The sequence below is a fragment of the Bos indicus x Bos taurus genome, chromosome 10 (genome assembly GCF_003369695.1).
Source record: "Bos indicus x Bos taurus breed Angus x Brahman F1 hybrid chromosome 10, Bos_hybrid_MaternalHap_v2.0, whole genome shotgun sequence".
In the NCBI taxonomy this organism is placed as follows: Eukaryota; Metazoa; Chordata; class Mammalia; order Artiodactyla; family Bovidae; genus Bos; species Bos indicus x Bos taurus.
In genome coordinates, this window is record NC_040085.1 from 19464350 (window position 1) to 19536438 (window position 72089).

At 40.1% G+C, this 72089-nt stretch overlaps 4 protein-coding genes across 4 annotated transcripts; 3 read left to right on the forward strand and 1 right to left on the reverse strand.

Moving 5' to 3' along the window:
- Positions 1 to 30710: 30710 nt before the first annotated feature.
- On the forward strand, positions 30711 to 31667 carry LOC113899573 (olfactory receptor 10G2). The gene has a single exon (XM_027552842.1). The coding sequence runs from the start codon at positions 30711 to 30713 to the stop codon at positions 31665 to 31667; it is 957 nt and encodes a 318-aa protein (XP_027408643.1).
- Positions 31668 to 35741: 4074 nt separating this feature from the next.
- LOC113899574 (olfactory receptor 10G2-like) lies at positions 35742 to 36698 on the forward strand. The gene has a single exon (XM_027552843.1). The coding sequence runs from the start codon at positions 35742 to 35744 to the stop codon at positions 36696 to 36698; it is 957 nt and encodes a 318-aa protein (XP_027408644.1).
- A 10629-nt stretch (positions 36699 to 47327) lies between these two features.
- Positions 47328 to 48269, forward strand: LOC113899400 (olfactory receptor 10G3). Its single transcript, XM_027552771.1, has one exon. The coding sequence runs from the start codon at positions 47328 to 47330 to the stop codon at positions 48267 to 48269; it is 942 nt and encodes a 313-aa protein (XP_027408572.1).
- A 13556-nt stretch (positions 48270 to 61825) lies between these two features.
- Positions 61826 to 62209, reverse strand: LOC113899575 (ribonuclease homolog). The gene has a single exon (XM_027552844.1). The coding sequence runs from the start codon at positions 62207 to 62209 to the stop codon at positions 61826 to 61828; it is 384 nt and encodes a 127-aa protein (XP_027408645.1).
- Between the last annotated feature and the right edge of the window lie 9880 nt (positions 62210 to 72089).

A 72089-nucleotide genomic window follows, 5' to 3' on the forward strand; every position in this document is an offset into this window, starting at 1 on the left:
AAGTGAAGACCTGCACTTCCCTGGTGGCTCAGGATCCCACATACCACAGCACAGAGCAACTAAGACAATGGTGGTGGTTTAGTCGCTAAGTCATGTCCGACTCTGCAATCTCATGGACTGTAGCCCACCAGGCTCCTCTGTCTGTGGGATTCTCCAAGCAAGAATACTGGAGCGGGTTGCCGTCTCCTTCTCCAGGGGGATCTTCTCCACCCAGAGATTGTACCCGGGTCTCCTGCATTGCAGGCAGATTCTTTACCAAGCCCATACGTGGCAACTACTGAGCCTGTGTTCTAGAGCCCAAGATTAGCAACTACAGAAGCCCGTAGGCCTTAGAGCCCGTGTTCCACAACAAGAGAAACCACCTCAGTGAGAAGCCCATGCACCGCAACTAAAAGAATAGCTACCACTCATGACACTAGAGAAAAGCCCACTGAGCAATGAAGATACAGTACAGCCAAAAATAAATAAATAAATAAATAATTTTAAAGGGTGGATTAAAAAAAAAGTGACAACCTATTTCATGCATTAATGTATCTAAAAATTTCAATAATTCTTTTTACTCCTTTAGTCAACTTATCTCTCACTTGGGCAAGTCACCTGACTTTATATTCATTATCTGGAAAGTAAGTAACAATTTTGCCCCTTTAATTATTGTGACAGTTAATTTTATATGTCAATTTGGCAAGCCCATCATACCCAGTTGTGCAATCAAGTATTATCTAGATGTTGTTATGACAATGTTTTCAGATGTGATTAACTTTTAAATCAGTAGGCTTTGGGTAAAACAGATTACCCTTAATAATGTGGGTAGGTCTAATACAATCAGTGGAAATTCTTAAAAGATTAAGAACCCCAAAGGAAGGAATTTGGCCTCCAGACTGTCTTTAGACTCAAGACTGAAAGACTGACTCCTGAAGAATATCCAGTCTGCAGCCTGAGCTGCAGACTTCAGATCTGTCAGGCCCCAGAAACTCACCAGTCAATTCCTTAAGATAAATCTCTCTCTCCTTCTCTCCCTCTGTATAAAATTTATTTAAGACAGACAGATAATAAACTGATATATATAAACTGAGATCCTATTGATTATGTTTCTTTAGCAAACCCTAACTAATACAATTACCTTCCTTGCAATGATTTTAAAGGTGGCAATGTGGCTTAGGTTTAGGAAAATTTAGGTATACAGAAAGACCACTATTCATTTACCACTCTAGGAAGTTAAACTTCTCTTAAAGATCTTATTATCTCCTCTCTTCCCCACCTCAACATCCTCTTTAAATAAGTAGAAATTATCATTACCACTTTATAAAGGTGAGGCAAAAAGAAGATAGGAAAACTCTGTGTCATCAAGTCAAATCAATTGACCCAGAAGCTCTGCTAAATTCTGGACTCTCTTTTAAAGGCCAAAATAACATTTTTTCAATGTTTAATAGGTAACATTTGTTTACCAACTTACATTGCTTGTTTAAAATAGATTTTCCTCTGATAGCAAACACTTACCATCTATTCCTATATCTCCTCTAATGACTCAGTTCTCTTCTTACACTCTGTTACAGAAGTCTAGGATATAAAATCACAGAGCACAGAATTCTGTACAAGGTAGATCTCATGCTTGAAAGCTTTGTGATTTTTATCTATCTGACATTAGATTTTCAAGTGATCATTGCATGACTATAATTGAACTTGCTACCAATGAATACTCAGGGGTATTATTAAGTTTTCTGTTTCAATGAATTTCCTGTTATTAGTTCCATTCACTTAGCAATTTAATAAATGGACAATAAAACTAGCACCTTCAAATATGGAAGAGTTCCAAACCTTTGGCAATTTACAATACACACCAGGGATTCAAAGTCTGCTGACAGGTGAAAGCTCACCCATGATTACTAAGATGTATCAATCCATGGGCTCCCAAAATGCCCAGTAAGCAGCGTGGAACTTAGTTTCCAGAATTATCTGACTCAACACCTGCTTTTTCTATTGCTTAAGTAAAAGTTTAGAGCCAAAAGAAAAAAAGTACAGATCACTTCACAGATGGCCTACATGAAGTAATCACTTTAAACAAGCAAAATATAACCAAGATACTTTGTAACCAGCTAATTTTTTAAAATACTTAAAAATTTTTTGACTACTCAAAGCAAAGATAATAATGATGCATTGTGGCATTTGTAGCATGCAGGAGTAAAATACATGAAAATAATAACAAAAAGCTGGGAGGAGAAAAAATGTAAGTTTGAAAGATTCTTATACTATATAGTCAGTTCTTGTTGTTCTGTCACTAAGTCAAGACTGACTCTTTGCGACCCCATGGAAGCAGCACACCAGGCTTCCCTGTCCTTCACTATCTCTCAGAGCTTGCTCAAACTCATGTCCATTGAGTCAATGATGCCATCCAACCATCTCATCCTCTGTCGCCTCCTTCTCCTGCCCTCAGTCTTTCCCAGCTTCAGGATCTTTTCCAACGAGTCAGCTCCTTGCATCAGGTAGGTGTCCAAAGTATTGGAGCTTCTGCTTCAGCATCAGTCCTTCCAATGAATATTCAGGGTTGATTTCCTTTAGGGTTGGCTGGTTTGATCTTGCTGTCCAAGGGACTCTCAACAGTCTTCAGCACTACAATTTGAAAGCACCAATTCTTCAGTGCTCAGCCTTTTTTATGGTCCAACTCTCACATCCATACATGACTACTGGAAAAACCATAACTTTGACTATACAGACCTTTGTTGGCAAAGTAATATCTCTGCTTTTAAATATGCTGTCTAGATTTGTCATAGCTTTTTTTCCAAAGAGCAAGCATTTTAATTTCATGACTTCAGCCACCATCTGCAGTGATTTTGGAGTCCAAGAAGATAAATACAGCCAGTGTATCATGTTATTTGATGGCATGATACATTAAAGATGTATGCTATAAATGCTAGAGAAACAGCTACAGATAAAGTGGTATAGTTAATAAGGTAATAGTGAAGATAAAATAAAATATTTTTTAAAACTCAATTAATCCACATGAAAAAAAATAAAAAGAGGAAAAGTGAGAATAGGAAACAAATAGCAAAATCCAGATCAACCAAACCCCATCAATAGTCATGTTAAATATAAATGGTCTAGCTCATATCCAGAATATATAAAGAAAAAAACAACAAAAAGACAACCCAACTTAAAAATAGACAAAGGATTTTTTTCCTCAAACTTTAAACTTTTTATTTAGTATTGGGGTATAGCTGATTAACTGTGGACATTTAGGCTGCTTCCATGTCTTGGCTATTGTAAACAGCACTGCAATGAACAGTGGAGTGCAGGTATCCTTTTGGATCACGTTTTTCTCCAGATACATGCCCAGAAGTGGGATTACAGGGTCATATGGTAGCTAGACAAAGAATTTAACTAGCCATTTCTCCAAAGAAGATATATAATAGTCCAATAAGCCCACAAAAAGTTTTTTCAACATAATTAACCTGCAGGAATGTAAATTGATGTACACCCTTTGGAAAACAATTTGGCAGCTTCTCAAAATGTTAAACACAGAGATATCATAACCCAGCAAATCTACTCCTATACCCTAGAAAATTGGAACTGTATATCCATATAAAAATTTTCTATAAATATCAATTGTAGTATTATTCATAATAGCCCAAAAGTGGAAAAAACAAAATGTCTACCAAATGACAAATAGGTAAACAAAGTGTAGAATAGCCATAAAATTAAATATTTCAGTAATAGAAAGGAATGAGGTAGTAATACATGATACAACATGTATCCAGATTTGCAGTGTAGGAGATGGAAACACCGTGGAATTTGATGTTGTTGAGGAGAAAAGGGTATGGAGGCAGCAAATGTTACAGGACTTACTGGAGTTTCAGCGCAAGGCAGTACACATGCAGCAGACGGTAACCACTATAGATGCTACCCACACAGTAGGGGTTCTCTGCCGATTACCAGAATTACCAAAACAGAAGAAAAGGGAAGAGACCAAGACATGGGAGCATGGTCCAGAAGACCAGGCCCAACAGTGCCAGCCCAGCCTCAGGCCATAGCTCGCACTGTACTACACATGGAGACCCCACGAGCAACAGCCACAGTCTTCTAACCCTCTGGTGCAGGAAAAAACAGGGGAGTGTGCTGATAACCAGGAGACAGGAGATCAAGGTCGACTAATGTTTTAAAAGAAACATCAGACCCAAAATGGAGTCACTTGTCTAAGCCCACCTCACCAAGCCAAAACTTGATACCAAACTAAATTGTAGTTTCAGTCTTCTGCAGGAATGTGATCTTAACTGGTCAATCTGGAATTTCTTGATCAGTGATAATGAGGTAATCCTGCCTGAGAGACCCCTTCCATCCTGAGAGACCCCTTCCATCCCCCAAAGAAAGATTAGATAATCTACTTTTTTCCCTTGCCTGCCCTCTTCTGTCTACAAAAATCTTTCCTTTTCAGCAGCTTTTCTATTCACTAGGTGGGATGCTGCCTGAATCATGAATCATTGAATAAAGCCAATTTGATCTTTAAACTTACACTTAAATTTTGTTTTTTAACAGCAGTGAGACAGAATATGCATTGGAGTTGTAGATTATGATTTCTTAGGGACCCTCCACACCAAAGACAGCATAGAAAAGACAGCGAAAAAAGGTGAAGGAAAATCAAAGAGATGAGTCCAAGGTCAACATCCACCTCAAGGTTGGCAGAGATTCAGTTACCTCTGTGCTGTGCTTAGTCACTCAGTCATGTCCAACTCTTTGCGACCCCATGGACTGTAGCCCACCAGGTTCCTCTGTCCATGGGGATTCTCCAGGCAAGAATTCTGGAGTGGGTTGCCATGCCCGTCTCCAGGGGATCTTCCCAACCCAGGGATAGAACCCAGGTCTCCCACATTGCAGGCAGATTCTTTACCATCTGAGCCACCAGGGAAGCCCTCAGTTACCTCTGCTGATGCCCAGAAGACCCTAAACCATGACATGGCAAAGAGACAAAAGTAGCTGACCCTAAGTGTGAGTGGAGGTAGCACTGAAAGTTTCAATCCTCTATTCTTACGGTTGTGAGGGCAACCAGCCCTCATGTGTTCCTAAGGCAAAGTAGGGCTGGCCTAAGTAAAGGTTAGCTTTACTGTTTAGTCATCCAATAAGAAGAAATAAATATGGAATTCCAGCAGTAAAAAATAGACAAGAGGGTGGAGCTAACGCCCTCCAGCGCTTAGTTGTTGCCCACTGAGCAGATAATTAGAAGTATCTGCATTACCTATGCAGCTTAGGGCTTTTAATATTTTTACCATAGACTTTAATATTAGTAAATGGAAATTTCCATGAAATAGAGTTGGGAGACTAGAATGGGGAGCTCTCGTGCCCTGTGACAATAGCAGAGTTCAACAGGAAGAAGAAAACATCTTCTTTCTTGGGGCTTTCCCAACTTCCTTCTCCTCTATAAAAACATCCTCCTTCTATTGCCTTGTGGAGACTTGCACATGGATGAATGGTTGCAGATGCCAAATTGCAATTTTCCACTTGTTTCAAGTAAACCCATCTTTGCTGGAGAAACACCTGGTAGTCTATTTATATCAGATCAACAAGATCTATCTTTTGGATACTAACAAATGTAAGGTTTTTTGTTGTTTTTTTTTTAAGCCTGTTTTTCTTGATACACCTTTAAGGATTTTTTAATTGTTTCATATCTGGTCAAGCTGAACTTTTTAAGAAGCTCATTTTTAATTTGTAATACAATTTTATGACTTGATTTTTTTTTTAATTTTTTTTTTTAATTTTTAAAATTAAAAAAATTTCAGGTATACACGTGCTCCCCATCCTGAACCCTCCTCCCTCCCCCCTCCCCAAACCATCCCCCTGGGCCGTCCCAGCGCACCAGCCCCAAGCATCCAGCATCGTGCACTGAACCTGGACTGGCATCTCGTTTCATACATGACATTTCACGTGTTTCAATGCCATTCTCCCAAATCTTCCCCCCCTCTCCCTCTCCCACAGAGTCCATAAGACTGTTCTATACATCAGTGTCTCTTTTGCTGTCTCGTATACAGGGTTATCGTTACCATCTTTCTAAATTCCATATATATGCGTTAGTATACTGTATTTATGTTTTTCCTTCTGGCTTACTTCACTCTGTATAATAGGCTCCAGTTTCATCCACCTCATTAGAACTGATTCAAATGTATTCTTTTTAATGGCTGAGTAATACTCCATTGTGTATATGTACCATAGCTTTCTTATCCATTCATCTGCTGATGGACATCTAGGTTGCTTCCATGTCCTGGCTATTATAAACAGTGCTGCGATGAACATTGGGGTACATGTGTCTCTTTCCCTTCTGGTTTCCTCAGTGTGTATGCCAAGCAGTGGGATTGCTGGATCATAAGGCAGTTCTATTTCCAGTTTTTTAAGGAATCTCCACACTGTTCTCCATAGTGGCTGTACTAGTTTGCATTCCCACCAACAGTGTAAGAGGCTTCCCTTTTCTCCACACCCTCTCCAGCATTTATTATTTGTAGACTTTTGGATCGCAGCCATTCTGACTGGCGTGAAATGGTACCTCATAGTGGTTTTGATTTGCATTTCTCTGATAAGGAGTGATGTTGAGCATCTTTTCATGTGTTTGTTAGCCATCTGTATGTCTTCTTTCGAGAAATGTCTATTTAGATCTTTGGCCCATTTTTTGATTGGGTCATTTATTTTTCTGGAGTTGAGCTGTAGGAGTTGCTTGTATATTTTTGAGATTAGTTGTTTGTCAGTTGCTTCATTTGCTATTATTTTCTCCCATTCTGAAGGCTGTCTTTTCACCTTGCTAATAGTTTCCTTTGATGTGCAGAAGCTTTCAATTTTAATTAGGTCCCATTTGTTTATTTTTGCTTTTATTTCCAATATTCTGGGAGGTGGGTCATAGAGGATCCTGCTGTGATGTATGTCAGAGAGTGTTTTGCCTATGTTCTCCTCTAGGAGTTTTATAGTTTCTGGTCTTACGTTGAGATCTTTAATCCATTTTGAGTTTATTTTTGTATATGGTGTTAGAAAGTATTCTAGTTTCATTCTTTTACAAGTGGTTGACCAGATTTCCCAGCACCACTTGTTAAAGAGATTGTCTTTAATCCACTGTATATTCTTGCCTCCTTTGTCAAAGATAAGGTGTCCATATGTGCGTGGATTTATCTCTGGGCTTTCTATTTTGTTCCATTGATCTATATTTCTGTCTTTGTGCCAGTACCATACTGTCTTGATAACTGTGGCTTTGTAGTAGAGCCTGAAGTCAGGTAGGTTGATTCCTCCAGTTCCATTTTTCTTTCTCAAGATCGCTTTGGCTATTCGAGGTTTTTTGTATTTCCATACAAATTGTGAAATTATTTGTTCTAGCTCTGTGAAGAATACTGTTGGTAGCTTGATAGGGATTGCATTGAATCTATAAATTGCTTTGGGTAGTATACTCATTTTCACTATATTGATTCTTCCAATCCATGAACATGGTATATTTCTCCATCTATTAGTGTCCTCTTTGATTTCTTTCACCAGTGTTTTATAGTTTTCTATATATAGGTCTTTAGTTTCTTTAGGTAGATATATTCCTAAGTATTTTATTCTTTTCGTTGCAATGGTGAATGGAATTGTTTCCTTAATTTCTCTTTCTGTTTTCTCATTATTAGTGTATAGGAATGCAAGGGATTTCTGTGTGTTGATTTTATATCCTGCAACTTTACTATAATCATTGATTAGTTCTAGTAATTTTCTGGTGGAGTCTTTAGGGTTTTCTATGTAGAGGATCATGTCATCTGCAAATAGTGAGAGTTTTACTTCTTCTTTTCCAATTTGGATTCGTTTTATTTCTTTTTCTGCTCTGATTGCTGTAGCCAAAACTTCCAAAACTATGTTGAATAGTAATGGTGAAAGTGGGCACCCTTGTCTTGTTCCTGACTTTAGAGGAAATGCTTTCAATTTTTCACCATTGAGGATAATGTTTGCTATGGGTTTGTCATATATAGCTTTTATTATGTTGAGGTATGTTCCTTCTATTCCTGCTTTCTGGAGAGTTTTTATCATAAATGGGTGTTGAATTTTGTCAAAGGCTTTCTCTGCATCTATTGAGATAATCATATGGTTTTTATTTTTCAATTTGTTAATGTGGTGTATTACATTGATTGATTTGCGGATATTGAAGAATCCTTGCATCCCTGGGATAAAGCCCACTTGGTCATGGTGTATGATCTTTTTAATGTGTTGTTGGATTCTGATTGCTAGAATTTTGTTAAGGATTTTTGCATCTATGTTCATCAGTGATATTGGCCTGTAGTTTTCTTTTTTTGTGGCATCTTTGTCAGGTTTTGGTATTAGGGTGATGGTGGCCTCATAGAATGAGTTTGGAAGTTTACCTTCCTCTGCAATTTTCTGGAAGAGTTTGAGCAGGATAGGTGTTAGCTCTTCTCTAAATTTTTGGTAGAATTCAGCTGTGAAGCCGTCTGGACCTGGGCTTTTGTTTGCTGGAAGATTTTTGATTACAGTTTCAATTTCCGTGCTTGTGATGGGTCTGTTAAGGTTTTCTATTTCTTCCTGGTCGAGTTTTGGAAAGTTGTACTTTTCTAAGAATTTGTCCATTTCTTCCTCGTTGTCCATTTTATTGGCATATAATTGTTGATAATAGTCTCTTATGATCCTTTGTATTTCTGTGTTGTCTGTTGTGATCTCTCCATTTTCGTTTCTAATTTTATTGATTTGATTTTTCTCCCTTTGTTTCTTGATGAGTCTGGCTAATGGTTTGTCAATTTTATTTATCCTTTCAAAGAACCAGCTTTTGGCTTTGTTGATTTTTGCTATGGTCTCTTTTGTTTCTTTTGCATTTATTTCTGCTCTAATTTTTAAGATTTCTTTCCTTCTACTAACCCTGGGGTTCTTCATTTCTTCCTTTTCTAGTTGCTTTAGGTGTAGAGTTAGGTTATTTATTTGACTTTTTTCTTGTTTCTTGAGGTGTGCCTGTATTGCTATGAACTTTCCCCTTAGGACTGCTTTTACTGTGTATGACTTGATTTTTAAAGTCAATTGTGATAATGTGGTTTACAGTAAATTCATATTTAGTTTTCATCTCCTTTTCTGGCACAGAGCTGCTGTCAACTGCATATTTGCACTTACTGTGTGCACTCAGCATCTACCTCTACAAGCATTAAATCATGTGCTGCTGCAGTTGCTGACCTTCAACATCCCCTGAAAGGAGTTCAGGGTGGAAAGCAGAAATGAGGCATTCTGTGCTTGGGGGAAAAACTGGCAGGACAAGTCTTCAGATAGTTAGATATTTTCAGGAGCTGATCTTATGAGCCTAATTCTTGTATCTCCCCATATCTAGAAAAGCACCAAAATCCTTCATAGTGATGACTGTTCCCCATGACTAGCAAAAAAGCTCCACCAGACTAGTAGACATCATTTAAAAAATAGGTGCCCGATTTCATGTATTCCCCCTTTACCAAAATCATATATATATTGATCTTTCCCCTCTGCCTCTTAGGAGCTGTTTCTCAGAGCCATCTGAGGTGCTGTCTCCTGGGCTGCACTCCTCATTTTGCCCCCAGTAAAACTTAACTTGCAACTCTCACGGTTTTTTTTATAAGTCGACACTCCTAAAACCCGTGGAATTTCGTTTCCTGAGAGTCATTAAGGGGTCTTTCATTATGGTGATGAGGTGACCTTTGAAAAGCACCTAAAGATGAGAGCTAGTTGCCCTCTCAACCATAAGATTAGAGGATTGGAACATTCAGAGCCACCCGAACTCACACACCCCTCACCAGGGAGGGGATAGCAGCTGGGGGTTGAATCAACCACCAATAGCCAATAATCTAATCAATAATGCCTACGTAATGGTTCCTCCATAAAAATCCAAACAGACAGAGTTCTGAGAGCTTCCAGGTTGGTAAACCCTTAGAGACCTGGGGAGAGTGGCAGCCCAAGGAAGGCATGGAAGGAAGGTCCACACTGTTCCCTCATACCTTGCCCTGTGCATCTCTTCTATCTGGCTGCTCCTGAGTTCTATCTTGTCATAGTAAATCTATTATCTAGAGCACGAACTGTTTTCTTGAGTCCTGTTAGCCTAACTAGCAAACTAATCCAAGGAGAGGATCTGGAACCCTGATGTATAGTCAGAAGTCCAAGTAACATCTGAAGTGGAATGTAGTCTTATAGGACCAAGCCCTCAATCTTTGGAATTTGACATTATCTCTGGTAGAGAATGTCATAATTGAGCTTAATTATAGGACACCTTGTTTGGTGGTGTGAGAAAAACACATACACACACACATCAGAATTTGTATCAAAACCTTAATCAACAACTGTAAGTATCTGCCTGTTCAAAGGGGTCCCAAATAATCATATTTTTTAAAGCTGATGTGGTTAATCAATATCAGAAGACTATACTTCAGGGCAAGCATATTGCCAGTGGGAAAAGAGATCATTTCCAGAGAATTACAGTCAGTTTATCAAGAGGATTTAGCATCATAAATGTATATTCACCATATAACAGAGGTCCAAAGTACATGAAGCAAAGATGAAAGAATTGAAAGAGAAAAGGCAAATTAATGGTTATCATAGTTAATTTCATCACCCTTAGTAATTGGTAGAATGATTAAACAGAAAATCAGCTAGGATATAATAACCTCATTCTATCAACCAATTTGTGGTACTAGACATGTGAATACGCCATTTAACAATAGTGATTTACACACACATTGCTAGTGGGAATTTTAAATGTTACAATCACTGTGGAAGATAGTGGCAATTTCTTATAAAACTAAACATATACTTACCATATGTCCAAACAGTTCTACTCCAGAACGTTTACCCAAGAGAAATGAGAGTATATGTTCATACAAGACTTGAACACAAACATTCCTTGCAGCTTATCCATAATGGCAAAAAACTGAAAGCAACTCAAATACAATTACCAGAGGAGTGGCTAAACAATCTGGGGTACATGCATACAATATTATACTACTTAATAAAACTACTAATACCAAGACACAGTGGATTGTGCTGAGTGAAAAAAGTCAAACACAGAAAGTTATGTTATATAATTCCTTTTATATAAAATTTTAGAGCAGACAAAACTATTAGAAAATAGATCAGTGATTTCCAGGAGCTGAAATTGTGGGTAGGAGCTAAGAATAAGGAGGATTAACTGAGAGAAAGAACTAAGGGAACTTTTGGGATGATGAAAATGTCATATATTTTTATTGTAGAGGTAGAAATCCAGATATATTTACTTGCCAGAACATATGGAACTGTACAGTTAAAATGACTGTGTTTTCAATATGTACAGTAGCCAAGATATGTTAAAGACCTATGTCCACCAATGGATGGATGGATAAAGACGTGGTGTATAAATGTATATACAGTGAAATATTATTTAGCCATAAAGAAGAATGAAATCTAACCATTTGCAACAACATGGATGGAACTTGAGGGCATTCTTATAAGGGAAATAAATCAGACAGAGAAAGACAAATACTGTATGATCTCACCTATATGTAAAATCTAAACACACACACACACACGACCAAGCTATAGATACAAAGAACACATTGGTGGCTGCCAGAGGTGGAGGGTAGGCAAAATGAATGAAGGGGGTCAAGAATACAAATTCCAGTTGTAAAATAAATAAGTCATGGGATGTAATGTACAGCATAATGACTATAGCTAATAATACTGTATTGCATATTTGAAAATTGCTAAAAGAGTAAATCTTAAAAGGATTTATCATAAGGAAAAATCTATAACTATATACGGTGACAGGTGTTGACTAGATTCATTGTGGTGATCATTTCACAATGTATAAAAATGTCAAGTCATTAAAATAGAATGGCTGCATTGTATTCTTTGTAAATTATACCTCAATAAATTTCATTTTTAAAACAAAATGTTGTGTTCAAGTTTAAAAGCAAACAAAAGGGACATCCCTGGTGGCTCAGTGGTAAAGAATTCGCCTGCCAACCCAGGAGACACAGGTTCAATCCTTGATCCTGCACGATCCCACAGAGGTGGAGCAGCTAAGCCCGTGCAGCACAACTATTGAGCCTACACTCTAGAGCCCAGGAACCGCAACTACTGAGCCCACCTGCTGCAGCTGCTGAAGCGGGAGCGCCCGAGAGCCTGTGCTCCGCAGCAAGAGAAGCCATGGCAGTGAGAAGCCTGTGCACCGAAATTAAAGAGTAGTCCCTACTCACAGCACCTAGAGAAAAGCCCTCACAGTAATGACGACTGAGCACAGCCATAAATAAATAATCAAATTATTTTTTAAAAAATAAGCACAAAAACAGTTACAACACAGATCTCACAAGCTATGAGAAGGAGTATCCAAATCTTCTAATATATAACCCCCATACTTAAAATTCCTTTACAATACTGATCTGTGATTGAAATCTAAAGTTTCCTATTTCTTTTTAAAGTTGAGTAATATTGCATAGAGTATGATACTGGAAACAAAAATCCTTTACATTAAATAAGAAACTCATTTACAGGCAGTATCTGCCACATAAACCAGTGTGATACATACTGTGACCAAAACACAACACAAAAATTGCTCCTAGCACTTGGTATCAGAGTAGGAGTTTGCTACCTGAGAGTGAATCAGAGGATAAAAAGGAGGAAATTAAAGTGAGGAGGAATACAGATTCTGTTGGCTTACTTTTTATTTCAGGGCTTATTGGACAATTAGTCCAGTCTGTAACATGAATGAGAAAAGATAATCAATGTGAACACCAAAATGAATCAGATGTTAAAATTTGGGACAAAGATTTTAAAACAGCTATCATAAAAGTGCTTCCATAGACAACTATAAATTCTCTTGAAATAAATGGAAAAAAAAAACAGAAAAATCTTAGCAAAAATAAAGTTATATAAAGAACTAAGCACAAATTAAAGAACTGAGGGATTCAGTAACTGAAGCTCAAAGCTCTTTAGATGGGTTCAGTAGGAACATGGAGATGACAAGGGATAGAATATCTGAACTTGAGACCAGATCAATAGAATTTACCCAGTCTGAACAACAGCAAGGGAAGAAAGAGACTAGAGAAAAAAATGAACAGAGTCTCAAAGACCTATGGGACAATAGCAAATCGTTTAACACGCATATCATTGGAATCCCAGAAGAAGGGGAAGAAGGCGGAGAGGGAAGAGGCAGGGGAAAGATCATGAAAGAGTGGGGGCTCAGCTCATTGCTGGACTTGATAGTATTCAAAGAAATAATCACTGAAAACCTCCCAAACTTGGCAAAACTATACCGGCAGAAATAATTGACTATTACCACAGAGAAATGCTGCATAAGCACAGAAGATAGAGTTGCCCACTTTGCAACGGGGACAGAGAAGTATGAATGAACCTGGAGGTTCACTGGAACATACCTCAGTGTTTCCACATCTGGTGATAATAGTGTGCAGGCAATAACAGTAACAAAGTTAAGGTAACCAAGGGCTTAGACCCCTCAGAGAGGAAGGTCTGGGTCACTCACTGAGCAAGAAACCCAGACAAGCAGGAATGCTGAGTGACAGTGTGGGGGAATTTAGAATGAGTGATAGAAAAAGACAATCGATAACAATTATGGTCTTAGAACCAACTGCAAGATCAATATTTGTCCTACATAACTCTCTTGTTTAAGCTCTTTAAAAATAGATATAGATCACAAAGAGAGAGAGAGAAGAAAACATATATACACTAAGACTTTAGGTAAGGGACAAACTGGAGAGAGGGTATTCTTTCTCATCCTTTTCTATGTCTATGAATTTTTACACAGCTATAATTATTCTATGTATTTAACTATATACTTTCCTCTACTTGATTCATTATTGTATCATAAACAGCTAAAAGTTTTTAATGCAGTTTCTATAACTGTCTTTTTTTTTTTTCTTTTTATGTAACCTTGTTACAATATTTGTATGCCACGGCCTTGGTTTCAGGAAGTATGTAGAGGGGCATCACTTAGTCAAACTCTGAGTCCCCATTTTATAAATGACTAAAATGTTCCTCTGAAACTATCTTTCTGGCTATCCTTTCATAGATGATTTATTTCTTTTCTAATGCATGTAAAACTCAATTCAGGGCAATGACTAAAACTTTTTACTTTCTCCTCTCATGGATGTTTCACAGTTTCCCCTTTTAAATTTCTCCACAACTTAGTTTTCCCCAGAAATGCTTTTGATCATTAGAATACACACAGTACATCTGAGAGAAGCAGAAAGAATGTGGGGCAGAATTGCCCTGTCAGGGAGGACAACTCCTCTACCCTTCTAGGTTCTTCTGGCTGGCCTAGAAATTAAATTGATATGAAACGTGTGAAGAGGATAAAATCAAACAAAATTTCAATGACATACACATATGAGAAAAACCTAGAAAAACTAAATAACTTGCCAAAATGACTGAAGCCCTCAACTCGTATACCATCTTCAGTGAAAAATAGAGAAATACAAAAGAAGATGTCAGGTAGTAACTTGGAACTTTAACGGAGAGGCAAAGAATTCACATAGAGATAGAAAAGCAGATGCTTGGTCAACAAATACCTTAATGCAGCAGCATAAGGAGACCAGGGACACAGAGAAGAATTTTTAACAAACAGATATTACTAGGTTTCTTTCTCTCCTCCAAAATTAGCTCATACCATACTGTAGTTATTTCTGAGAGATAACTACCCTGAAACAGGTCCTCTACCTAATTTGTTCCAGTATAGTCTAATAGTTTTTCCTGCTCAAAATTAAAGAACAATGACAACAGGAAAGGGTAATGAAATCTTCCTAAGTCACATGAAAAAAACATTCTTGCCAGGGATAACAAGGGACATTTTTAGGATCGTGCTCCAAAGGGAAAATTAAAAATGGAGATAGAATCCCCAAAGAGATCAAAAGAATATAGAAACAATAAATGATGAAAATGAAAGAGCTGTGCTTTTACTTTCTACATGAAGCTTTCTCTAACTTACAATAGGTAGTTCTTTCTGAATTACCACAACACATTGCTTTTCTCTTTCATATAGTTCACTAATTCCAGTTTGGTTTATGGTAAAGTTATTTTTATATTCTTTTACCTATTAGAATGTAATTTTAAATGTTATATGTACAGTATTAGTATGTTATATGCCTCTATTAGTATTAGTATGTATTAGTATTAGTTACACTATTAGTATAACTATTAGTATTAGTATGTCATATGCTTCTTTTCCCAATTCACATGACTGAATTCAACAAATTAACACAATACTGTAAAGCAAATATCCTTCAATTAAAAATAAATTTAAAAATATTTTAATAGAACTCAGTAATAAAAAAAAGTTACATGCTTAAAACAAAATAGTCAGAGATGATGCCTCCACCAGGTCTTGTAATATCACTAATGTTTTGGTATATATTTTTTAAGATCAGGTGCCAAAAAAAGAGAAATTATACATACAAATATGCCTTTTAGGATTTAGACAGTCCAGTAATAATATTGATGATTTATTAGAGCCACATGATAACTCTTATTATCCAACACATAAGTTCTTCCTCTAAAAAATATTTTGTTTAGACTTTTTCCTTTATGACAATTAGGGATCTGATCTTCCTGTTTCCTTTTTTTTTTAAATCTTTTCCTCACTTATACTAATTTCACATCCAATATCCCAATGATACCTTATTTTCCTCCATTTTTTATCCTTTACTTTATGACTTTATTTTTTCTAGTCAATAATGATTTATCACAAACATGTATCACACAATTTGTGTCAAAGAAATGTTAGGTAGGTAGAATAGGGAAAAGGAGTCCAAAATGGCGGTGGCTAAAAGACAAGGAAGGTCAAAGGAAGGTCCGAGGACCAGAGTGCAGACTTCAGGCAGAACAAACAGCACTCCTGGCTAAGCCCAATTTGCATAGGGCAGGCCCAGGTGGAGGAAAAAACATATAAAAGGAGGAGCCAACGAGCTTTCTCAGTCTCCACCCCCGCCATCCCTCCACCCCTGCCACAGAGCTGTAACACTGAGCTGTAACACTGATTTGTCTAAAAGCTATAACATGGTCATTCGAGACCTGAGAGCTATCACACAGTCTATCCAAGACCTGAGAGCTGTGACCCGCCAAGGGGGCTTTAATGTCCGTCACTCCAAATCTTTGTTGTGAAGAGACAAAGAACCGGGGAACATACACTCGCATGACAGAAACAAAACACTTTCTTCTCCTCCATATTTCTTTAATTTAATTTGCATGAAACCAAGCAGGGGTCTGTGGTGCTCCTCGGGACAGAAGTTGTTCTTCTGTTTTGTTCTGTTTCTTTGTCTCTTGTTTCCTGACATCAGCCTCCATGACATTCCATGAGTTCCAAAGGACAGATCTGAACAGTTGTTAATTTGAGAAGGGAAGGAACGCAAAGACAAGGGAGCAGTAGCCAGGAAACCATAGCGCAGGCAGGGCCCTAGTTCCATCTCAAGGGATACATATAACCATATCTTTAAGCTCTTTAAGATGTCAGCACTCTTCACACCAGAGAAAGATCACCTGAGGCTACATTGAAAGAACCAGAGAAGTTCATCAAGATTACCTAGAAAAAGATTAGACAAGTGGAGGTAGTGTACACAGCCTAATATTATCAACGACCCCACCCTTGAATCATTGCTAGAAAACTCATCAAATCCTCCCAGGTTGGAACACATAGTTTTTCAGGGCAGGAACCTGTGTCCCTCTTTGTTTGGCAAACAATAAAACTACTCTTTCCTTCTTCATCCAAAACTCTACTCTCAGATTTGACTTGCCACAGTACACAGAAGCTTAGCTTTCAGCATCATGTAGGGATAAGTCAATATAGATGCCTCAAAAAATTTTATAAAATCCTGGCAATAATTTTATGCAGTAAAAATTATAAGTCACATTTTGTAAATAAGAGATTCAGGAATTTTTATCTAGACTTCTCAATATGTCCTGTAAACCCTGAAATTCAAATCCAAATTGCTTCATATTTCAATTCTTATATAGTTCCTAATATATATTTCATTTTCAGTACTCAAACCCCATGCTAATTCTCTTCACTTTCAAATGTCTCAAAGACCATAAATCTTTCTGTTATTAATTTCCTGAATGATTTTACTCCTAATTCTGCATATTATGAAATTACTATTATTCCTTCCTCACATATATTTTCTACCAAAACTCATGCCTTTGCTACTTTTCAATATTAAATTCAAAAGAAGGACTCTAAATTCCTTTCCTTTCTTCCTATATTGTAGCCATGATAGGGTAACTAATTTTAATAAGTAAATCTGCCTTTTCCCTTCTTATATCAATATACATAGTCTCCACCATTCACTTCATGGTAAACAGATGGGGAAACAATGAAGACAGTGACAGACTTTATTTTTGGGGGCTCCAAAATCACTGCAGATGCTGATTGAAGCCATGAAATTAAAAGACACTTGTTCGTTGGAAGAAAAGCTATGACCAACCTAGACAGCATATTAAAAAGCAGACACATTACTTTGCCAACAAGGGTTTATCTAGTCAAAGCCATAGGTTTTCCAGTAGTCATATATGGATGTGAGAGTTCAACTATAAAGAAAGCTGAGCACAGAAAAATTGATGCTTTTGTACTGTAGTGCTGGAGAAGACTCTCTATAACTGTCTTTTATTGGCTCTGAGGTACGTAGAATTTCAAACAATGTCACCAAGATTCCATGCTCTAATCTCCAGAACCTTGAAAGTGAGAGAATACCACTTGTGATGACTGTGTTGTATTAAATATCACAGCTCACCTTACAAGGGGGATATATCTAGGCAAGCTTAACCTAATTACATGAGACCTTTAAAGCACATTAACTTTCTCTGGTGGCAGATAAGAAGGGCAGACTATAAAGTAAGAAGCTCAGTATAAGAAGGACTTGAAATGCTATTGCTGGTTTGAAAATGGAATGGATCATGTGAGAAGAAATGCAAGTGAGCTTAAGGAGCTGAAGACTTCCCCACCAAGAGACAGCAAGGAAAAGGAAATCTCAGTCCTACAAGAGCAAGGAACAGAATTCTGACAACAGAAATGAACTTTGAAGAAGGCCCTGAGCTCCAGATAAGAACTCAGGCTGTCAACAGTCTTGACTTCAGTCTTATGGTATCCTATGCATATCTCAGTTGGTAAAGAATCCACCTGCAATGCAGGAGACCCTGGTTCGATTCCTGGGTCAGGAAGTTCCACTAGAGAAGGGATAGGCTACCCATTCCAGTATTCTGGCCTGGAGAATTCCTTGGACTATATAATCCATGGGGTCACAAAGATTCATACATGACTGAGTGACTTTCATTTTCAAGCACAGAATCAGTTGAAACTGCCTGGACTTCTGACCTACGTAAAGGAAAGTGAAGTCGCTCAGTCGTGTCCTACTCTTTGCGACCCCATGGACTGTAGCCCAACAGGCTCCTCCATCCATGGGATTTTCCAGGCAAGAATACTGGAGTGGGTTGCCATTTCCTACTCCAGGGGATCTTCCCAACCCAGGGATTGAACCCAGGTCTCCCACATTGCGGGCAGACTCTTTACCCTCTAAGCCACCAGGGAAGCTCTGACCTACGGAACTATCAGCAAATATATGAACGTTGTGGTAATGTGTTACACAGCAATAAAAACCAATGCAGCTTTAAAATAGCCCATTGATCCTAAATTACTTGACTCTTGCCCATATTTTGCTCTAATGGATAGCGCTGCTATATAAACCCTCCACATCCCCAAAGTCCAAAGCCCCTAAACCTCACGTCTAGCCTGCCTATCTTTAAGTGAGAATTCAAAAATATAATTATCATGTAAAAGGAATACGAATATTTTAATGGCCTTGATTCATAATTTATATTACTTTCTAACATGTCCATCTCAAAAGCTCCAATTTATAAATTAGAATGAAAACACACCCTTACCTCACCCAAAGGGAATTTTGTTTAATCTTTCATTTCAAACAGTGTAACATATTACTACTATTGTTGTTGTTTAGTAGCTAAGCCATATCTAACTCTTTTGCGACCATGTGGACTGTAGCCCACCAGTCTCCTCTGTCCTTGGAATTTCCCAGGCAAGAATACTGGAGTGGATTGCCATTTCCTTCTCCAGGGGATCTTCCCAACCCAGACATCAAACTCTTGTCTACCCCACTGCAGGCATGTTCTTTACCACTGAGCCACCTGGGAAGCCCATGACTAACTATGAGTGAGTGAGTGATAGTTATTTGCTCAGTCATGTCCAACTCTTTGCAACCCTATGGACTGTAGCCCACCAGGCCCATCTGTCCATGGAATTCTTCACACAAGAATACTGGAGTGGGTTGCCATTCTTTTCTCCAGGGAATCTTCTCAACCCAGGGATCAAATCTGGGTCTCCTGCATTGCAGGCATATTCTTTACCATCTGAGCCAGCAGGGAAGCCATGACTCACTATACCTTATTTTAAATTGGGATGGCTCTAACTTTTGATATCTGAATAACCTACAATTTGAACTTCTAAGCTCTGATCAATTTTATCTCGTGTAGGGACAAAGCCACAAAAATAATCATTTATTTTCTAAACCTAGCTGACAGTAAGCTGTAACATTTAACAAAGCTTTGAAAATTTAAAAGTAGGAAAGGAAAATCTTTAAGCTGACTACAGATTTTTGCTATTCTTCATACCCACTGACAGTGCTGTACCATGGGCCCCCCTACTGGCTCCTTCCTCACCCTGAATTATATACCATTTTGCTTATGCTAACTCTTCTTTCTCATCTTCTATAGATACTCAAGTCCATGTTCCTCAAGTTCAAAGCCCTGAATCTCATTTCCAGCCTGTCTTATAAATTCCCAAAATACATTAAGATCACATTAACTTCTCAGGGACACACACATGAAGATAGCTGTACAAAGCTCATCAGAATACTTAACATCTCATTTTGAAGCATTTGCATCTGGACCTCTAAAGTTCGGGGTCTCCCCAGAGAGAATAAGTATTACTCAGTGATCTCTTCAGAACAGAGAACCTTCCCCATTTACAAACTCCATCTTTCATCCTTCAATCCACAATATGCAAATAGTTGTCAGGATTTCAACTTCTACAAACCAAGGATAGATAAATACTGAGATCCAGTCCCAGAACTCTGGCCTCGTGAGACTTAGTGAAAGTTTAAGACTAGAAGTTAAATAACTAACGTTTATACAGAGCTCACTATTGCCAGCACTGTTCTGTTCTATGTGTGTGTATAACTCACAACCACCCGTTTGACAGATACTATTATTTTTATTTTATAAATGGATCAGTCAGTTCAGTTCAGTCACTCAGTCATGTCCAACTCTTTGAGACCCCAGGGATTGCAGCACACCAGGCTTCCCTGTCCATCACCAACAGCCAGAGCCTGCTCAAACTCATGTCCATCGAGTCGGTGATACTATTCAACAATCTCATCCTCTGTCATCCCCTTCTCCTCCTGCCTTCAACCTTTCCCAGCACTGGAGTCTTTTTCAATGAGTCAGTTCTTCACACCAGGTGGCCACAGTATTTGAGCTTCAGCGTCAGCACCAGTCCTTCCAATGAATATTCAGGACTGATTTCCTTTAGGATTGACTGTTTGATTTCTTTGCAATCCAAGAGACTCTCAAGCATCTTCTCCAACACCACAGTTCAAAAGCATCAATTCTTTGCACTTAGCTTTCTTTATGGATAAAATTGGATAAACTGAATTAAAGAAAGATAAATTGACTTGCTCAAGACTACCCAGATGGAAAGCAGCAAATTCAAATCCAAGTAGTCTGGTTGCAAAGTCCCCTGATCTCAACTTATAGCAAGTGTACACTCAGGAAATATAGCTTCTTCTTTTTTTTTTTTTTTTTTTTGCTGTCTCATATTTTTTATTTTAATTGGATGCTAATTACTTTAAAATATTGTATTGGTTTTGCCATACATCAACATGCGTCTGCCACTGGTATACATGTGTTCCCCATCCTGAACCCCCATCCCACCTCCCTCCCCGTGCCATCCCTCTGGGTCATCCCAGTGCACCAGCCCCGAGCATCCTGTATCATGCATCGAACCGGGACTGGCAATTCGTTTCATATATGATATTATACATGTTTCAATGCAATTCTCCCAAATCATCCCACCCTCTTCCTCTCCCACAGAGTCCAAAAGACTGTTCTATACATCTGTGTCTCTTTTGCTGTCTCGCATACAGGATTATCATTACCATCTTTCTAAATTCCATATATATGTGTTAGTATACTGTATTGGTGTTTTTCTTTCTGGCTTACTTCACTCTGTATAATAGGCTCCAGTTTCATCCACCTCATTAGAACTGATTCAAATGTATTCTTTTTAATGGCTGAGTAATATTCCATTGTGTATATGTACCACAGCTTTCTTATCCATTCATCTGCTGATGGACACCTAGGTTGCTTCCATGTCCTGGCTATTATAAACAGTGCTGCGATAAACATTGGGGTACACATGTCTCTTTCAATTCTGGTTTCTTCAGTGTGTATGCCCAGTAGTGGGATTGCTGGGTCATAAGACAGTTCTATTTCCAGTTTTTTTAAGGAATCGCCACACTGTTCTCCATAGTGGTTTTACTAGTTTACATTCCCACCAACAGTGTAAGAGGGTTCCCTTTTTCCCACACCCTCTCCAGCATTTATTGCTTGTAGACTTTTGGATAGCAGCCATTCTGACCAGTGTGAAATGGTACCTCATTGTGGTTTTGATTTGCATTTCTCTGATAATGAGTGATGCTGAGCATCTTTTCATGTGTTTGTTAGCCATCTGTATGTCTTCTTTGGAGAAATGTCTGTTTAGTTCTTTGGCCCATTTTTTGATTGGATCGTTTATTTTTCTGGAATTGAGCTGCAGGAGTTGCTTGTATATTTTTGAGATTAGTTGTTTGTCAGTTGCTTCATTTGCTATTATTTTCTCCCATTCTGAAGGCTGTCTTTTCACCTTGCTAATAGTTTCCTTTGATGTGCAGAAGCTTTCAATTTTAATTAGGTCCCATTTGTTTATTTTTGCTTTTATTTTCAATATTCTGGGAGGTGGATCATAGAGAATCCTGCTGTGATTTATGTCGGAGAGTGTTTTGCCTATGTTCTCCTCTAGGAGTTTTATAGTTTCTGGTCTTATGTTGAGATCTTTAATCCATTTTGAGTTTATTTTTGTGTATGGTGTTAGAAAGTGTTCTAGTTTCATTCTTTTACAAGTGGTTGACCAGTTTTCCCAGCACCACTTGTTAAAGAGATTGTCTTTTCTCCATTGTATATTCTTGCCTCCTGTGTCAAAGATAAGGTGTCCATAGGTGCATGGATTTACCTCTGGGCTTTCTATTTTGTTCCATTGATCTAATTTTCTGTCTTTGTGCCAGTACCATACTGTCTTGATGACTGTGGCTTTGTAGTAGAGCCTGAAGTCAGGCAGGTTGATTCCATTCTTCTTTCTCAAGATTGCTTTGGCTATTCAAGGTTTGTTGTACTGGTGTGGTTGCCTCTGAGTTTTAGAGCAGCTGGAAAGACCTCACAGTCACCGTGTCTATCACAACACAGAGGTAAGAGGCAAAGTCTTTCATGTGGAGTTCCTTCAGAAGGAGGTAACTGTGTGCATCAGAGCGTCTAAGGAATGAAGAAAAATGACCTCTCGTCTCCAAACCATCCAGAACATTGTAAGAGAGAAACACAGGTGCTCCACCATCGTGTTGCTGGTACCAGAACAGTCCATTGAATCCAGATGTCTGGTAGGTGCAGTTAACCTGGGCAGAGGCTCCTTCTATAGCCATCAACTCAGTGGGCTGCTTAACGCCTTTTCCTGCAGAGCCTATGAGAAGATCCATGACCATTATCAGGGTAGCACTCCAGGAAACCACATCATTATTAAAGAGGATAGTTCTCACATGGTCACAAAAAAACACTGCCTTTGACGGAGGAGTTCCTTAGGTAGAAATAAATGCTGGTAGAAAGACACGGGACAAGGATGAGGATGGGGACAAGGACAATTAGCACCACTAAGATGTATGGGGAAAGACTCTTTCACTACAAAAGTTAGGAGTTGTCAGCATTTATCTGGAAGAAAATTATTCTGAAAGTTCCTGGCAATGTTTGCTAATAATTTGAGACTCACCTCTCACTGTCAGGGAAACACAAAGAAGGAAAAAATTCCACATCTGCTACAGGACACCACAAACCAGGCGCTGCGTCCTCCGCACCTGTGCCCCTGGAGCCAAAAGAAGGCGGGTTCCCTCTCTGTGGTTGAGGGAGGAAATCTCAATCTGGATGCAAAACCCAGAAGAAAACACAGCGGGTGGAGCTCCTTTCTTGAAGGACTGAGCTTCCGTGAGAGCAGCTGTGGGTTTAAGCTTCCATAGGAGCAGCTGTGGGTTTCCTTTCAGGAGTGTCTTCACGTGAACATTTTCTACTGATGAATCCACAGGTATTAATCTATGTGATTTTGTGAATATTAAACATTAAAATTGTGTATAAAGAACAGAGGTGGCAAACAGGAAGAAAGGCAAAGGCAGAAGTGGTCAATTTGACAATACTGAGAATTTGTCTTTCTGAAGGCAAGAGAAAATAGAAACAGGAGTGAGATTAGAGGCAGGTTATGCACACGGTGTGTGTGTGTGTGTGTGTGTGTGTGTGTGTGTGTGTGTGTGGTGGTGCTGATGGTGGTGGTATTTGTGACAACAAAGAAGAGATGGACATGTTTTTCTACCATCTAAATGTATCTCCCAACAAAGAGGCAATGAGATATTTTTTAAAGATCTAAAGAAATATAAGATATCTATCTGTACATATGTATGAATATAGAAGAAGAGATGGAAAAACAAAGGAAATTATTCACTTTAGTTACTTCAGAAAGTTGGGATTAAAAGGAAATGGTGAGAATATTAACCTGTTCTCATACACTTCTGTTTTGACTGGTAATTTTTATGTAATAAAGTGAGAAGTTGAAAGAAATCGAGAGAAAAGGAGAAAGAGAAGAAGGCTAGAAAGGAAAGGAAGGAAGGGACCGAGAGAGGGAAGGATGGAGGGAAGGAAGGAAGAAAAGAGGGAGGGAGGAGGGAGACAAGGAGAGGGAAAGCTATATTTCAAACTACTTCCCAATTGTCACAAAAGGAAATTATGTCTTCAATACATAGTTTTCCCAAGCTAATGTACCCCAAGTTAATATAAAGATAATACAGTATCTTTGCTAAAGAAATGTATACCTCTCATGAGTCCTCTGGATTTATTTCTATTTACTCCACCTAGCAGACAATGGCAACCCACTCCAGTACTCTTGCCTGGAAAATCCCACGGACTGAGGAGCCTGGTAGGCTGCAGTCCATGGGGTCGCTAAGTCAGACACGACTGAGCGACTTCACTTTCACTTTTCACTTTCATGCATTGGAGAAGAAAATGGCAACCCGCTCCAGTGTTCTTGCCTGGAGAATCCCAGGGACGGGGGAGCCTGGTGGGTTGCCATCTATGGGGTCACACAGAGTGGGATACAACTGAAGTGACTTAGCAGCAGCAGCAGCAGCAGACACAGCACTTGGTTTTAATAAAAAAAAAAAAAAGACAACACCGTCATCTTGTGGCCAGATGTAGCACTGCAACTTTGGTAACAACAGTTTAAATGAATCTTAGAAATCATCCCATCTTTATACAGCTTTGTTGTTTTACAGTGGAGGCTCCTGAAGCTTATATCACACTCCAAGCTTCATTTCTTCATTTCTAGCCAGTTTCCTAACGTTACCCAGATTAAAATTCAGTTCAATTCAGTTCAGTTGCTCAGTCGTGTCCGACTCTTTGTGACCCCATGGACTGCAGCACACCAGGCTTCCCTGTCCATCACCAACACTCGGAGCTTCTCAAATTCACGCCCATCAAGTCGGTGATGCCATCCAGCCATCTCATCTGCTGTCATCCTCGCCTCCTGCCGTCAGTCTTTCCCAGCATCAGGGTTTTTCCAATGGGTCAGTTCTTTGCATCAGGTGGCCAAAGTATTGGAGCTTCAGCTTCAGCATCAGTCCTTCCTATGAATATTCAGGGTTGATTTCCTTTAAGATTGACTGGTTTGATCTCCTTGCAGCCTAAGGGACTCTTTTGTAAAATAAACAAATGAATATCCAAAGCCACTTACACCAGCATATGCTGCCTAGACCTGCACATGCATGTGAGAATCAATTTGAGGCCAAATCAACCCCTGGTAACTTTAAATTTGAGGTTCACATTTGAAAGCAATGCTTTTTTCTGCCCACAGCATTTAATATGTGTAACAGTTTCACCTACTCATTCATTCATTCAAAAGTATTTATTGAGAACTTACTATATGTCAGGCAATGTGTGTGTGTTGGGGATTCCTTGGTGAGCAAAACTCCCTCCTCTCGTGGAGCCTACGTTCTAGTGAGTGGAGACAATAAACAAGTAAAAAAGTAAAATATAATTTGTCATATGATGCTAAGTGGAGGGGGAGTGAGAGAGTCAAGAGACCCTCAGTGATCAGGTCACATGTGAAGAGAAACCGGAAGAAATGATGGAGGATCCCTGATGGGTATATGGGGGAAGAAAGTGATCCACTGAGAGATTATAACACCTCTAAGAACCTGGAAATCATCCAAAACTATACTGGCGAGGTAATCCCCCACAGTCCTATTTCTGGAGGTCTAGGAGAAACATTTCCTGCTCTCTTCCCTCAAAACAAAATAACGAGGATTTGGGGAGGGACAATCTCATTAGGGAAACAGGTTAGAGTAGTAAATTCCTCTGAGGTTAAAATATTTCTTCAAATCTCTTGACAGTTTTTTTTCCCCTTTTATTCAGAGTGAGAGAGGCAACAGCTGATGAAAGGCAATGTAAAATATGACTCAAGAGATATAGAAGTCACAAACATCAAAGAGCCCTGAAAGGCAGGTGCTCGCAAAGATTCTAAATATTTATTTGCCAGGCAGAACTCCTGAAAGAATCCTAAAGGTTCCCAACACATATATGGGAGCCCTTTACAACAGGTTAGACTGATTCTTTGAAGGACATCTCTCCATGCGCTGGACCATTCAACTCAAGGAGAGCCAGCCTCCTCCACGATTTTGCAGGTCTGTACATGTGAGTCTACAAGGATGGGAAAGCAATCCTGAAACCAGCTCCTTTCAGAATAAGGCCACAAACTAACTATGAAAACTTCAGACATTCTGTTGTTTTTCCCAAAATGTTAATCAGTCTCTTTTCCCCATCTTCTTCCTCAACTCTTTCTCAAACTACTAGCATTAAATTCTTTCTTTCCAAACTTAGGGAATTTCTTTTTGGGGTTGAGAAGTGGTTCAAAAGAAAATGCTATTTTATTTTCATTTCTCTCTCTTTCTCTCATCTCTCATCTGCATCTTTCTATCTCTCTCTCTGGCAGTCACAAAGAATAGAGCTGGGCAGTGATAAAATAATAGATTTTGTGAAGAAAATTCTTTGGTAATTATGCAAACATAAATAGGCCAGATTCTTAGTCTTTCCTTTTTCCAATGAAGATGATACAAAGTAGCATTCCATAAGCAAGCTCATTCTTTTTAACCTTCCCAGGTGGCGCTAATGGTAAAGAACCCCACTTCCAATGCAGGAGACAGGGGTTTGATCCCTGGGCGGGGAAGATCCTGGAGAGGGGGGCAGGGCAACCCACTCCAGTATTCTTGCCTGGAGAATCCCATGGACAGAGGAGCCTGATGGGCTACAGTCCACAGAGTCACAAAGAGTAGGACATGATTGAAGCAACTTAGCACACAAGAAGGACAAGAGCCTCTTCTTCTGAAAAGAGATAAAATATGTCTAGGCCACCCCAAACTCTATCCATTTCCCTTCATGTGCTCGGTCACTCAGTCTGTCCAACTCTTTGGGACCCTATGGACTGTAGCCCGCCAGGCTCCTCTGTCCGTGGGATTCTCCCTGCAGGAATACTGGAGTGGGTCGCCACTTCCTTCTCCGATCCATTTTCCCTACTCTGCCCTAGCTCTACCAGGATGTTTAGTTACTGAATGGATAATGAAGAAAAGGGAATATACTCTCCAGAAACTGTTTTGGGGTGGGCCTTGTCCTAGGGGTAAATACAGAAGTCCTCTGATCCCAGTGTGTCTAACACAACACTAAACCAGTCTTCATTCCTCCTCTTCAGGATTTTATAACTGTTCCCAATAGCCCAGCTCCCAAAATTTAGCTGTAGAAATTCAAAGTTTCAAACAGTCTGATGGAACGCTGCTCTCCTCTAAGTCTTTCTAAATGGGAAGGTTACTGCAAGAGATATGCTCACAACAAACTGGCCTGATTTGGGGATGGGTAGTAGAGGGATGGGAGGCTCAGAAAGCAGCCCAGCTCATGATCCTGTGGGTCCATAGAGCTCTCTAGAAGGTGCCCTTGTTCTCCTCCAACCTGGTCCTTATCTTCTCAGTGTCGCTTTTTCACTACCACCCCCCACAGCCTTTCCCTAGAGTTTCCAGGATAATTGATTTTCAACCGTGTATTGTTTATTCTCTAATATCACTGGACCCTTATTTTCAGGTGTTTTTTTATACTGAATTTTAACACTTTGCTATTTTTATGGGCTTTATATTTCATTTCTGACCATTTTACCACATGATTTTAGCAACATCAAAAAGTCTAAAACTTGGGAAATGTTTAGTTTGTTACCTGATTGGCTAAACTAAAATTGTTTTTCATTTTTTGAAATTCTTTAAGTCTGTCTATTCCTTTACTTTAAATATACTAAGTTTCCATAGCTAAAGAACAGGAGCAGACCTAAAACAAAAAGACACATAAAACTGCAGCAAAGGGGCCAGGGAGGGCTTGGGCGGTGGGGGCAGACTGTTTCTCTCATGGAGAGATTTAATCCTTCATCAAACACATTACCTGTTTCTTCCAAATCCACCTTCTGGAAATCTACTCTGCCCATCTCTCTAAATCACAGATTGCCCTCCTATGCAGCCCCGGAACACCATACCCAAGTCAAAGCCGCCATCCTCTCCCAGAACATAGAGGTAAAGGAAACTTTCATCTAACAGGGCATCTGGGAGAGGTGGAAACAGATTTATGCACAACAAATGGGAAAAATCAGACTGGAAAAGCAGATAAATTAAGGTGAATTTTTTCACTATACATAAATACATATTATGGAAATCCTCCAAACAATTCTCCCAGTGCTACAGTTCTGTCTGATTTGATATACAATTGATTTTCATAAAACACTTCAGGAATGTATTGCTTGCCTAAATGGAAGCACACTGGTATTACACATATATATTGGCAAAAATAAAAATTACCTTGGCTCATTATTTGCATTTTAAACATAATCTTAATTCAACTCTTTCTATCCCTTCACTGTATTATAGCCAAATAGTCTTCCGATTAGTTGTCAAATAAATCGAAGTGTCTTCCTGAAACTCAGACAGTAAAAACCTGGTGTTTCTTCTTTCTTTGCAAGCAGAGGGTATGCTTAATATTTTCTATGGCTTCTGAAGAACCAGGTTTATTATGTATCATTATTACTATTAATAGCTCTTAAATGTTAATATATTAATTATGTTATTTTATAAAATAACCACAATAAAATATCTTGATGACTTTCCTGATGGAGAATCTACTAATACTCCCACATAATTTATAATTAATCTCTATTATATTAATTATATATATTAATATTATATTAATTCCTTCCTGAAAATAGACATTTAAGTAACAAAGTTACTTTATTGCAAAATGACAGATGATAGCACTCAAACCCTAGTAGGGGAAAAATCTCTCTCAAATAGAATATTTGACAAAATAAATGAAACAAACATATGTCATCGCTCTGTTTTTTCTTATCCTGTGGATTAGGTACTTCAAATTCTTTTCAGGTCTTCAGAGAGCGTTATTGTATGGTAAACAGCAATATATAATAGACCCATGAACAACACAGGTTTGAGCTATGCAGATTCACTTATAACTGGATTTTTTTCAATATAGTACCGTATTTTCAATTTACAGAGATTTTAATTAATTAAGTTAGAGGGAAAGTCATGAAAAGTTTGTTCCATTAGTGATCACAACATGTGGAATCAAAAGGTCCAGTCCTGACTCTATCCAAAGTGTTTATGCTTCCCACCTCTTGGTAACACGCTTATCAATTTCTCTGTGGGGTTTTGGGGTTTGTTTTTTTTAATTGAAGTACAATTGATTTACAATGTTATGTTAAATTGTGCTGTACAGCAAAATGATTCAGTTATACATACATATATATACATTCTTTTTTTATATCTCTTTCCATTATGATTTATCACAGGCTATAAATCAGTTTGTTTGTTTGTGAGGCAGAGATAGCAATACTCAATTTTTAACAGCACAGGGGTCAGTGCCTCTAACCCTCATGTTGTTCAAAAGTCAACAATATATCTAGACCAAGATCTAGCTATAATTCTATATATATGTACAAACTGAAGATTAAGTCCTGCATTAATCAAAGCTTGTACAATAAACAGTAAGAATTCCTCTGAAACACTTTACCAAAAAAATCCAATCCCAAACCAATGAACCACATAAATCAACCAATAAATCTAAATGATATCCTGGAGCAATAAAAAATGTGAAAGGTCTTTGGAGTTTTTTATAACAAAACTAGACCCATAATGCATCAGAATGAGATGGTTCCTTGCCAGCCAGGGGGAGTGCCCATGAGTCAGAGAAAGAAGCACTGTGTCCTATCAGTAGGATTTGGCAACATTTATTCAATCAGTTTCCTAGGTAGTTTAAATGGTAAAGAATCTGCCTGTAGTGCAGGAGACCTGGGTTAGATACCTGGGTCGGTAAGATCTCCTGGAGAAGAGCATGGCAATCCACTCTAGTATTCTTGCCTGGAGAATTCCATGGATAGAGGAGCCTGGTGGGCTACAGTCCACAGGGTTGCAAAGAGTCAGACACGACTGAATAACTTTCTTTCACTTTCATTCAATCAGCTATTCAGAAAATAATTATCACCTTTACTGTACTAGAGAGGATGACTAATGGAAGAGACATTAGACAACTTAGGCAACAGCAATATAATGTGATACGTGTTCTGAAAGTGTAAGCATGGTCCTTGGGAAACAGGAAAGTCCTTTTGAAGATGAGGCCCTCCAAACACAGTCCTGAAACAAAAGTGGGCATTACATAGGTGAAGGGGGCAGAGAGGCAGTGGGTGCACATGTTCCAGGCTGGAGCACTGAACTGTGAGAGCACTGAGGAAGTCTGTGCATCTGAACATCAAGAAGGGATTACAGTGAGTATGATGGAGTGGAAAACAAGGACCAGAAAATGAATATTTTTGCACGCTATGGTGAGGAGATGCGATTTCAGCTGAGGACAAAGAGGGGGCATGGCAATGATGGTAAGTGGAGGAACAAGTAGATGAGGTAATTCTGGGGTATACATTCCACACTCCTCTGTCTCAGCCTTAGCTCCTCTTTGGTGAACATTCTTTTTGCTTGAAGTTAATGATACTGCCTATCATTCACACACTCTCCTGTTCCTTGATCTGCCAAATTATACTTCTCAGTAGATAAGAGTTTCCATTCATCTAGAATACTAACCAGCCTGTGGGTGATTTATCTTATCAAGTAAACCAAAATGACTAATGACAATGCCACCTTCCTTTTAGAAAAAAAATTTAATAGTATTCAGTTTATCTCATAACTCTCTGGCATTAATCATCAGGAAAAAGCATTCTCCCATCACATCTCTGTGTTGTATTTCCCTTGCCTGACTGCATCATTCATCTTAGCAGACTACAGAAGAACATGGGAAAGACTAGCAACACATCCCTGGACACTGTGGTGACAGATTTCATTCTCCTGGGCTTATCTCACCCCCCGAGGCTGAGGATTCTCCTCTTCTTGCTCTTCTTCATCATTTACATCCTGACTCAGCTGGGCAACCTCCTCATTTTGCTCACTGTGTGGGCTGACCCAAAGCTCCACACTCGCCCCATGTACATTCTCCTGGGCGTGCTCTCATTCCTGGACATGTGGCTCTCCTCTGTCATCGTTCCTCGGCTAATATTGGATTTTACTCCCGTCAGCAAGAGAATCCCATTTGGTGGCTGTGTGGCTCAACTGTATTTTTTTCATTTCTTGGGCAGCACTCAGTGCTTCCTCTACACCTTGATGGCCTATGACAGGTACCTGGCAATATGCCAGCCCCTGCGCTACCCCACGCTCATGAATGGGAGGTTATGCACCATCCTTGTGGCTGGAGCTTGGGTGGCTGGCTCTGTTCATGGGTCCATCCAGGCCACCCTGACATTCCGCCTGCCCTACTGTGGGCCCAACCAGGTGGATTACTTTATCTGTGACATCCCTGCAGTATTGAGACTGGCCTGTGCAGACACAACTGTCAATGAGCTTGTGACTTTTGTGGACATTGGGGTAGTGGCCGCCAGTTGCTTCATGTTAATTCTGCTCTCCTATGCCAACATAGTCCACGCCATCCTGCAGATACACACTGCTGATGGGCGGCACCGAGCCTTCTCCACCTGTGGCTCCCACCTAACCGTGGTCACAGTCTACTATGTCCCCTGTATTTTCATCTACCTTCGGGCTGGCTCCAAGAGTCCCCTGGATGGGGCAGTGGCTGTGTTTTACACTGTTGTCACTCCATTACTGAACCCCCTCATCTACACACTGAGGAACCAGGAAGTGAAGTCCGCTCTGAAGAGACTAGCCTCAGGTAAAGGGGCTGGGAGTGAAAATAAGTAACTAGAGGCTCAGGGACTACCTACATCACCATTAATACCTTTCTTTTCAGAAGTTGCTGCATATGGCAGATGTTCAAAAGCTGATCATGATCTAAACTGTACTGAATTTAATTCTCTTTAGAAGAAACTTCTGAATTCTTTGGATTCATAATCTTTTCATTTCATTAAACTCGGCCAAATTGGTTTTACATTATTTGTTTGGAAATAAATGGATACACTCCTTCTACCACCTTTTGATTACCTTGTGAGATAAGAAAATGTCTTTCAAAGGTTAAATAGGATGTCAACTTCTTTGAGGTAAATTATGCCAGAAAATGTGAAAGGGAAAAAATAAGACATACTGCTACCATAGCCTCTTTTTCATCCACTTTGCCCCTAAACCTAGACTTCTATAAATTCTGTTATTTCTTTGCTTATTCATGGCATTAGCATTCCCAAGCACTTCAACCCAGAAATACTGGATCATCTGTATTTCCTTCCTGTCCCTTACTCTCCCCATGTGCTAAGACATCAAATTCTATCCATCTTTAGGAAGTCTCTCTTAATACCTAACTAGTCACATGTATATATGTATAACTTCTTCAAAGTGTAGGCATATATAGGATGAATTTCAACATTGTTTACATTAGGGATTGCAATGGGAAAGTGGAGTAAAGGGATTTTATTTCTTGTACATCTCTGTGCTACTCAACATTAAAATGAGCAAGTTTTGTTATTATATTTAAAAGAAACTAAAAGCAGATGAGACTTGAAAGAAGAGAGACACAAGAAGAAGAAAGAGATGGAAAAAGAGGAAGGAAGAAAAGAACAGAAGAAAAAAGAGTAAAAAAGGAAAGCCTCAAACATATCTTAAACTATATATTAAGACATTCCAGAAAAGAGTTTCCTATGATCTCTGATATATATGTTTTAATACCCACCAGTCTCTGATTAATACAATTTACCATCAAAGGCAGCTACAATAAAAAAAGACAGACAATGACAAGTGTTGTCTATCTGTGAAGAAATTTGGTAATATAAAATGGTAGAGCCATTTAAAAAACAACTTGGCAATTGTTCAAAATGTTAAACATAGAATTTCCGTATTCTACTCCTAGGTATATTCCAAAAGAAATGAAACCATATGCTTACAAACACAAAAGAAAAACTTGTACATGAGTGTTCATAGCAGCACTAAAACATCCTAAATATGTAACCAAATAAAATATCCCTCAACTAATAAAAAGATAAACAAAATGTGGTATAGCTATAAAATGGAATAGCAATCAGCCAGAAAAAGGAATGGAGTTCCGATACATACAACTACATGGATGAAACTTGAAAATGCTATGCCAAGTCAAAGTGACCAGGCACAAAAGGCCACATATTACATGACTTCACTTATATGAAATGTTCAGAATAGGCAAATCCATAGAAACAGAAAGCAGATTAGCGTTCACCAGGAGTGGGGTGGAAGAGGGTTTTGGGACAAATGAAGTTATTCAAGAGTTAGACAGGAGTGATCATTCCACGACTTTGTAAATATACCAAGAACAATGGAATTGTACAGATTGAAAGGGTGAACTCTACAACATTTGTATTAACTTCAATAAAGCTATTCTTTTTTAACTTGTTTAAATCAATGTTGATACATATTGGAGAATTCACTATAGTTAAAATCAATACATTTTGGAAAAAAAAAAAACTATTTATTGAGCTTTGCTGTGGACACAGTCCTGTTTTGCAACCTGTTGTCTGACTGGGATTTTGAATCTTTATTGCTCATTTTTGTCATGCAAAGTCAGCATCATCTCCCCTCATGGAAGGCCTGTGGAATCAAGAATGTTGAAGCTACTCTGGGCCCATGGGAAAGTCAGGCTTTCCTTGGCTTTCATGAGTGTGTATTAATTCCTCACTTACAGCTGAATCCACCCTCTTGTATACCAGCAGACTTGTCCAGCAGTCAATGGATAACAAATGTGTTGGAAGCCATGTAACGAAGATTAGTTCAACCATTGAAAATTAAGTGCATTTTCAATGCATTTTTCGAGTAGAAAGTGGGTGAATGCGTGGTCCAACAACACTTCAAAAAAAAAAGGATCACAGAAATGAGAGATTATGTCTTTCATCCAACAGATAGTGTTGTTCTCATAGTTCACTTTCTACACAATGTAGAAATGATTTCTGCTTGCTGTCACAGCAAAAAAAAAAAAATAATGAGGATCAGGGGACTGCAGTTCTCTTGAGGGAAATGTTCTGGTTAGAATTTCCAAGAGGTAAATAATTTTCTATAAATCTCTTGACATGTTTTGCTAAAAAAAAAAAAAAACCTCAGTCAAAGGAGATCCAGCTAATAATTTAACCAACATAAAATCCAAGACATTTAAGTAGAGAAGTCACAATCTACAAAGAGCCTCCAAGGGCAGAAGGTCTCACAGATAATTAATAGAGTCAGTGTGTCAATTCCATTCCAAAGCAAAGATCCAGGGAGCCATCACCACAAGCCCAGAAGATGCTCTGGAGGAGGCTGTCCTCACCTGCAGGGCCATTCTACCCAAGAAAGGCCAGCCTCCACCAACATTTTGGTGCTGTATTCATGTGAGTTCAAACCGGAAAGCATTTCTAAAGTCAGGTCAGTTCACAAGAGGAGCAAAGACATAGTTTAGAAATCACAAAAGTTTCAGAACTTTATCAAAAATCATATTTAGGTTGTCTCTTTTCCTTATCTTTTTTCCTTACTTCATCCTCTGCTCACAGAGTTCATATGATAAGTGTATCAAGTCTAAATGAGCCTCTCTCCAGATTTGGGAACTTTCTTCTTTGAACATTTTAGCACTTATCTTTTATTTTCTCTATTTAGGGGAGAAAGGAAAGCAGCATAAATCATGCAACAGACTCAGTATTACAGAGCAAACACAGAACGAGTTCCCTAACCCTTCTTCCCCCAGGGATGAGTACACTGGGTGAACGTAATTGAAGTTTGGAAGGCCTTCCGTTTCAAGTACCTTTCCTTTAAAAAAAGAAAAAGAAAAACTTTTTCTTTTGTATTGTGGTACAGCCGATTAACAATGTTGTGATAGTTTCAGATGAACAGTAAAGGGATTCAGCCATACATATACCTGTATCCATTCTTCCCCAAACTCCCCTCCCATTTAGACTGCTATATAATATTGAGCAGAGTTCCATGTACTATACAGTAGGTCCATGTTGGTTATCCATTTTAAATATAGGAATGTGTACATGTCCATCCCAAACTCCCTAACTATCCCTTCTTCCATCATTCCCACCAGCAACCGTAAGTTCATTCTCTAAGTCTGTCTCTTTCTGTTTTGTAAGTTCATTTCTATCATTTCTTTTTAGATTCCACATATAAGAGATGTCGTACGATATTTCTCCTTAAAGCACCTTTTCTTAAGCAAGATTTTTTTAATGCGCGGGACAAAGACACTGACAGGATAATCAGAGCGATAAAATATGGATTCTGCCTCCCGACGGAATCCAAACGCTGTTCACTGTCCTTGCTTTACCTCTCTGCTCATGCTGCCTCACAGCCTGAAAGGGCTGTGATCTGAGTCTTGTCCAAAAGATTAGCAAGGTTAAAAGACCCAGTGACGGGTCCTTCCACATCCTTCAGTCCTAGTGATTTATATCATCTCTTGACAGGAAGAGTCCCAACCCAAAATGTCCCACACAAAACCCCAGTTCGTTGTAGACATGCCAGAAAGAGGCCAATCCTTTGAGATAATCTGATTTCTTTCAAAGTGAAAGAGACATTGCTAGCAAAGGGCTCAAAGTGATTGAGCCTCTGGGTGAAGGGGAGCCAAGACAACAGTTTATCCTATGACTTTCTACCTGACCTAGTAGGAAGGTCTCATTTCTCCCTGACTTTGCTTTTTCATTGCCACCTTCTTACATTCCATGCCCAGCAGCCTCTCCCTTGAATGCCACGCCAAAAATACTTTTTATATAAAATGTAGATGTGTTCTGTTTACCTCCTAGACTCTGGTCATCAGACAAAAGTATTCTCCCATCACATCTCTGTGTTGTATTTCCCTTGCCTGACTGCATCATTCATCTTAGCAGACTACAGAAGAACATGGGAAAGACTAGCAACACATCCCTGGACACTGTGGTGACAGATTTCATTCTCCTGGGCTTATCTCACCCCCCGAGGCTAAGGATTCTCCTCTTCTTGCTCTTCTTCATCATTTACATCCTGACTCAGCTGGGCAACCTCCTCATTTTGCTCACTGTGTGGGCTGACCCAAAGCTCCACACTCGCCCCATGTACATTCTCCTGGGCGTGCTCTCATTCCTGGACATGTGGCTCTCCTCTGTCATCGTTCCTCGGATTATTCTAAACTTTACTCCCGCCAGCAAGAGAATCCCGTTTGGCGGCTGTGTGGCTCAACTGTATTTTTTTCATTTCCTGGGCAGCACTCAGTGCTTCCTCTACACCTTGATGGCCTATGACAGGTACCTGGCAATATGCCAGCCCCTGCGCTACCCCATGCTCATGAATGGGAGGTTATGCACCATCCTGGTGGCTGGAGCTTGGGTGGCTGGCTCTGTTCATGGGTCCATCCAGGCCACCCTGACATTCCGCCTGCCCTACTGTGGGCCCAACCAGGTGGATTATTTTTTCTGTGACATCCCTGCAGTATTGAGACTGGCCTGTGCAGACACAACTGTCAATGAGCTTGTGACTTTTGTGGACATTGGGGTAGTGGCCGCCAGTTGCTTCATGTTAATTCTGCTCTCCTATGCTAACATAGTCCATGCCATCCTGCAGATTCACACTGCTGATGGGCGGCGCCGAGCCTTCTCCACCTGTGGCTCCCACCTAACCGTGGTCACAGTCTACTATGTCCCCTGTATTTTCATCTACCTTCGGGCTGGCTCCAAGAGTCCCCTGGATGGGGCAGTGGCTGTGTTTTACACTGTTGTCACTCCATTACTGAACCCCCTCATCTACACACTGAGGAACCAGGAAGTGAAGTCCGCTCTGAAGAGACTAGCCTCGGGTAGAGGGGCTGGGAGTGAAAATAAGTAACTAGAGGCTCAGGGACTACCTACATCATCATTGCTACAGCTCTTTTCAGCAACTGCTGCATGTGGCAGTTGTTCAAAAGTAGTTTTGGTTTAAGCTGAATAGAGTGTAATTCTATTAGGAAGAAGCTTCTAATGCTATGCTGCATACATGCTCAGTTGTGTCTGACTCTTTGTGACTCAATGTACCGTAGCCTATCAGGCTCCTCCATCCATGGGATTCTCCTCGCAAGAATACTGGAGTGAGTTGCCATTTCCTCCTTCAGGGGATCTTCTCAGTCCAGGCATGGAACCCACATCTCCTGCATTGGCAGGTGGATTCTTTACCACTGAGGCACCTGGGAAGTCCTGCTAGTGCTGTATTTAATCTCATTAAATTATCCGTCACTTTTTTGCACTTTTCTGGGGAAAAGCACAGTCTACAAACAAAGGTTGAATACGAGGAATAAATGCTCTATGTAGAAAGGGGGATTACACAAGCCAAATTTGAGAAAACCCAGCATAATGCTGCCCATCTACTCTTCATCCCCTTTCTTCACTCCTGGTTTCCCAAGCCTCTGGGCATTGAGGATTGTTTTGCTTATCTCAAGGCAAATCCATCCATCCAAGCACTTGGTGCAATCTCTGCACAGACTGTCTCCTTCCTTCCAGCCCCTCTTCACCATACGGCAATTCACTTAATTCTGTTTGCTCTGCTTCAGGAATATCTCTCTGCCTTCCTAAGTGGTCTCTCTCCTTATCATCCTCATCCTCATTCACACCACTAGAATAAGTTCTACTTTCTGAAACATAGAACTAAATACATCATTTCTTTCCTTGTAAACATTCACTAGCTCTCTAACATATATAAATAAAGCCAGACCTCAGCTTGGAATTTAGTCCCCTGCAGTCTGATCCCAATATACCTCATCTCCCAAGGTCCCTCCACCTCCCCTTTCTCTCCTACTCCCATTAATTTCCCTGCTGCTGCTGCTGCGGCTGCTAAGTCGCTTCAGTCGTGTCCAACTCTGTGCGACCCCATAGACGGCAGCCCACCAGGCTCCCCCGTCCCTGGGATTCTCCAGGCAAGAACACTGGAGTGGGTTGCCATTCCCTTCTCCAATGCATGAAAGTGAAAAGTAAAAGTGAAGTCGCTCAGTCGTGTCCGACCCTCAGCGACCCTATGGACTACAGCCTTCCAGGCTCCTCCGTCCATGGGATTCTCCAGGCAGGAGTACTGGAGTGGGGTGCCATTGCCTTCTCCTTAATTTCCCTGCTACTCCTTAAACATTCCCTATCCAGTTAGCCCTCCACATCCAAAGTTGATTGAATCTGAAAATGTGAAACCTGTGGCTATGGATGCCATCATATTCAGAGTACTACACCATCTTATATAGGTACTTGAGCATCAGGGGATTTGGTATAGGGGGACTCCTGGAACCAACCCCCTGCGGGTACTGGGGATGACTGTACTTTCCTGTTTCTGAGCTTTTACTTATTCCTGTGTGAGAAATACCTTTCTTCCCTCTCCACATTGATAAACTGATGTCTTATGCTTCCTACAAGGCATAGGAGGATGGGGAGGACCTTTATTTCTACAGGAAGCTTTCTCTGATTTTCCCAGTGAAAACTTATATCCTCCTTGTATACAAGGACTTGTATTCCCATAGTCCTTTGTATTTTATAATAGCACTTATCAGGTTCCTCTGTCCATGGCATTTTCCAGGCAAGAATACTGGAGTGCGTAGCCATTCCCTTCTCCAGGAAATCTTCCCAACCCAGGGATCAAATCCGGGTCTCCTGCACTGCAGGCAGATTCTTTGAGCCAGCAGGGAAGCCTGAAACAATAATCACAGGCTGGTGTGTGTTGTATTCAAATTGGAGTCCTTGGAGAAGATAAAGGGCATTTCACTAGTGTTTGTGCCACAGCCCCCTTTTCCCTAATATCTACTAACTGGCACTGTGGTAGAGATAGCTACCTGCCCACCAGAATCCAGTCTCTCCTTCTTCCCTAGCCAGATAACTGTAGATGGAGCAGGGCTTCCAAGTATGGTCATATTTCCGAGTTCTCCCAAACTGAGTAAGAGAAGAGTTTATGTGTATGTATAATCCTTCCAGGTCTGGCCCTCAAACGTGGCACAGGAACTTTTCCATGATTTTTCCTACTCTGAGCTGAAACTGGCATACAACAGGGACCCAGCTTCATCAGCAGAACCTTGTAACCAAGTGGAAATGAATCACCTGCCAGCTTGGAGCGTTCACTTAAGAATTTTAAGTGAAAGGAAAATAGACCTCTAACTTCTTTAATCCACTGATTTCTTACTGAGTTACTTTGTTAGCAGTTTCATCTCATCCTAATTAATACTTTATTCAATCAATAATTTTTAACTGAAAATTAAAACAGCACTGGGAAAGTCTTTTGAACTTCATTCAAATTATCCAAAGCACCCAGAAAACTTTTTGGCCAATTACTATAATGCCCAATAGCCATAGATCTGGAGTCCACCTGTTCCATCATTCAGTGGGCCAGTCAGTTAATCAAGCAATGTCCTTCTGACCAGGTCAGGGTGATATAAATGACCTTGATTTATCCTTTATGATCTGTCCTGCTCTTATCTGGAGAAACAAGAAATACAGGGCAGTATATGAGCAGGTGTCAATAACTCCTTCCAGAAAATGAAGGACCAAGTAAATATGTTCTTTCATTTGCTGACAGTTTTTTCACCCATTTAGATGTGTGAGGTCATAGTAAGCCAATTTGAGGGGAGATTTTTTATTTTACTTCAGTGAGGTACATATTGTATAAACATTACCATCTTAATAATTTTTAAGTGTATGGTTCAGTGGTATGAAATACATTCACATCATTGGGCAACCATCATGACCACCCGTGTCCATAACTCCTTTCACTCTATAAAATGGAAACTCAACACCCATCAAACAATAACTCCTATTCTCCCCTTCCACAACTCCCTGGCGATCATCTTTACACATTCTGTCTCTATGATTTTTACTTTCCTAAATACCTCATACAGTGTTTGTCTTTTTGTGATTGGCTTATTTCATTTAGTATAATGTCTTCCAGGTTCATCCATGCTGTGGCATATTGTGGAACTTTCTTCAATTTTAAGGCAAAATAATATTCTGTTGTGTGTATAGGCCATATTTGTATTTCCGTTGATGGACTCTGAAATTGTTTCCACACTGTAGCTATTGTGTATAATGCTACTCTGAATATGGGTCCTCAAATATCTCTTTGAGACGCTGCTCTCAGTTCTTTGGGGTATACGCCAGGAGTGAAATTGATGGATCATATGGTTATTGTATTTTTAATTTCTTGAGGAACCACCACGCTTTTTTCCACAAGGGTTGTACTATTTTTCGTTTCCACCTAACACTACACAAGAGGTCCTATTTCTCCACATCCAGACCAGCACCTGCTGTTTTCTGTTTTTCTGATAGTAGCCATCCTCATGAATGTGAAGTGATATCTCACTGTAGTTTGGGTTTTCATTTCTCTAATAGTGATGCTTAGCATATTTTCATGTGCTTTTTGGCCATTCGTATATCCTCTTTAGAGAATATTCTGTGTATCTCTGTTAGATTTAGTTGGTTTAATGTGCTGAGTCCTCCATTTCCTTATCTTCTCTCTGGCTGTTCTATACAAGTGGATTAAACTGTCAAGTCAAAGGCAGAAATTGACAGAATAGATTAAACACTTTATCAAACGATATGCTATGGGCAAGAGACTCAGTTGAGAGACAAAGACACAAACAAGTTGAAGGTGAAAGGGTGGCAAAAGATGCCAGAGACAAGGAAGACATCACATAGTAATAAAAGTTTCAGTACAGCAAGAACATATAACAATTATAAACATTTACATGCCTAATAACAGATCATCAAAATATATGAAGCAAACCTAACAAAGCTGAAGGGAGAGATACACTGTTCTACAATGATAGGTGGAGTCTCCAAGACCCCACTCATGATAATGGATAGAACAGCCAGTTAATAAAATAAATAAGTCATGGGGATGAAAAGCACAGAATAGGGAATATAACCAATAAATATTGTAATAATTTTAAAAGATGACAGATAGAAAATAGACAACATGGTAATTGCCCCCTAATTTATATAAATATTGAATAACTTTGAAACTAATGTAACATTATATGTCAATTATACATAAATTTTCTAAAAAATCACTGCCCAGAGAGTATGACAAAGTATTAGAGATAACAACTAGATTGGATGACTTCTCATGTTCCTCTAACCCTGAGATTCTGTGCTTCTTCTATGTGGTTTTATCTGAGCACCTTAGTGTTTATGAAGTATGAGTTCATAAAATGTGAATGTACCACTATGAAAACATTTTCGACCTGTAACAACTACATTGGTTTTTCCTTCCTTTTTTCAAATTTGTTTTTGGAAGAGAAAAGAAATCCCAGATGTGAGGTTATCAACAAGCCCTGTTAAGCCCCATTGCCTTTGTTCCACCTGATGTTACAAAGCTGGAAAAAGCTTTTAAAAACAAAAACAGGAAAAAGCTAGAAACTAAGGGAGTTCCCCAGGAAACAAACCATAGATACTGGTTTTGTCTTATCACAGGGGTGCTATTACAATATTCCCTAAGCCAGAGGTCTCACACAGATTAATTAACCCCAGGGAAAATAAAAGAAGTAACAGACACAAGAGACCAACTTCAGCAGTTACCTTCAGTGGGAGCAACAACTCTTCCCCAAGTTTATATAGAGACTGGAAGAGGATGTCTACATATTACCAGGCAAATAATAAATCAAGTTCAATAGTTTGGTCCTTCATTTTGATCCAGCCAGAACTAACTAATTGGGTCTTCCACCATAAGTTCTTCACAATAACTTCTGCTGAACCTTGGATCCAAAGCCATTGAAATCTCTCTCGGAACAGATTTATATCTCTTCTTCCGGGTTGAAAAAGAATTTTCTGTAGATGCTGACACCTCCAGGTAAAGGTGATTCTCTCTCCGCCAAATAGCACCTGCCCTAGTCCTATCCAATTTCCCAGAGTTAAATGTCACCTACAAGACTTGATCACTGAAGTGCTAAAAAAAAGAAGAAGCTATTTCCAAATATAAATGACTGCAAAGTAAGTTTCAGATATAGATAAATCCTTGGTCCAAACACTGTGTAAGGGGTTTCTCCATCTATGTCACTTTACTTCTTATTGTCTTTCCTTGCTTCATTAGTCAGTATTCTTCTCTTTCATCTCTCCTTTCTCTTTTAGAAATTTTCTTTACTGCCTGTTAAGTCTTAACTGTGGGACTCCCAGGTGGCTCAGTGGTACAGAATCCGCCTGCCAATGCAGAAGACACAGATTTGATCCCTGAGTCAGGAAGCTCCCCTGGAGAAGGGAATGGCAACCTATTCCAGTATTCTTGCCTGGAAAATCCCATGGACAGAGGAGCCTGGCAGGCTTCAACCTCAACCCATGGTGTCCAAAGAGTCAAACATGACTTAGTGACTAAACATGCGTGCACACACACACACACAAGTCTAACTATACAGTTACCACATAAGCCTTTTTATATCAGGATAAGTCTCCCCAAGCCTCTATTAGCTATGTCTTTCTACAAAGCTACCCTTCAGAAGCTCATTCACTGCCTACACTCAGTGTCAACCAGAGAAGGTAAGAGCATCTTGGAGTTCTCTGGTGGTTCCATCTTTGCCCCTTGCTCTTTAGTCCTTGTCAAGTCCCTTCTCCCACCTGTAAGATAGATACTTTACCTAAAATTTGAAGACTGAAAGATGGATGTTGAATAAAACTATAATCTGATTTTTGTGATAGTGACTATTTTAAACAGATATTTTAAATTCATTGCTCATACAAGTGTTATATTTTAGTTTCATTTCTCAGACAATAACTCAAATTTTCTCATCTCATTGAATATATGTATATATTCATTCCAATGTTATTCCTCTTTATATTATTTTCAGTTTTATATGTCTTATTGTAAAATTCAGAAAATGACAATAGATTATATGTTTTCCAAGTATTTGGAATGATTTTTATAGACTAAAAAATTTCCTTGAGTTGATTTTCAAAAAATGATGGATTTTTGAATGGTCATTTCTTTGTGGCCATTTGAGACATGGTGACTGGACTTAAATATGTAATTTGGGACCAGAATTAAGAAAAATTCATTTATTGAAATGGGGTCAAGCTTGTGCCTTTGCCTAATTTAAAAAGAAGTCTACCCTCTGGGGAAATCAGCCACTAACAAATTTTTAAATGATCGATATTATAGATTTATAGTCAGTTTGTGGTCCCTAATGATTCCTATACTTTTTTCAAACATGTTTGTACTAGATGACCCTCTGCATTTTAACCAGGCCACAATTCAAAAATACATTGCATCAATATCTTCATGGTTTAGATCTCTATGAAATGAAAATATTGCCAACCCCCACAGGGAATGGTCTACTTTTTAAAGAATTGCTCAGTGTAATAGAATGCCAGACAATGAAAGAAGATGGACAAGAAGATGGATTCACAGATTCGGGTTAACAAAATTTGACTTGTTTAGTTTTAGAACTTGCACTTAATTCTACTACATCTAGTTTTAGAAACAGAGCAGTAACACCAGGTTAGAATCTTTGATAGAATGAACCTTCAAACTCTTAAAACTGTTATTTAGATCACAGACAAGTCTCTGGCTTCAGGACACTGAGGGTTGATGTTACAAATGAATTTTTTAAACTCTTGATGATTTAGCAATCTTATATAACATGATTTACTAAAATATTTTGGCTTATTTGTGGGAAGGAATGTAAAGTAAAATGTAGAAATGAGTACTAGACTGAAAAGTATAAAATTTGCTTGGAGTACTTAGCACTATCCAACTATGGGGATCCTTTGTCATTTAACGCCTCAAAGCATCATGAGGACACCACAGAGATATCAAATACCATCACTATTCTGAGTTCATACCACCCTAATCCTCTGAGGTTTCATCAGTGCCATGTTTTTTCTGTTTGCACTGTATTCATCTCTCTGTCTCTTTCTCTATCTCTGTCTCTCTGGCTCTCTCCCCTTTCTCTCTCTCTCCCCTTTCCCTCTCTTTCTCAATCTCTCTTTCTCCTACCCTTCCCCACCTTTTTCTCTCTCCCATCCTTCATCTCTCTCTTTCTCTCCAATTATATTATTGAAAGACTTTAAGGCATCTTGGACCCCCATCTGGGATATTAATGAATCAGAATAAGTAGAGGGATATTCACCCAATGGACACCAAGTTCATGCTTGGAGACCTATGATAGCTGGCAGTGGCACAAGGAAGAAGGTAATGACATACCAGAGGCAAAAGGAAGCTTTCCTATTAATCTTTGTGACTAAATGCAAAAGAAAAAGTGTTAAAGAATCAAAGAGCAAAGCTTAGTTGAAACTGGAATGAAATCACATTTATTACAAACAAGGCTACATCCCTTCCCCTCATCCCTCCCATTGAAATGGCCCTAAAATCTAAGAGTAAGATTAGGAAACATGATTCTTTCTAGTTCAGTTAAACAAGAATCATCAAGTATGTGTGGACTGGAATTCCCTATTACAGGAAATCCCCGAAGAAATAACAGTTCCTAGAGAATAATTCAGAGAACAGATAATGGTCCCTAATGCAAACAGGAAAATGATATAGAAAACAAATGAAAAAATGACTAGGGAACTCTAAGTTAGGAAAATGTGTTGAAAAGAAGGGAGCCATTGGAAATAATAAAGGCAATCTAAAAGAGATACAGACTCAGGAAGAGAATAATTAGAGTAAAACTTTCTTGATATATCTTCACTACTGCCCAGAAAAAAAAAAAAAAAAAAAAACTGTTGTGTCTGAAGAAAAGATTAAAGCATTCCCTTAAGTAAAGGGACTATGTAATTTACTAAGTGTAATTCAGGGACACCTATTGCAGGATAAGTGTGCTCCATCAAATTCTTCTTGCTCTGATTCAAAACTTAGAAATATACTGTACATTTGATCCCTAACTTGGTTTCCAGAGGCCTTGGTATTAGTGAGTATTTACTCTGATTGGTAAGTAAACCATTTCAGTCATGGGAGTGAGATCTCCTGTTATAAACTAACAAACTTATTATTTGATTTACAAGTCATTCTCTCAAGCATTTGAATAGCATCAACTGATTTCCCAATGCCTGATTCCTCTCAGAAGACCTGACCAAATCAGGTTTCTAAATCTTGAGAGTTTAACATCAAAATGTTGATGTCATATGCCAGGAAACTATAATATCCCATGACAACCAGACCAGAGCAGCTGCCCAAGCTTATTCAAACCAAGACTACCGTTGGGCACAGTCGTGAATTTGTCAAGGATGTCACTAGTAACTTAAACTTTCTGCACTTTTCGAAGTTGGGAATTAGGAAGAGGGGGCATACTTGTAACCTTGGCATCTAGAAGAGTTCTGTGGTTGACTTTTTGAAGTTCAACCTCACTGCTTTCCTGCAACTAAAATATTTAAAAAGTCACAACTGCTATTCCAGTCACTTGGAAAAAATGGGGTAGAAGGATTTCCTGCTTCTTTTCTTAAATTCTATAAAGGAAGGTTAAATAATGAGGGTTAACCTTTGATAGAGCATAGATATGACAGGTTTAGGTCAAACATTCATTGAAAAGATTTTTGAGTATAGCTACCCATTATTTGTCATTGTCAGAATTGGATCTTGAGTTTCACTCCCCATCTTAGTAGCTTCAGTAGGGAAATGAAAACACAGAGGAGCAATCAAACATGCTCAAAACCAAGAGGCAAACTGATGACCCAGATGCATTATAATACTGTATTCACTTTCAGGGTTTTCTTTCAGCAGCAGGACTCTCTGTCCATGATGTCTTATTCAAGGGTTGCCACTTCTGAGCTCTTTGTATTCACAGGAACTGGAGCACAGGTGTGAAGGTCAGGGGACTGTTAATCAGAGAGTTCCTGACAATCCCTGTTAATCAAACTCCCTTTCTATTGCTCCAGATAAAAATCAACCAACTCATTTCCATTTCTTTCTTTCTTTCTTTTTTTTTTTTGGTTACCCCATGAGGCATGCAGGATCCTAATTCCTCGACCAGGGATTGAACCCATGCCCCCTGCATTGGGAATGCAATATTAACCACTGGACTGTCAGAAAAGTCCCTCACTTAAATTTGTTTGACACCTAACCTCAACCCATGAGTTTAGATTACAAGAGAATCATACAACTATGGAGAGGTTTTCTTTTAATTTTTAAAAATTTTTTAATTAGAGGGCATCACCGACTCAATGAACATGGGTTTGGGTGGACTCTGGGAGTTGATGACGGACAGGGAGGCCTGGTGTGCTGTGGTTCATAGGGTCTCAAAGAGTCGGACAAGACTGAGTAACCGAATTGAACTGAACCGAGAGGATAATTGCTTTACAATGTTGTATTGGTTTCTGCCATACAACAGCAGGAATCAGTCTTAAATATACATATGTCCCCTCCCTCTTGAAACTCCTTCCCACCCCCTACCCCATCCCACCCCTCTAGGTTGAGATCCCTGTGTTATACAGCAACTTCCCACTGGCTGTCTATTTCACATATGGTAATGTGTAAGTTTCAGTGCTCCTCTCTCAATTCGTCCCACCCTTTCCTTCCCCTGCTGTGTCCACAAATCTGTCCTCAAATTCTGTGTTTCTATTCCTGCCCTGCAAACTAAAACTTATTAATCCAACCCTTTTCTTCAGGTGGGGAAATGCCAATCAAGGGGTTGGACTGAAAACTTGAAATAACTCTTCCACAATGAGGATCATTTTCTCTGTTCTAGCCATTGTGCTCTCAGCCTGCTCCTCTCATTCTTGCTTGTCATCCTCACTTCTTCTTTAATCTGATGTCTCACTACAGCCATGCCTCTTGTTTCCTGCTCTCTTCTCTTCCTTTACCACATGCCAAAGCAAAATAATAATATACAAGGAGACTGAAATACATAGGGCCAAGAACCAACCACACCTTTTCTCATATGCTTACAGCCTCATAAGCGTTCTTTTCCTTTAATTGAAAACAACTTAGAGAGTAGACTTGTGTAATACCCAGCACTGTCACACTCAACTAGCCATTTAATCAATCTATTCTATTGTCTCTCCTACAAAGGGAAGAGACATTTCCTGTTTGCATACTCCCCAGTCTATGTAAGTTTATGTCCTGGAAGAGATAAGAATGAACCCGCGGCTTCTGGAAGTTTCTCAACTGGCAGACCATCTAACAAAACAAATATCCTTTCCCACATGTGTTGTTTTCAGTTAACCCTTAATCTTTGACCTAAGTGTTCCAGATGCAAGCACCTACAAGCAAACTCTTTCTGTAAAGATCCAGAGAGTAAATACTTTAGGCTTTGCAGTCCAAACACATCTACTCAACTCTGTCATCATAGCACCAAAGCAGCTACAGACAATACGTAAGTAAATGAGCATGGCTGTGCTCCAAAGACACTATTTACAAAACAGGCCAACCAGTGCCGTAGAACTTCTCCCTATTTGTCATCTCTCCACATGAGAGAAACTTCTCTGCCACTGTGCTGCATTTCTATCATTTCTTTCTCTTATTCCTCCTCACTTCTCTCTTAGTTCCATGATAACTCCTGTTTTGTCCATTCTCTAGGTAACATCTCTGCAGAGGATGGAAAGGATCAATAGCACATTGTTGACTGAGTTCATTCTGACAGGAATTCCCTACCCACCTCAGCTAAGAACGTTTCTCTTTGGGTTCTTCCTGCTGATCTACATCCTGACTCAGCTGGGAAACCTTCTCATTCTAATCACTGTCTGTGTAGACCCACAGCTCCATGCCCGTCCCATGTACATCTTCCTTGGTATTCTCTCCATCATTGACATGGGCATCCCCTCTATCATTGTCCCTCGCCTCATGATGAACTTCACTTTAGGCTTCAAACCTATCCCATATGGTGGCTGTGTCGCTCAACTCTATTTCTATCACTTTCTGGGCTCCACCCAGTGCTTCCTCTACACCTTGATGGCCTACGATCGGTATCTGGCAATATGCCGGCCCCTGCACTACCCCATGCTCATGAATGCTAAGCTGAGTACCTTGCTTGTGGCTGGAGCTTGGGCGGCAGGATCCATGCATGGGGCTCTCCAGGCCATCCTAACCTTCCATCTGCCCTACTGTGGGCCCAACCAGGTAGATTACTTCTTCTGTGACATCCCTGCAGTTCTGAGACTGGCCTGTGCTGATACATCAATCAATGAGCTTGTGACCTTTGTGGACATTGGGGTGGTAGTTGCCAGTTGCTTCTCGCTGATCCTCCTCTCCTACATACAGATTATTCAGGCCATCCTGAGAATCCGCACAGCTGATGGGCGGCGCCGCGCCTTTTCAACCTGTGGAGCCCATGTAACCATGGTAACTGTGTACTATGTGCCGTGTGCCTTCATCTACCTGAGGCCTGAAACCAACAGCCCCCTGGATGGGGCAGCTGCCCTCTTCCCCACAGCCATCACTCCTTTCCTCAACCCCCTCATCTACACTCTGCGGAACCAAGAGGTGAAGCTGGCCCTGAAGAGAATGATAGGCGACCCAGGGACTAAGAGTGAAGTTTGAAAGGATCGGTCCCCCACTGGAGGACCCTTCACATTTACAATTTATTCTAATGTTTAGATTTCAGTGAGTTTTTTTTTCCTTTTTCTCTTGTATGTAGCCATATAACACCAGTACAACAGGATTAAATACAGTTAAAAGTAAAATACTTTGTAGCAGTTCCTCAGTGTCTTTCTTTCAGATAAACAACCTTCAGCTGCTCCAAGAGTGGGGAGTGAGGCTAAGGCTATTAGAAGGTAGCCTGGCACATTCAGACATCCAGAGGATTGGCATACCGAAAGCATCCAATGGGCCTTTTGACCCATAAGCACACTGCTTACCCCCTCACAAGATGAATCATAGTTCTTTTGTTAGGAGAATGTTCTTCAGTTCTGTTCCACCTGTATATATATCTTAGGAGCTAGTGCTAGGGAAAAAACTATAGGGATTTCGTGGTGGTCTGGTAGTTAAACAGAGGCTGTGGGTTCCATCCCTGGTCAGGGAACTAAGATCCCACACATGGACACCAAAAAATAAAAAGAAGCTATAGATTCCGAGCCTTGTGCATCTTTACAGGCCTGACTTTGAGGACATCCTGACGCCCCTATGGGATGTGAAGAGGAACTAAACTATTTAGCCCTCCTTGCTTGCTGAAGAAATAAACCTTCTCTTAAACTGGTACTTTCATAATCCAAATCAAAGTAAAAATCCAAAAAAGAGAATACAATTAAGTCTGTCTAAATGACTCAATAATTCAGTTCAGTTCAGTCGCTCAGTCGTGTCCGACTCTTTGCGACCCCATGAATCGCAGCACGCCAGGCCTCCCTGTCTATCACCAACTCCCAGAGTTCACCCAAAGTCATGTGCATCGAGTTGGTGATGCCATCCAGCCATCTCATCCTCTGTCATCCCCTTCTCCTCCTGCTCCTAATCCCTCCCAGCATCAGAGTCTTTTCCAATGAGTTAACTATTCGCATGAGGTGGAGAAAGTATTGGAGTTTCAGCTTCAGCATCGTTCCTTCCAAAGAAATCCCAGGGCTGATCTCCTTCAGAATGGACTGGTTGGATCTCCTTGCAGTCCAAGGGATTCTCAAGAGTCTTCTCCAACACCACAGTTCAAAAGCATCAATTCGGCGCTCAGCTTTCTTCACAGTCCAACTCTCACATCCATGCATGACCACAAGAAAAACCATAGCCTTGACTAGATGGACTTTGTTGGCAAAGTAATGTCTCTGCTTTTGAATATGCTATCTAGGTTGGTCATAACTTTTCTTCCAAGGAGTAAGCGTCTTTTAATTTCATGGCTGCAGTCACCATCTGCAGTGATTTTGGAGCCCAGAAAAATAGTCTGACACTGTTTCCACTGTTTCCCCACCTATTTCCCATGAAGTCATGGGACCAGATGCCATGATCTTCGTTTTCTGAATGTTGAGCTTTAAGTCAACTTTTTCACTCTCCTCTTTCACTTTCATCAAGAGGCTTTTTAGTTCCTCTTCACTTTCTGCCATAAGGGTGGTGTCATCTGCATATCTGAGGTTATTGATATTTCTCCCGGCAATCTTGATTCCAGTTGTGCTTCCTCCAGCCCAACGTTTCTCATGATGTACTCTGCATAGAAGTTAAATAAACAGGGTGACAATATACAGCCTTGATGTACTCCTTTTCCTATTTGGAACCAGTCTGTTGTTCCATGTCCAGTTCTAACTGTTGCTTCCTGACCTGCATATAGGTTTCTCAAGAGGCAGGTCAAGTGGTCTCGTATTGCCATCTCTTTCAGAATTTTCCACAGTTCATTGTGATCCACACAGTCAAAGGCTTTGGCATAGTCAATAAAGCAGAAATAGATGTTTTCTCTGGAACTCTCTTGCTTTTTCAATGATCCAGCGGATGTTGGCAATTTCATCTCTGGTTCCTCTGCCTTTTCTAATACCAGCTTGAACATCAGGAAGTTCACGGTTCACGTATTGCTGAAGCCTGGCTTGGAGAATTTTGAGCATTACTTTACTAGCGTGTGAGATGAGTGCAATTGTGCGGTAGTTTGAGCATTCTTTGGCATTGCCTTTCTTTGGGATTGGAATGAAAACTGACCTTTTCCAGTCCTGTGGCCACTGCTGAGTTTTCTAAATTTGCTTATTACCCCACACCAAAAAATAAAGCTCAATATGAAATTTCCTTTTAAAAGAAAATAGGACAATTAATTAGGGCAGCAGGATAATTTATCCAAATCAGTATTCCATATCAAAATTAGATTCATGCGGTTGACAAGATTTCATGGAGTTGGCTAGAGCCTAAGCAATGTGGGCAAACTGTGCGCAGTATCTCTGGTTTCAATCACTTAGCATCTCCTTAACTTATTATGCTTCTGCCTTATTGTGCAGCTTTTTATCCATGTGATGAAATCATGCTATCTATCAATATAAAGCAAACTCTCTCGGTCATAGCACAGAGTCAACAGTTTGGCTATGTTAATGTTTATCTCCGGAGGACTCACAAATTCATCTACATCATATAGGAGACAGAACACTAACTGTTATCTATTAGATGAAGCTGATCCACACAATTTCCTAATATTCTGTTCAGAAAACAAATACCTTTGAGGTCAATTCCCTCAAATTAGAATATTATTTGTGAAATATCTTAATCCTTCAAAATAATTAACAAATAAAGTGGTTGAATTGTGCATCACAAAAATAAGCTTAAATCTATAGCTCAGGAACTAAAGAAATTTCCCAAGGCTATTATACCTCTTGTTCCTGTTTTCCCAGGTGCTTACCACAATTGCTATCATAGCTGTTGTCTTAACAATTAACAAAATAACATTAAAGTGATCTGTAAATGTATAACAAAAATACTGATCAACATGAACTAATACTGAAGCAAACATTTGTTTAAAAAGTAGATTGGACACTGTTATGAATTTGTTAAAATAACACTTATTAAGTGGACCACAAAGTGCCAGATAAAAAACCATGGTTCAACAACAGAACACACAGGGCTTGAAATAAAGAAGTTTATTATTACTCACAGGTCCTGGAGACAGTACCCAGCAAGACTCAAGGGGCCATATGGGGAGGGCAAGGCAGAATGCAGATAGGGAACGATACGACCTAGGGCATATGCCTTTATTCAGGTTGGTGTGTAGAGTGTTTGAGGTTCCAGGTTAAGGCCAGGTTAATAAATTCAAACAAACAGGGCAGAGTTTTGGGAAGGCACATATGGTTCTCTTTCATTTAAAGGGCATGTAAGCGGAAAGTGCTAGAGGCAAGACCGATCATTAGGGTGTTGGGGGAGTCATACCAGGAACTTCAATTTGCTTGTGACTCTGAGGGCTCCTATCTAGAGTATGTAGTCATGGGAGGGGCCAAGAGTCAGTTTAAGGTTACTGTAGGCTACTAGGCCATTGTACATCAGACTGTACAATGGGGCAGTCACTTTGTAAAACAGTTTGGCAGTTACTAAAAACATTAAAACTAGAATTACCATACGAGCCAGTGGTCCCATTTCTGGGTATATACCTAAACGAGTTGAAAGTAGGACCTCAAAGATATTTGCACACCCATGTTCATAACAATATTATTCACAATCACCCAAACGTGAAAACAACCCTTGTGTCCCTGAACAGATTTTGTTTGGATAAGCAAAATGTGATACATACACACAGTGGAATATATTCAGCCTTTAAAAAAAAAGGAAATTATGAAACCTGTTACAACATGGATGAATCTTTAAGGCATTATGCTAAGTAAAATAAGCCTGTGACAAGACTCTTATATGAGTCTATATAAATTCCTCTTATATGAGATCCCTAAAGTAGTCAAATTCATGTAGACAGAAGTAGAATGGTGGTTGCCAGGGCCTGAAGGTAGAGGGAATGGAGAGCTAACAGAATTTCAGTTTTGCAAGATGCAAGGAATTCTAGAGACTGGTTGTACAAGGTAAATATACTTAACACTACTGAACTAAACACTTAAAAATGGAAGCTGGTAAATTTTATATGTGTTTTACAATTAAAAATAAAATGTAAAATCTCTTAAGGAAAGGGCAGGAGGAGAGGGGAGGAGGAATACGGATGAGAAAGGCCATGTGTCCATTGAAGCTAGCTGAAGATAGGAATTCATTCTATTTACTCATGTGTGTTTCAGTTCAGTCACTCAGTCATGTCCGACTCTGCGACTCCATGGACTGCAGCACACCAGGCTTCCCTGTCCATCACCAACTCCTGGAGCCTGCTCAAACTCAAGTCCATCAAGTCAGTGATGCCATCCAACAATCTCTTCCTCTGTCATCCCCTTCTCCTCCTGCCTTCAATCTTTCCCAGCATCAGGGTCTTCTCCAATGAGTCAGTTCTTTGCATCAGGTGGCCAAAGTATTGGAGTGTCAGCTTCAGCATCAGTCCTTCCAGTGAATATTCAGGACTGATTTCCTTCAGGATTGACTGTTTGATCTCCTTGCATTCCAAGGGACTCTCAAAAGACTTCTCCAACACCACTGTTCAAAAACATCAGTTCTTCAGCGCTCAGCTTTATTTACAGTCCAACTCTCACATCCATACATGACTACTGAAAAAATCATAACTTTGACTAGACAGACCTTTGTTGGCAAAATAATGTCTCTGCTTTTTAATATGCCATCTAGGTTGGTCATGTGTGTTTGGAAATCCTCATAATAAAAGTTTTTTAAGCCATAGCCCTGAAAATCTCAGGAAGAAGGTTTCCAAACTGAGGGGAAAGCTAGTACAAGCCTCCAGGATAGAAAAGAGTTTGGCATGTTTGAAAGGAAAGCAAATGTTGTTGAACTGTAGTTCCTGGGGGGACAGAGTACATGATTACACAAGGGTCAGCTCATGTAAAGCCTTGGAAACTATGTAGGAAGTCTGGATTTAATTCAATTTTAGCAGCTTAAAACAAAGCCCATTTATTAGCTCATGGTTTTATAGGTCACAAATCCAAGCATAGAAGGACTTGGTTCTCTACTTAGGATGTCACAGGGCTAAAATCAAGGAGTTCCTGAGTGGAGTTCCTGGTTGTCATCCTAGCTCACATGGTTATAGCAGAACTCAGTTCATGGCAATTATAAGACTTGGGTCCCTGTCTCCTTGTTGTCTGTCAGCTAAAGGACATTTTCAGCCTCTAGGGCATTCTCAGCCCCCAGCCTGAATTCCTTGCCACATGGCCCTCTCCATCTTCAAGGCCAGCAATGGAGACTCACCCTCACTTGGAATCCCTCTCATGCTTTGAGTCTCTCTCTCTCTCTCCATGAAGAATGCAGTCCTGATTGCCTGAAGGCTTACCTGATTAAGTCAGGTCCGAAGGGTATAATCTTCCTATTTTAAAATCAACTCATTTGGAGCTTTAATTACATCTGCAAACTCCCTTCACATCAACATCTAGAAGAAATTTTGATTGTTTGATTGAATAACTGGGAGAGAGTATACATACCAGAGGGCAAAAATCCTGGAGGTCATCTTATCCAGGTACTTAAAAGCTTCTCAACTTTCTCAATTTTCATACTGGATAAAATGGGTGATTTGCTAGAAATCATCTGCAAGAGGCATAGTTATCCGCCTCCAGCTGTGGCATCTCTGGGGATACTGCAGCACTGGAAGGGCACTGTCCCCAACCAGTGAAAGTGCAGTGAGGCCAGCTAGGGTCAAGCTGCTTCTGCCCAACTCTACTTTAAGCAGCCTCTGCCCCACAGCTCTCATTGGGCTGCCTAAGACTTTCTCAGAACTGCATGGCAGTCTGACGCTCTTCCTACCCAGCCTTGCTTCCTTATCCCTCTAGGTCTGCTATTCTGACTCATAACAGTCAGCTTCCTAGAGAACCTGAATTAAAATACCTGACAATATGGAAAGTTGGAAATAAATAATACCAAGTGGAAACCTCAATGTCATCTTCCCTCTCTTGAATGGTAAAGGTATATTTTCTCACTGGGATGTATATACTAGCTTATTTCTTTCTTGAAAGGAGATCCCAGTGACATCTCCATGACTGCCACACCCAGGATGTGCCCAATTTTGCAATTTTGGAATGTGTTGTGGAGCAATTTATCATCCATTGTTGACATAAACTATGGCTGCAACTATAAGTCTTCTATTGTCCACCTTGGTAAGTAGGCAGAGATCTGTATCTGTTTTGTTCACCACTGAATTTTTAATGGGAAGAAGAATGCTTAGAACATAGCAAATGCTCAATAAGTTTGTCTAATTAGTGAATGAAAATAATTAAATCTTGCCCCTTCATTTTATAAAAGAATACTTATTACCTCTCCCATCCTTCCCTCCATCTCTCTATCTTCACCTCCAAACTTCTGGCATCTGTGTTTTTTAATTGTCAAAGTTCATAATATTTTTATTCCATTCCATAACCACCAGTATATCTTCATTACTCTGTTTATGATAATTCCAAATATATAAAACCACTAAAAACAATTTACCTAAAGAGTATTACATTCAGCTCTGTTCAGTCGCTCAGTTGTGTCTGACTCTTTGCGACCCCATGGACTTCAGCATGCCAGGCCTCCCTGTCCATCATCAACTCCCAGAGTTTACTCAAACTCACATCCATCGAGTCGGTGATGCCATCCAACCATCTCACCCTCTGTCATCCTCTTCTCCTCCCGCCTTCAATCTTTCCCAGCATCAGGGTCTTTTCAAATGAGTCAGTTCTTCACATCAGATGGCCAAAGTATTGGAGTTTCAGCTTCAGCATCAGTCCTTGAAATGAATATTCAGGACTGATTTCCTTTAGGATGGACTGGTTCTATCTCCTTGCTGACCAAGGGATTCTCAAGAGTTCTCCAACACCACTGTTCAAAAACATCAAGTCTTTGGTGCTCAGCTTTATTTATAGTCCAAATCTCACATCCACACATGACTACTGGAAAAACCATAGCTTTGACTAGACAGACCGTTGTTGGCAATGTAATGTCTCTGCTTTTCAATATGCTGTCTAGGTTGGTCATAGCTTTTCTTCCAAGCAGCAAACGTCTTTTAATTTCATGGCTGCAGTCACCATCTGCAGTGATTTTGGAGCCCCCAAAAATAAAGTCTGTCACTGTTTCCATTGTTTCCCCATCTATTTGCCATGAAGTAATGGGACCAGATGGCCTGCTGCAGGGTTGGGGGCACTGAGTGTAGCAGTGTGTGCTGGGACCTTTTGAAGGAGGTCATCATTATCTTCATTACCTCCACCATAGTTTGGCCCCAGGTTAATAACAGGGAGGGAACACAGCCCCACCCATCAACAGAAAGTTGGATTGAAGATTTACTGAGCATGGCCTCACCCATCAGAATAAGACCCAATTCCCCACTCAGTCAATCTCTCCCATCAGGAATCCTTCTCCATCAGAGGGCAGACAGACTGAAAACCACAGTCCCAGAAAACTAACCAATCTGATCACATGGACCACAGCCTTGTCTAACTCAATGCAACTATGAGCCACGCCGTGTAGGGCCACCCAAACCGTACGGGTCATGGTGGAGAGTTCTGACAAAATGCAGTCCACTGAGAAGGGAATGGCAAACCACTTCAGTATTCTTGCCTTGAGGATCCCATGAACAGTATGAAAAGGATATTGCATTATGACTGTGTAAATATTGCTCATATGGCCAGTTAAGAATGCTGGGACTACACATCGTAATTGGTTATCTTTCTTATTCTCTTGCTCATGCCTCTCTCCTTGAGTTTTTACAAATTTTCAGTCATTATATCGTCTAAAGGATTCTCTTTTTGTCCCCAGAGGACCTCTGCCCTCCATTTTGGCCTCACAGTTTAAAGGATCTTAGTACCCCAACCAGGAATTGAACCCATGCCCCCTAAAATGGAGAGTTCTAACCACTGGGAAACCAGGCAATTCCCTCTAGTGACTTTTATATTTTATATACATTATTATATACATTTTTCTACAATTTGCTATCTTCCCTCCACATTATAGGCTTCCCTGGTGGCTCAGATGGTAAAAAATCTGCCTGTAATATAGGATATCCAAGTTCAATCCCTGGGTTGGGAAGTCTCCTGGAGAAGGAAATGGCAACCCATTCCAGTATTCTTGCCAGAGAATTCCATGGACAGAGGAGCCTGGCAGGCTACAGTCCATGAGGTCTTGAAGAGTCAGACATGACCGAATAACGAACACTTCACTTCTTTGAGCAACCAACTGTTGAATGACAGCTCTCTTTCCTTTGCTCCACATTATAAAATATAATGTTCATTTCCTCAGGTCAGTACATATGGTTCTAACTCATTCTTTCTGAATAGCTGTACAATATTACTCAGGATGATTTTCATAACTAATTTAATCGTTCATCTTTGTGAATATTATAGAGTGTTTTGAGTTTTTGTCACTATGAACAAAGCTGAAATAAATATCTAAATGCATCTAAAAATACCCTTACATATTATTACTTTTAGTACGGACATGTCTTATTTATTTTTGGCTAGACTGGGTCTTCCTCACTGCGCAGGTTTTCCTTTAATAGCAGAGGTAACTCTCTAGTTGTGAGACAAGTGCAATTGTGCAGTAGTTTGAACATTCTTTGGCATTGCCTTTCTTTGGGATTTGAATGAAAACTGACCTTTTCCAGTCCTGTGGCCACTGCTGAATTTTCCAGATTTGCTGGCATATTAAGTGCAGCACTTTCACAGCATCATCTTTTAGGATTTGAAATAGCTCAACTGGAATTTCGTCACCTCCACTAGCTTTGTTCATAGTGATGCTTCTTAAGGCCCACTTGACTTTGCATTCCAGGATGTCTGGCTCTAGGTGAGTGATCATACCATCATGGTTATCTGGGTCGTGAAGATCTTTTTTGTATAATTCTTCTGTGTATTCTTGCCACCTCTTTTTTGTTTTGTTTTGTTTTGTTTTTTAATTTTATTTTATTTTTAAACTTTACAATATTGTATTAGTTTTGCCAAATATCAAAATGAATCCACCACAGGTATACCTGTGTTCCCCATCCTGAACCCTCCTCCCTCGTCCCTCCCCATACCCTCCCTCTGGGTCGTCCCAGTGCACCAGCCCCAAGCATCCAGTATCGTGCATCGAACCTGGACTGGCGACTCGTTTCATACATGGTATTATACATGTTTCAATGCTATTCTCCCAAATCTCCCCACCCTCTCCCTCTCCCACAGAGTCCATAAGACTGATCTATACATCAGTGTCTCTTTTGCTGTCTCGTACACAGGATTATTGTTACCATCTTTCTAAATTCCATATATATGCGTTAGTATACTGTATTGGTGTTTTTCTTTCTGGCTTACTTCACTCTGTATAATAGGTTCCAGTTTCATCCATCTCATGAGAACTGATTCAAATGTATTCTTTTTAATGGCTAAGTAATACTCCATTGTGTATATGTACCACAGCTTTCTTATCCATTCATCTGATGATGGGCATCTAGGTTGCTTCCATGTCCTGGCTATTATAAACAGTGCTGCGATGAACATTGGGGTACACGTGTCTCTTTCCCTTCTGGTTTCCTTGGTGTGTATGCCCAGCAGTGGGATTGCTGGGTCATAAGGCAGTTCTATTTCCAGTTTTTTAAGGAATCTCCACACTGTTCTCCATAGTTCTTGCCACCTCTTATTAAGATCTTCTGCTTCTGTTAAGTCCATACCATTTCTGTCCTTTATTGAGCCCATCTTTGCATGAAATGTTCCCTTAGTATCTCTGATTTTGTTGAAGAGATCTCTAGTCTTTCCCATTTTCCTCTATTTCTTTGCATTGATCACTGAGGAAGGCTTTCTTATCTCTCCTTGCTATTCTTTGGAACTCTGCATTCAAATGGGTACATCTTTCCTTTTTCTCCTTTGCCTTTTGCTTTTCTTCTTTTCTCAGCTATTTGTAAGGCCTCGTCATACAATCATTTTGCCTTTTTGAATTTCTTTTCCTTAGGGATGGTCTTGATCCCTGCCTCCTGTACAATGTCACAATGTCTGTCCATAGTTCTTCAGGCACTCTGTCTATCAGATCTAATCCCTTCAATCTATTTCAATCCCTGGGTCAGGAAGACCCCTGGAGAAGGAAATGGCAACCCACTCCAGTACTCTTGCCTGGAGAATCCCATGGACGGAGGAGCCTGGTGGGCTACAGTCCATGGGGTCGCAAAGAGTTGGACACAACTGAGTGACTTCACTTCTTCACTTCACTGTGTAATGCAACCCACTCCAGTACTCTTGCCTGGAAAATCCTATGGACAGAGGAGCCTGGTAGGCTACAGTCCATGGGGTCACAAAGAGTCAGACATGACTGAGTGACTTCACTTTCACTTGAATGATCTAGTGGTTTTCCCTACTTTCTTCAATTTAAGTTTGAATTTGGCAATAAGGAGTTCATCATCTGAGCCACAGTCAGCTCTCGGTCTTGTTTTTGCTGACTGTATAGAACTTCTCTATCTTTGGCTGCAAAGAATATAATCAATCTGATTTCGGTATTGACCATCTAGTGATGTTCATGTGTAGAATCTTCTTTTGTGTGGTTGGAAGACGGTGTTTGCTATGACCGGTGCATTCTCTTGGCAAAACTGTTAGCCTTTGACTAGCTTCGTTTTGTACTCCGAGGCCAAATTTGCCTGTTGCTCCAGGTAGCTCTTGACTTCCTACTTTTGCATTCCAGTCCCCTATAATGAAGACGACTTCTTTTTTGGGTGTTAGTTCTATAAGTTCTTGTAGGTCTTCATAGAACTTTTCATGTTCAGCTTCTTCAGATTACTGGTTGGGACATAGACTTGGATTACTGTGATATTGAATGGTTTGCCTTTGACACAAACAAAGATCATTCTGTCATTTTTGAGATTACATCCAAGTACTGCATTTTGGACTCTTTTGTTGACTCTGATGTCTACTCCATTTCTTCTACAGTATTCTTGCCCACAGTAGTAGATATAATATATGGTCATCTGAGTTAAATTCACTCTAGCAAAGTAATGCTCAAAATTCTCCAAGCCAGCCTTCAACAATACATGAACCATGAAATTCCAGATGTTCAAGCTGGATTTAGAAAAGACAGAGGAATCAGAGACCAAATTACCAATATCTGCTGGATCATCGAAAAAGCAAGAGAGTTCCAGAAAAACATCTACATTTGCTTTATTGACTACGCCAAAGCCTTTAACTGTGTGGATCATAACAAACTGTGAAAAATTCTTAAACAGATGGGAATACCAGACCACCTTACCTGCCTCCTGAGAAATCTGTATGCAGTTCAAGAAGCAACGGTTAGAACTGGACATGGAATAACAGACTGGTTCGAAATCAGGAAAGGAGTCCATCAAGGGTATATATAGTCACCCTGCTTTTTTAAGTTATATGCAAAGTACATCATGCAAAATGCTGGGCTGGATGAAGCACAAGCTGAAGTCAAGACTGCCAGGATATATCGACAACCTCAGATAGACAGATGACACCACTGGCAGAAAGTGAAGAAGAACTAGAGTCTCTTGATGAAAGTAAAAGAGGAGAGTGAAAAAGTTGACTTAAAACTCAACATTCAGAAAACTAAGATCATGGCATCCAGTCCCATCACTGCATGGCAAATAGATGGGAAAACAATGCAAACAGTGAAAGACTATTTTTTGGGAAGCTCCAAAATCACTGCAGATGGTGACTGCAGCCATGAAATTAAAAGATGCTTGCTCCTTGGAAGAAAAGTTATGACCAACCTAGACAGCATATTAAAAAGCAGAGACATTACTTTGCCAACAAAGGTCCGTCCAGTCAAAGCTATGGTTTTTCCAGTAGTCATGTATGGATGTGAAAGTTGGATTATAAAGAAAGTTGAACACTGAAAAATTGATGCTTTTGAAATGTGGTGTTGGAGAAGATTCTTAAGAGTCCCTTGGACTGCAAGGAGATCCAACCAGTCCATCCTAAAGGAAATCAGTCCTGAATAATCACTGGAAGGACTGATGATGCAGGTGAAACTCCAATAATTTGGCCACCTGATGCAAAGAACCAACTCATTGGAAAAGACCCCGATGCTGGGAGGGATTGGGGGCAGGTGGAGAAGGGGACGACAGAGGATGAGATGATTGGATGGCATCACCGATTCAATGGACATGAGTTTGAGTAAGCTCCAGGAGTTGGTGATGGACAGGGAAGCCTGGCATGTTGCAGTCCATGGGGTTGCAGGGAGTGGGACACGACTGAGCGACTGAACTGAACTGACTCTCTAGTTGTAGTGCATGGATTCTCATTGCAGTGGCTCCTCTTGGTGCAGAGCATGGGTTCTAGGATGCTCAGGCTTCAGTAGCTGTGGCACATGGGCTCAGTAGTTGCGGTTCCCAGGCTCTAGAGTGAGGGCTCAATAATTTGTGGTACACAGGCTTAGTTGCTCTGTAGTATGTGGGATCTTCCCATACCAGGGATCCAACCCATGTCTCCTGCATTGGCAGGTGGATTATTAGCCACTGTGCCACCAGGAAAATTCAAGGATAGATTTTAAAGTTTGTTTTTTTAATATCAAAAGGGATATATAATTTTTATTTATTTATAAATATCTTTATTAAATGGCCTTTAAATCCATTAGAGAAGAGCTATAATTAATATGTCCAGTCCCTGAAGGGACATTATTATTAAAATAAGTGCACAGAACACTCATATAAGCATCCTTGACACGTATGAGGTTTTGTGAGTTTTTTGTTAAAGTGTCATTTGACATATAACATTTGTAAATTTAAGGTATACAATATATTGATTTGATACATTTATATATTATGATTGTCATTGTATTGATAATCTGCACCTCTTTCATGTCACATAATTATCCTTTATTTTTAGTGGTTGAAATAATTAAGATATAGTCTCTTAGCAAGTTTGATAATTATAAAATATTGTTACATAGTTTTAATACTAATAGATACTACTATGTTACTTTCCCAAAAATTTGTACCAAGTCATGTTCCTAATTCATTGTGTTGAATATAATCATATATTATAATATATAAGCCAGTTATACATAATATAATGTGTAAATGTGTAAATGCATGCCCATTTTCACACTTTCATCTACCCACTGCTGGTGTTTAACACTTCTGGGATTTGTTTCTGCACAGGAGGGTTTCCCTCCAAACCCCTCTCTATCACCCACCCCCTTGGACGAGAGGGGACTGGAAATTCAAACGCACAGAACCATTCATAGTCGGTGCCCTTGAGAGTTTTATTAAAGCAGCAGGTTTAGGGACAAATGGGCTCAGCAGATTCCTGGGGCATAACTGCCCACAACTCACTCTGACTTTCTCTTCCACCCTAGGGATTGAGGGACCAAGCCTCAGGAAAGAATTTAGCATCAGCTTTCTCTCCCTCTGCAGCCAGGACAAAGCAATTAAACAGGACAAGAACCAAAAGTCCCAAAGGGTGCTGATGACAAGTCCACCTGCCCTCTGCCTCCACCATCACTCTAACACAAATCCACCAGACTGACAGTGAGAGAGCAGGCGTTGGGGCTAGGACTCAGAGAACAGTGGGGGCCCAGACTCTGCAGGAATCCACACCAGCTGGGGTTGAGCAGGACATCACAGAGGGGATGAGATGGGGTGAAGCAGAGCAGCAGACAGCCTTGATGAGAGACTACAGAGGCTATTCATCCAAATGAATTGGACGTTTGCCCACACAGACTATTCTCACATCCATCTGGAAGGTGACACCTTCATAGTAACAGTGTGGGGGCACAGCCTCTGGGTAGAGATTACACTGAGTGACTTTGAAGATGATGAGGTGGCAGTTGTAAACCTCAGACATCTTCCTACATGTCACAGCTGGACCCTCGCAAAGGCCACGAGTGCCGGGTGACACACTGTGGACAAAGGTCTTGTTCTTCTTACAGCTCTGATCAGTGGCCAGCCCTCGAGCCTTCATCATCAAGTCACAGTAATATTTGTGGTTGGCAGAGATCTTTGTTCTGGGCCTGTCAGTTTGGTGATGGAGGAGGTCCTGGGCCTCAGAGAAGGAAGGCTGGTCCATTAGGAGGAACAAGAGGAGAGTCCATGTCAGAAGCATGCTTTCTGTTAGAAAAATGGAGAAAGGAAGCAAAAAGGAGAGTTCTCTCTCTTAATTCAGAACACCAGATCTTTACATGCTTGAAGTTCACCCCCCACCTCCCAGGATTACAAGTGCTCTCTACTTGTCTCCAATAACACTGCTTTCTTGAACTCCTTCCAGAAAACCTCTGTAGTCTTTCTTCCTGCCAACATCCATCTTCCCTTTCTTCTTTCCAAGTCCTCCTTCCTTCATTTCCTCTCATCCCACAGCCACAGCCCAGTATAGTCTCAATCATCTTCCTTAAGACTATACTCATTAAAGAAATTGGGCTAGAGGGATCCATCACTCAGAGAGGTGGGCACCTTACACCCCTTAATGGTCTTACATAAGAGAGCAAAACTGAAGCTCAGGTGATCCTTGATCTTGACACAAGCAGTAACACTAACTTACGAAGTTCTTTACAATGATGCTCTTCAACTTTTTATGTGCGTCGATTCTCGGCCTTTTGGCTAAGATCAAGTGTAAATTTTTTATGTGCAATTATCTGGGGACCTTGTTATATAGGTTCTGACTCAGTAGATTTGGGATGGAACCTGAGATTTTCATTTCTAACTAGCTGCCAGATGATTTTTATCCGTGGGTCATCCTTTAAATAACAAAGCTTTAGAATTTAGAGTTTACAAAGAACTCTCATATATATTGGTCATCACCCTCTCTGCAAGGTAAGATAGGTATTATAGTGACCCATTTTTAATAAATGACTTTCAGAACAGTTGAGTGAATTGCCCAAAGTCATACAACATCATGAAGCTGAACACGAATCTTAGAACCTCTAGGGCCAAGGAAAATTCTCTGTTCTGTTCTAATTTAGATTAATCCAGTAGACCACTGCATTACCTACAAATACAAAGCACTTCCATTGAAAACCTACTTCATACCTACATAATAGAAAAGCTTCAACAACTTTGCTTGCTGAACCACCTTGAACACCAACATTGAACTTTGGTTGCTTCAACAACCTTGCTCTCATGCTCATTCTGTCTACTTATAAGAACTTCACTTGGCCCCTTACAAATTCCTATTTTCCCACTCCTCTCTCTAGGACCAAAGAAGGGTCATCACAACTACCTCAACCTCTTCAGTAAGATGCCTCACATACCCAGTCTCAAGCCTGTGTGCGCTCCTTTACTTGGTCCCGGTTGATGCTCCTAGAGAGTTAGGTACTGGAGGTTCCTTGGCTGGAAAGGTTTCTGAGCCTCTCTCCTCTTGGCTTCTGTTATTAGAGCACACAGCTGTAGGGGCTGGAGGCTGCAGGGGGTGAGGTTGAGTAACCCAGGTACTGACCCATCACTTTCTGACGCTGCAAGATGCTGAAACTTTCTGGCCTGATACCCAAATCATACCTCATTCTACGCTCCATTTAATGAGTCCAAACACTGGGAGCAGGGTTTCTCTGGGATTAGATGACCTCACACAGCCTGAAGTGTGAAGAGAAGCAAAGGGCAAGGAGCCTGGCCTCTTGGCCTTCGTCTCCACTCTCTGGTCCTATCTTTGCCACAAGTTATATAGTGAATGGGTCCCTTTTCCCTCTGTGGAGAAGCTAGGCAGCTCTTAAAGGCAAGAAACTACAACAACAGCAGAAGCTCCTCAGCCAATTTGGGCCTAGCACAGGCAACAAGCCAACCTCCATAACCTCTCTCCCCAAACCCTAAACCCCCTAAGTAGCCTTGAGGCTCTCAGACTAAAGAATCTAGCAATCAAAGGTTCTAGGGATAATAATATTTACAGTTTTCCAGAGAGGAAAAGGCAGTAAGAAAAGAAGTAAGGAGGAGCTGACAAACTGTTGAAGAGAATGGCAGGGCCTAAGGTCTGACGGAAGAAACAGGAAGCTGGCAACTACTCTCTTTAGCGCCCTCTTGGCTACTGTGACTTAAGATCCAGACATCCAAAGATCTCTCTTCTCTCCACCCACAGCTAGGGCTCTGTTCGCCAAATATTTGCCCCGGAACCACACTAAAACAGCTCTCCAATGCCTTGGCAGCCTGATCTTTGCCTGACCTCTGCAGCCTTTGTCACCCTCCTGGGTAGCTCACTGTATTTGTTTCTCTGCCTGTTGATTCTTTCAGCCTGACCACTCAGTCCTTCTAAGCCTCCCTCTGTGCTCCAGAACTTTTCGTGTGATTCAGGCCTCACCTGACCTTCCACATGCTAATGCACAGGAACCATTATTCCCAGACCACAGGATATAGAACACTGAAGTAAAGAGATATTTACCTAGCAGTGAAAAAGTATGTGAGTAGTAGAGTAGAATGAAGATTTGAAATATGTAGAATTGTATCATGTAATTAGTATGCCTATTCTAGGTATGTCATAAAAGTGGAATCCTACAGTATTTGTTCTAAGTGCTTTCCATTTTAAAGGATGTCTTTAGGTCCATCTGTGTTCTATCTCGTATCAGAATATCATGCCTTTTTTAAGACTGAATAATATTCCATTGTATTGCTATACCAAATTTTCTTTATCCATTTATCATTTGATAATTATTTGGGTTGTTTGTAAATTTTGGCTATCATGAATAATGCAGCTATGAACATTCATGTACAAGTTTTTGTGAAAACATGGCTTTTAATCTGAGACTTGAAGAAAGTGAAAGAATTAGGCAAGAAGAGCACAGTTAATGAGAGTGACTGTCAGGAATATAAGAAAAGATAGGACAAATAGCGAGAGGCCAGATCATTTAGATCTTTGTAAGGACTATGGATTTCATTCTAATCATAATGCCAAAGCCTGAATCAGAGCTTTACACCGACATGATCCAACTCGTGTTTTAATACTGTCAATGCTGCTGCTACATAGTGAATGGATTGTAGAGGGCAAAACACAGTAACCAGTTAAGGGGTGATCAGTCGGTTCAGTTGCTCAGTCACGTCCGATTCTTTGCAACCCCATGGACTGCAGCACACCAGGCCTCCCTGTCCACCACCAACTCCTGGAACTTATTCAAACTCATGTCCATTGAGTCGGTGATGCCATCCAATCATCTCATCCTCTGTCGTCCACTTCTCCTCCTGCCTTCAATCTCTCCCAGCATCAGGGTCTTTTCTAATTAGTCAGTTCTTGGCATCAGGTGACCAAAGTATTGGAGTTTCAGCTTCAACATCAGTACTTCCAGTGAATATTCAGGACTGATTTTCTTTAGGATGGACTGGTTGGATCTCCTTGCAGTCCAAGGGACTCTCAAGAGTCTTCTCCAACACCACTGTTCAAAAACATCAAGTCTTCGACGCTCAGCTTTCTTCATACTCCAACTCTCACATCCATACATATTACAGGAAAAATCATAGCTTTGACTAGACAGACCTTTGTTGGCAAAGTAATGTCTCTGCTTTTTAATATGCTGTCTAGGTTGGTCATAACTTTTCTTCCAAGGAGCAAGCATCTTTTAATTTCATGGCTGCAGTCACCATCTGCAGTGATTTTGGAGCCCCAAAAAAATAGTCTGTCAATGTTTCCTTTGTTTCCTCATCTATTTGCCATGAAGTGATAGGACCGAATGCCATGATCTTAGTTTTCTGAATGTTGAGTTTTAAGCCAACTTTTTTCACTATCCTCTTTCACTTTCATCAAGAGGCTCCTTCGTTCTTTGCTTTCAGCCATAAGTGTGGTATCATCTGCATATCTGAGGTTCTTGATGTTTCACCTGGCAATCTTGATTCTAGCTTGTGCTTCATCCAGTCTGGAATTTCTCATGATGTACTCTGCATATGAGTTAAATAAGCAGGGTGACAATATACAGCCTTGACGTACTCCTTTCCCGATTTGGAACCAGTCTGTTGTTCCATGTCCAGTTCTAACTGTTGTTTCTTGACCTGCATAAGGGGTAATAATAACCTGGATTAAGTTCAAAGCAGTGAATTTTGAAGATGTATTTGTCTCCTTCACTAGGTTTAAGTTTTGAAGAAAAAGAAACAACAATGAATTTAATAACCTTACTGACTTGAACAACTTTGGGATGAGTTTCACTAAACAATGTTTTCTTCAAGCATTTTCAGTGTTAAACTTGTGCTTACAACCTGCAGTTTTGTGGAACTGCCATCTTCTTACCTATTCATCAATTTGGAATACAGTTAAACTTTCATGCAAGTTCTTTTTTTTCTTCTTAGTGGAGGAGAGATTTTATTTTACTTATTTAGTTTTAGCTGCACTGGGTCTTTGTAGCTATGCCTCGTTTTTCTCTACTCATGGCGAGTGGGGGCTCCTCTCTAGTTGCAGGGCACAGGCTTCTCAATGCATGGCCTCTCTTGTTGCAGAGCATAGGCTTTAGGTGCATGGGTTTCAGTAGTTGTGGCTCATGGACTTAGTTGCTCCGCAGCATGTTGAATCTTCCTGGACCAGGGACTGAACCCATGTCCCCTGCATTGGCAGGCAGATTCTTTATACACTGTACTTCCAGGGAAGTCCATGCAAGTTCTTTGTTATCAGTTAGCTCACAAACGATCTCTACCAGGAAGGACATTCATATTTAATTCATTTTGATTTAATGCATCTTATCTCCCTCTCATTAGGAAAATTCCCCTGGAGAAGGAAATGGCAGCCCACTCCAGTATTTTTTTTTTAAATTCTTGAAAGTATTTTACTTCAGGTTGAAAATGAACAGCTTCCACATTGTTCATTGGAAGACACACAATATTCACGAATACAATGCTGGTCATTTGAGGAAATGTACACACCTCAGTTTCTCCTTCATGATTTTCTTTTAGAAGGATACTGTTTACCAAAAAGAAATGTCAGTAGTACAGGAAAAACTATTTTCCCAGTAAATTTACAAAAACCTAAGATTCCCAATGGAATCAAGATTATCTCCCTGCTACCACCACCTTAATATAATCGCGTGCTTATTGAAACACTAATATCTACACCCTAAAGAGTACACTTACTTTCAACAATGACTACTCCGTGCTCTTGCCTCAGAAATCCCATGGTCAGAAGAGCCTGACAGGCTACAGTCCATCCAGTTACAAAAGGATAGGACACAACTTATTAACAAAACAACAACAATGCTTATCTAATAAGAACACATATGGGCTTTGGTGGTGGCTCAGTAGTAAAGGATCTGCCTGCCAGTAAGAGGAGACATGGGTTCAGTCCCCGGTCCAGGAAGATCCTACATGCTGTGGAGCAGTGAAGCCCAGGCACCACAACTATTGAGCCTATGCTCTGCAACAAGAGAAGTCACCCCAGTGAGAAGCCTGCACACCGCAATTAGAGAGTAGCCCCAGCTAACTGCAAGTAGAGAAAAGTTCATTCAGCAACGAAGACCTAGCACAGCCAAAAATGAATAAACAAAATTATTTAAAAAAAAAAAACAAAATATTCATTAAAAAAAGAATACATACAACAGTCATAGCAGAAATTAATCCCTTTTAGATTAAAGGTGCCAAGTTCTTTCTCTTTTAAAAACAGACCTTAATAAGAAGACATACAGTAAATTCTCTGGTGGTTCAGTGGTTAGGACTCCACACTTTCACTGCCAAGGGCACAGGTTCAATACTTCATCAAGGAACTAAGATCCAGCAAGCTGTGCAGCAAGGGGGGAAAAAGACATACAGATGACCAATAGGCACATGAAAAGATGCTCAACATTGCTAATTATTAGGGGAATGCAAATCAAAGCTACAATGAGGTGTCACCTCACACCAGTCAGAATGGCCATCATTAAAAAGTCTATAAATAATAAATGCTGGAGAGGGTGTGGAGAAAAGGGAACCTTCCTATAATGTTGGTGGGAATGTAAATTGGTACACTTACTACAGAAAACAGTATGGAGTTTCCCTAAAAAACTAAAAAATAGAGTTGTCATATGATCTAACAATCCTATTCTTGGGCATAAAGCTGAAAAAACTCTAATTCTAAAAGATCCATGCACCTCAATTGTTTATAGCAGCACTGTTTACAATAACCAAGACATGGAAGCAACCTAAATATCCATCAACAGATGAATAGATAAAGAAGATATGGTATATACACACAATGGAATACTACTCAGCCATAAAAAAGAATGAAATAATACCATTTCCAGCACCATGAATGGACCTGGAAATTATACTAAATGAAATGTCAGATAGAGACAAATATCATATGATATTGCTTATATGTGGAATCTTTTTTAAAGGATACAAATCAACTTACAGAAAAAGAAACAAATTCACAGACTTAGAAATCAAACTTATGGTTTTCAAAGGGGAAAGGTGTCAGGGAGGGATAAATTGGGAGTTTGGTATTGACATACACACACTACTATATTTAAAACAGATAACAACAAGGACAGGGGAGCTCTGCTCAATATTCTGTAATAACCTAAATGAGAAAATAATTTTAAAAAGAATGCTGCTGCTAAGTCTCCCAGGTGGCGCTAGTGGTAAAAAACCCACGTGCCAATGCGGGAGGCAGAAGAGACACATGTTTGATCCTTGGGTCGGGAAGATCCCCTGGAGGAGGGCATGGCAGTCCACTCCAGTATTCTTGCCTGGGAAATCCCATGGACAGAGGAGCCTGGCGGGCTACAGTCCATAGGGTTGGAGAGAGTCAGACACGACTTAGTGACTAAACCACCACTATGTATAACTGAATCACTTTGCTTTATTCCTGAAATTAACACAACCATATATATGAATCAACTAAAGTCCAGGATAAAATAAAAATTTCAAAAAAAGCAATTGACCTTTTGCCTCACTGCACCCCTGAAAGTGAGATGGATCACCAGCAACTCTATGGAAACCACCCTTAGAAATTCACTCATGGTTCTCACTTTTGCCAAGTGTACTCAGACTGGGATAGCCTGACCCAAAAATATGGCCTCAATACATGCAGCCAGGGTTTATAACAATAGAAGAAGGAAAGAGGATTCATCAAGTTAGACTAAATGATTTTCCTTAAATAGATTATCCAAAACATCAACCCACTGGAATAAACATTAGTTCCTTGTACATAAAATTTAAAAATAAAAATTTAAACTACAATTATAAGTGTTTAAATATAAATGGAATACTTAATTGATTATAGAAATCTTTTTTTTTAATTTACTATTATCCTCTCAATGGATCTGTCTTCCAAATATGTGACTTCTTTTCCCTCAGTTATATAGAAGTATTTATGCTGGAAAAAAACATTGTTGAGCCTCTTCTTACTCTAGCACTCTACGAAATGTTGTGAACCAGGCAGAATGAATACAATATGGTCTCTATCCCTAAGGAACTCCCAGAGCAGCCAAAGAAACAAGTACCGGCTCCACCTTTGATAAAAGGTAAACTCTGGTAAGTGATATAATCAAGGTATAAACAATGTGCTGTGCTATTATGGAGAAAGGAAAGGTCACAGGTGACTCACATACAAGCAGGAACTTTAATGAGAACCTACAGTATTCTCAGGCTATTCCCAGAGCTGTGGCGTTATAGAAGGTGCATCAAAGCCCCAGCTTCCTCTCTGATGTCGATTGACTATTAGGTTGGAGTGACAAAGCTAATATACATTATAAAAAGCAGCAAACAATGTTCCATGTTAGACTGTGGGATACTAAAAGTATTGCAGCCTTCCAGAAGAGATAAAGACCCATAGAAGCTGGAGGAGTCAGGGAGGGCAGGAGGCCTCTGGGACAAGAGGAAGTACAGTGGTGGAAGTGACTCTGGGGCCAGAAGTTCGCCTGACCAAACCAAAAAGCGGGAGGAAGAGGCAGGACAGTAAGGATGAGTCCTCAGGCACTAGGGGAACTATACTGCATGTAGTAGCAAATCTCAGAGACAATGAAAGATTTGGGACAGACAAGGGACCTGATGTGTGTGATATTTAACAATTTGTAGGGTGGAGTAAAACAGGAAGGTGGTGGAGATGGGGTAGCTGGGAAGTAAGAAAATAGGGGTGAGAAGATTAGAGGTGATTCTTGACAGGGAAGTGTTGATGATCTGAACTAGGAAGCACCTGTGGACACAGAGACTATTTCATCAGTATTTTATGAGACACGACTATGAGAAGTATTAATAAAAGGATAGATCTGCTGTTGTTGTTTTGGTTTTTTCCAGGTTTCTAATTTTGTTTGTGTTTTTAAGGAAGAAGGAAAGTGGAAGAAAATTCTGATTAATTAATTGAACCAAGTGCCTTCAACAAAGGTTAAGTTGGGAGGCAAAACTGCTTTAAGGGAGAAGCAGTGGTTTAGATATGGTTTACTTGTGGTTAGATATGCTGATGTGCCTTCCCAGGTGACTCAGTGGTAAATAATCCACCTGCAGTGAAGGAGACACAGGTTTCATCCCTTGGTCAGGAAAGTCCCCTGGAGGAGGAAATGATAACCCATTCCAGTGGAGAATGCCATGGACAGAGGAGCCTAGTGGGCTACAGTTCATGGGGTCTCAAAGAGGTCCAACACGACTTAGCAACTAAACAAAACAAAACCAAAAAGATATGCTGTTATAGTGGGAGGGAATATCGGGTCACTCTCCTCCTCCAATCTCTCACCCCTTCCAATCCTAGGGACTCGTTGTCAAAAGACTTTTGTCAAGCCTAGCACCTATTATGACTGAGAATCAGATACTAAAAGGGCCAAAAAGGACCTTTCTTGGCAGTCCAGTGGTTAAGATTTCGCCTTCCAATGCAGGGTGTGCAGGTTCAAACCCTGGTCAGGGAGCTGGGATCCCACATGCTCACAGCCAAAACACCAAAACATAAAAAAGAAGCAACATTGTAACAAACTCAAGAAAGACCTTTTTTTTTTTTTAAGTGCCAAATAAAAATGGTTGCTGGCCACCCAGTTCTACAAGGACTGAGTCAGCCACTGCAGTAGCTGACCTTCAACAGAGCCCAAAAGGAATTCAGGATGGAGCTCAGGAAGGAGGCACTCTATCCTCTGGGAAAACTGGCAGAATATCCTTCAGATTATTAGATATTTTCAAGAGAAAATTTTATGAACCCAAGTGCTTATATCTTTCCATACTTGGAAAGCACTGAAATCATGAACTAAGATATCTGTGCCCTCTACCAAGACGTGTGCCTGATTGCACATACCTACCCTGTTCTCCAAGATCACAGACACACTGACCGTCCTTACCTCTTTGCAGCAGTTCCTCAGAGCTGCCTGAGAGGCTGTCTCCTAGGCTGCAGTCCTCAGTAAGTCCCTAAATAAAACTGAAACCCAGGAATTCCCTGGTAGTCCAGTGGTTAGAACTCCTTACTTCTGCTGCAGGGGGCCCAAGTTTGATCCCTGGTTTTGTTGTTTGTTGTTCATTCGCTAAGTCATGTCTGACTCTTTGAAACCCCATGGATTGCAGCAAGCCAGGCTTCCCTGTCCTTCACCATCTCCTGGAGTTTGCTCAAATTTATGTCCACTGAGTCGGTGATGCCATCCAACCGTCTCATCCTCTGTTTCCTCCTTCTCCTCTTGCCCTCAGTCTTTCCCAGCATCAGGGAATGCAAGCCAAACCAAAAAAAAAAAAAGAATAAAGTGTTTCTGCAATTATCACCAGGCCCTCCCAAAAGAGTAAGAAAGACTCATATAATCCTCAATGCAAGTCAAAGACCAGAGCTTTGCTAAAAAGAAAGTAGAGTATCTTTAGTATAGATTCAGACTGTGCTGACTTAACTAATTAATAATGGTAATAATGAAAGACCCAGAGAGATGGGCTGACTTAACAAGTCAAGCCGTATAGGAATCAGCAAGCTCACAGCTCTCACTGGTAGGAAGATTGAATTTAAAGAACTCAGGATTGGACTTGAAGAATCCAGAAACTAAAGACTTCACTGGCAGGTCAAGAGTAAAGGGAGAACCCTTGGGGACACTCCTGTAAGGATTCTAGTCTTGAGATACCTTCCCTTG

What these genes read in the sequence shown, in the direction of transcription:
- LOC113899573 (XM_027552842.1), top strand. Translation starts at nt 30,711, where the DNA reads ATGGGAAAGACTAGCAACACATCCCTGGACACTGTGGTGACAGATTTC.
- LOC113899574 (XM_027552843.1), top strand. Translation starts at nt 35,742, where the DNA reads ATGGGAAAGACTAGCAACACATCCCTGGACACTGTGGTGACAGATTTC.
- LOC113899400 (XM_027552771.1), top strand. Translation starts at nt 47,328, where the DNA reads ATGGAAAGGATCAATAGCACATTGTTGACTGAGTTCATTCTGACAGGA.
- LOC113899575 (XM_027552844.1), bottom strand. Translation starts at nt 62,209, where the DNA reads ATGGACCAGCCTTCCTTCTCTGAGGCCCAGGACCTCCTCCATCACCAA.